Below are 72,089 nucleotides of genomic sequence, written 5' to 3' on the forward strand. Positions count from 1 at the left end.
TCATATACAGTGGCAAGAAAAAGTATGTGAATGAATTGGTTTTCTGCATGAATTGGTCATAAAATGTCATCTCATCTCCATCAAAGTCATAAATATAGACAAACACAATGTACTTACGCTAAAAACACACACTATTGAAATCGTTCACTTCTTTATTGGACACATACCATTATACATTCTCAGTAAATGTAAGTGAACACTTGGGTTTAAAAGCTAGTTGATCCTCCTTTAGCCGCAATAACCTCAACCAAGCGTTTCTGGTAGCTGCGGATTAGACCTACATAACTTTCAGGAGGAATTTTGGCCACTCTGAAATACTTCAGGGCAGAAATATCCATTAGATGTCTGGTGTGATCAGCTCTCTTAAGGTCCTTCTACAGCATATCCATAGGGCTAAGGTCTGGGCTCAGACTGGGGCACAAAATGGGTATTTTTTATTTTTATTAAGTCCTCCTCAATGTTTACAATGATTGTCCTGCTGCATCACCCAACTTCTAATGAGCCTCAGCTGGGGTACAGCCACTCTGATTTTATCCTGTGGGATATCTTGATAAACTTGGGAATTAATTTTTCTCTTGATGATGACAAGTGGAACAGGCCCTGAAGCAGCAGAGCAGTCCCAAATCATGATGCTTCTTCCACCGTATTTGATGATGTTTTCATGTTGGTATGCAGCGCCTTTTTTTCGTCATACATAGTGCTGCACTTTCTTCCTAAACAACTCAACCTTAGATTCCTCAGTCCACAAACCAAAGTAACATTGTAGAGTGTCAAGGTGGTCTTGACAAACTTCTCGCATGCAGCAATGTTTTATTTTTAAGGCAGTAGCTTTCTTTGTGGTTTCTTGCAATGCCTATTCAATGTTTAGTGTATTGTTGACTCATAAACATAGATGTCAACCAGTTCCAGTGATTTATTTAAGTCTTTAGTTGCCACTCAATGTTTTTTTTTTGTTTTACCTCATTAAGAATAGTGCGGTGTACTTTTTGAATCCTCCTGGCTGGACAGCCACTTCTAAGGACATTAGCCACTGTAATAAATCGTCTCTGGTGATGAATATCTAATCTCCTTGAGAAAACTTTGAAACCCTTTCCAGCTTTATGCAATGTGACAATTCTTAATCGCAGGTCTTCCGAGAGCTCTTTTTTGCAAGCCGTGGGTCACATCAACAGATGCTTTTTTGTGAATAGCAAGCTCAAAAAGTTTGGGTGCTTTTTAGAAGTCAAAGTAGCTGTAACCCACACCTCCAATCTCGTTTCATTAATTGGACACCATGCTTGCCAATTTCTAAAGATATTTAGCTATTTTATTGTAGTCATTAGCCATGGGTTTCATGTACTTTTACCAACCTGTACTATGCATATTTGAATGATATTTTTAATATGTACAAGAACAATACAATGCTAATATGTACAAAAACAATACAATAATTTGTATGTTATTAGTTAAAACAGATTGTGTTTTTTGTTACTGTAACTTAGATGAATCAATCAGGATTTTAAGATCTATTTATACATAAATGGTTATTTTTCTTGCTACTGTAGAGAAACTTTATGTAATTTTCTCCTTATTGTAGGCATGCTTTTATCATGTGTATATGTTCTCTCAATGGATAGCATATTTTTGTCAATTGTAGATACTCTAACCCATTTTTAAAAATATTTTCTTCTCTTAATCATTGCTCAAAAACACACATAGAAAGTGGTATTAGTAGGTTTTCTACTTATGATGTATGATGATTGCTTAAATTTACTGAGACGTAAACAACTCACTCATTCACTAAACAGAAATTTGAAGTCTCCCAGAATGTAATAGTTTTATTTAAAACCACCTCGACTAGGCAAAAATAATGGGGCTTTAGGTACAGTATATGATCATACATTGCATAAGCCTGCCACAACGTCAATGTACCCGATTCATGGCAGGTCCTACTCTAGCAGCCTAATGCTTGATCTTATGAGATTAATCCACTTACTTTGGAAATGCTTTCTCCTGGGACTCTCTGCAGGTCGATGTTAAATATGGCCCTTGAATGAGGCCCCTGTGACAGGGAGAGGTGCAAAACCATTGAGTTGACTCCCACTTATATATATGAAATCAAGAGGGCTGCACTCACCTGAACATGCATACATTATAGGGTGCTGCTGCAGTCAATTCATACAACATTCAAAACCCAGCACTCACTCACTGAACAGTGATTTCAAGTCTTACAGAATGTCATCTTTTTGTTTAAAAACATCTCACCGAGGCAAAAAATAATGGGTGTTTAGTTAATGTATATGATCATATATTGCATGAGCTTGTACAAAGTCTCATTTGTATATTACATACATCACATGTCATTTAGTAATGCTGCACATGTTCATTAATAGCTGGGGCAATTTAATGAAATCTGTGCATTTAAACTGCAAAACTCCAATTTTACTGGAATAAACAGGTGACAGATATATGGCAGGAACAGCAGACACGTCCATTCTAGACTCCACCAATCAGGTGCCTTGAAGAGAAGAAGAATCTCCACCAATCAGGTGCCTTGTAGACTCACTCATTTAAGAAGTCCCTCAAAACCCATCTCTTAAGGAAAGCACTATATAAATGCCAAAAATAATAATACAAATTATAATTGTAATTTTGGATTAAGACTTATTTTTCTTATTTTTTAAACAATTTTTCAGCAGGGTCTTATTAGTAATGTAGTTACTGCTCTCACTAGATCTGATACTACTGCTTACAACCCCTTGCCAAGTTTTGTCTTTCTTTTGCTTATAGTGCTCATTTAATACACTCTGTATGGAAGTAGAAATTCCTCTGCTTCCTCAGAAAGGCTACTTATACTAATATAGACCTCCGACAATAGACATGTAAACATGATGGGGGGAGGGGGAGGAGCTAAAGAGTAAGGCAGAGTAATTGGAGGGGCTTGAAATTGTTAGAATAAGAGACCCCTGATATGCGATTAAAAACGAATAAAACTAATTGTAACACATTTCCTTACATATGGAAAGCACATATTTCAAATTATATTTTCTGTCTCATTCTGCATCGGGGCATATCACATCTTTCCTCCCGGAGACTCTTGAAGGGGAGAAATATTTAGTTATATTGTGATTGCATTTGACTGCCGAACAAAATTAGAATGGCTGTGCACCATGGGAAATATAGTCAACAGCATCTGTGTGCCAAAAGAAATCCATCACCGGCCCACATTTGGCACCCATCTCTACTTACTTTTAGTCACATATAAAGTAGGTGGGGTGTGTAACTGAATTGAAGAATAATGTGCATTAAAAAAAAAAAGACCGTAATATAATCTTGCAGAAAAATATAGTAGTTCAATGGGGGATAACAAAACAATTGCTTAAGCTTCAAATGACAGAGTATCGACAGCATGATGGTTCTGTTTTTCAGGCCTGGCTGACCCATCTCATTATACTGATTCTGGGATGAGGTGTACGGAATATCACTCCAAATTCTAGTTTATTTGATCTTCTATACTACATAATATGCATTTTTTTCCTTTTGCTAGTTTGGCTGTCTCTGGAGTCCAGATGGAGGTTACATCTTTCCTTGCCTAATTATCAAATACTTTCCGGACAAGATACCCAATTATCTGAGTAGGATACTTAGCCCTATTGCACATACCATATATCATCTCTGTTCTGCTTCTCTCTCTATGCCAGGCGCTCCGACGTTGTGCACGTAACTTGTGGAACAATTCTCGAAAATCTTTTAAAATCACCTTAACCCTTCTTTTGCCAGTGTCATTTACAGGAAACGGGATCCAGGGCTTTTTTTTTTTAGAGCAATTGTACATGTAGGCATAGAGAATAATTCTACTTCAGTTTATGATAATGGCAATATACTATACATTAAAAGACACAACAATGAAAGTGAAGGGAGGCATTCAGATTGTATTGAGGTGAAGCTGGAGCGCTGTATTTCTCAAAAGAAGATATTCCATGTAAATTAATAACATGTTTTGTTTGAAAGCTTCTAGTTTAGGAATCAACAGACATGCAAAATGCCCAGAGCCCTCACCAATTAAGCCCTAACCTTTCACTGTGCATGCATAAGTTATTAGCGTCTTACCCCTTGAACCATTTTGACGGTGCATTAAATATAATGGCACAGAAACACCTACAATGAAAAAACATAAATACTTATAAATAGGTGAAAGGGGTCCACAGGACCCCCATTTAACAGATATATCCCCGTGGCTGTTGTATGAGGTAAAATTAGTAATAATCATGTAATGATGCATCATGGAGAGTTTGAAACCCCTCTGCTTCAACCTAAAGTTATATAATGTCCAATTATCCTTGTCATAAGTACTTTCTCTGCATAATACCGTTATTTCCAGAAAATAAGACCGGGTTTTATATTAGTTTTTCCCCCGAAAGATGCAGTAGGACTTATTTTCGGGGGATGTTTCATTTTGGAGAAAAACGTAGGAAGCTAGAAAGAAGGTCTACATTCGGGGGATTGCCCCGAACATACACCAGTTCACTAGGGCATGGAATCCCACGAACCTATGTTTGGAGAAACTTTCTGAATATAGATTAGCTTATTCGCAAATGGAATCCTGTGAATTTATGTCCGGGGAAAATTTCCTGAACTTAGATTAGCGATCTAGTGACTAGGGCTTATTTTCGGGGTAGGGCTTATATTACGAGCATCCTCCGAAAATAATGTCTTATTTTTGGAAAATAGGGTATGATAGAGGCTATGCAAATGTCTGGTACCACAGGTTAAGCAGGAAATAAATAACAAAAATTACTAGGCTTGGAGGTTTGTTTCATTCTGAAATGCAATTTGCAATTTGGGCTGGTCAGGTGACCATTAGAATTCCTGAGCTCAAATGTAGCCAAATCGCAAACCAAGCTAAACACAAAATGGCGGAGCATGTTTGTTTTGATTCGTGAGTCTGGATTCCAAACATTGGTCCAAAAAAGTAGATGATTGATAAAAAAATAAAAATGATGATTGATGACTGAGCAGAACTAAACATTCATTTTATTCCCAAATTGAGAAGTGAACAATAGAGGGGAAAAAAGAGGAGTAAAAAATAAAATCTGTATTCATAAATTTAAATTACATACTTTAAAAAGATAAAACTATAGATTTTTACTGCGTCTACGGTTTTTCCCTCTATTGGTTACTTTTCCTCAATTGATCAATGAACCAAATGGCGTGAAAATGCTCCCATTTGCAAAATACACCCATAATATTTACAATATGTATATTTCTTTGTAGTACAATGATTGGTCCATTGCTACGCCCCTTTGATTGACATGTGGCCTAAATTTGGCAGCCCCAGAAAAAATATTTATTTTCCGAAAAAATGGTGTGACCAAACTGAATTTTCTTGCTGTGCACAAGTCAAAATTTTACTCCCAAAATAATTTTATTTTTAATGGATGTTTTTGTACTAGCCACCTTTACCTGAGACCAGGGCCGGCCTTAGGGGTGTGCGAGCTGTGCGGCCGCACAGGGCGCCATGGTGCAGGGGGCACCCTGTGGCCGCATAGCTCACACGGCATGTCTGTTAGCCGCAATGCTAACAAGACATTTGCCTTGGGCGGCATTTTCCAGGGGGCGGCAACAAAAGCCGCCCCCAAATGCCCAAGGCAAATGTCTTGTTAGCCTTGTGGCTAACAGACATGCCTGGCTGCTGGGCGGTCGGGCGGCGCTGGCGGGCGGCTGGCGAGGGAGCACTTCCTCTGAGCTGTATGCTCAGCTCCCTCGCTCGCCGCAGAGTGAGGCTGGGAGCCGGAATATGACGTCATATTCCGGCTCCCAGCCTCACTCTGCAGCGCGCGAGGGAGCTGAGCATACAGCTCAGAGGAAGTGCTCCCTCGCCAGCCGCCCGCCCGCCCAGCCCAGCAGCCACTGGACCACCAGGGAGGAAGAGACCCCCCCCAGCATTCCCAAAGGTAAGGAGGCTGGTGGGGGGGGGTCTAAATAAATGTTAAAAAATGTGTTAATGTGTGTGTGTGTGTATGTTAGTGTGTGTGTATGTTAGTGTGTGTATGTTAGTGTGTGTCTGTGTCTGTTAGTGTGTGTGTGTGTGTGTATGTTAGTGTGTGTCTGTGTGTATGTTAGTGTGTGTCTGTTAGTGTGTGTGTGTGTATGTTAGTGTGTGTCTGTGTCTGTTAGTGTGTGTCTGTGTATGTTAGTGTGCGTCTGTGTCTGTTAATGTGTGTCTGTGTCTGTTAGTGTGTGTCTGTGAGTGTGTTTGTTAGTGAGTGTGTGTGTCTGACTGTGTGTGTGTGTGGCTGTCTGCCTGTGTGTGTCTGTTTGCCTGTGTGTGTGTGTGTGTGAGACTGTCTGCGCGTGTGTGTGTGACTGTCTGCGCGTGTGTGTGACTGTCTGCGTGTGTGTGTGTGTGTGTGACAGGGTGTGTGGGAAGGGGTAAGGAGTGGGGGAGGGGGGGACGGGAAGGGGGGGCGCTGTGAAGATTTTTTGCACAGGGCGCCCAAATGCCTAAGGCCGGCCCTGCCTGAGACTGCGTGACAGATACATCCAATTAGCTTCAAAATTAAAGCACAAACACATAACAATAACATGAAAAAAAAATAAAAATTTAAATGCAGTGGCATTATTATGTTTTCGGCAAGGAGTCAGGTGACACGACACACAAGAATTGAATCTAGTAATAAGTAATAACTTAACTGAATAGGAAATGCGGGATAGATGCATATTACTGGAACTTAGAGTGGTGTATTGCAGTACACATACAGAGACATAATTGTAAAAATGTAAACTTGCAAGGGGGGATAAGAATATGAAACAAGATCAAGTTAGTACAGAAATCACGAAACATAGAAAACAAGCTGTTTCAGGGGTTCCAGAAAACTGAATAAAAATGGTCAAATGAGGACAGAATTCCAAAAACAGACAGACCGTAATAACTCATTCCTGGGAATACTAAAAACCCACAACAGGGCAAAGACATGTGGGTCTAAAGGTATAAATAGGCACAGGATAGGTAAAATAGGACAGCGGCATTCTGGCACTCCCAGAACATGTGTGTGCTGCCGCCCACTTAACACTTCACAATGTGAACTAGATTGATACCCAGGCCATACTTGAAAACGGGAGAAATCATAATGTATCCTTCCTGGTAAAGTATTTTATAAATAAAATAAATAGAGGATGCATGCTGCCTGTGTGTTTTTTTTTTGTGTGAGAGTGTGTCTGTATGTAGTATCTTTATGTGTGTATGTCTAGCAGTTTTGTGCAAAATATCCACCTGTCATTGTCACACACTGCACGCTGGTGACAGATCTAATGAGCTTCCTCACTTACAGTGGGCACACTTGCAATACAAAGCCCTCCCGCCTTCCCATTCACTTTGAATTAGAGCATTCGGCCCTCAATCCATATAGTTTTTCAGGATAAAACATGCAGAGCATGGCAAGAGTTGTAGTTTACCAATAGACAGGGTCTAAATTTGAAATTTTTTTGCTATTAAGAGAAAGGTATATGGGGGTTTATTTTACCTTATTATTAAATGTAACCTCCATACACCTATCATATTTTACAGTGTCAAGGCACTTTAACGTACATGAACCTTACCTCTCTGTGTTTTGCATGCAAATTGTAGATTATGCTAGCTTTAGTGTACCTATAATCTTCATTTTATTAATGACAGGAGGCGAGTATTTGCTTAAGTCTCTATTTACTAGAACTCCACAGCAGCACAGAGAAACAACCAATCAGAAAAAAGTTAGGTACTATAAAACTCCCCTCCCCATGCATCATTTCCTCTTTCAAGCTGTGACAAAAAACAGAATAAAAGGCAGAAAACATAATGGGGAAGAAGCGAAGTCCTAGATACAACGAATACAAGGATGTCCACCCTCCGAGAAGAGCTGTCAAACCAGATAACGTTGATGGACTGTAAACTGAAACGAAAGAAAAAACAGAATCGAACAGGTTGATTATCCAAAGAAATGTACTCTGAATAAACATGTAGGTACCCAATGTAGCAACCAAATTCATCTTAACATGTAGATATCCAAACCCTACTATGAAAAACAGAGATAAGAAACAAGCGACAGGTAGCAGAGACAACAAGCAGAGGTGCATACGTACCTGATTAATCTAAACTATAAAATTAAACAAGGGAGGGATAAGAATGGGTGGGAAATACTCGCCTCCTGTCATTAATAAAATTAAGATTATAGGTACACTAAAGCTAGCATAATCTACAATGTTATAACATGACAGGAGACTTCGTATTTGCTGTTTCAACGCTCAGATCACCAATCCAACGCTGTTTGTGTCGCTGGTACCTATTCCAGGAGATAGCAGAGTAATCCTAATTGTACTTACCAACTGCGATAAACAACAGTAGACGGATCAATGAAGATGTCAGCTGACGAAGCATCTCAAACACGGAAAAAACACCATCCGCTGATAGATCCATCGAACTTGGTGTTGCGACCCGCTTCCTAGCGGTCGGGACATGAGCTTGCAAGCTGACCTATCAACTATTTTCTTGTAGTTGTAAAATATCGAAGGGCCGCGAGAAGAAACTGCCATCATCTCTCAACTCTTGATCTGTAGGGTGGTTCCTCCGATCGTGTCAGGGTCTTCCGGCGACGCGGCCTTGCAGGTAGATCCCCAATAACAAGGAATGCGTCTAAGTCCACCACCAAATCGCAATATAACCGAGTAGGATCTTTCGTTCTCTCCTGGCTTATCTGGTGAGATGTCTCATCCGAGAATAAATCTGTAATGCAGGCCAGAGTGTGGTCAAACTAGCCGTATCCTAAGTGATTCCGATATTCCAAATGGACTGTGTAATCCTCGGACTCTGTAGAGAAAAGATTCCAAAACGACGTCCATTCATGGTTCCGACTGAACTCGTGTGGAGGAACAGTGGTCGACTATTTTCTGGAATAGTGAATCCCAGAAATATTCAAAGGGATGGAAAGTGCAAACCGGAGTGCAGATTTCCATCCAGATATGTCCTCGTCTAAGAGTGAAAGGTGTCTGTGTAGGAGTTGGGGTACCCCAGGTACCCTCACAAAATCTCGTAGGTCTCCTCGACGGTAGTTGAAAAGTAGGTTAGCGCGAATCAAAAAACAAAACGGCTCCCGCGAGGGGTAAATAGCTAATAGACGGAGGACCCACCATCTCCGAACCCTGTTCACCAGGTATGCATTCCGAGGAGATGGGGCAGTCCTGCCCCCTTATCCCAAGATCGTAATGACCGGGGAACTCAAGACAACCGGGATGTCCGGTCTTACCATGTGAACCATGCGTACGGTTACCTTCAGACCAGATAACAGGCCTTCCTTAATCTAGGTACCCGAGCAAGGCAGTGTTTGTTTGCTCCATAAAGGTTTCAGTAACTCCTGTCATCTTGAAATGGGAGAAACTGTCCGCGCGGTTGGTCCGCAATAGACTGGATATCCAAAACAGAAAGCAGTTCTCCAATTGATATGGTGCAGAATATACCAAAACCTGCACTCTCGTAAAACCTGAGGACCATCCGTTAGCCGTACCATCTCCAGGAGTGTGTGTACCTAAGTGGTCCGGACCCAGTAGAGCCATTACAGGAGATAGAATAGAGGGATCCAGTCTAAAATGTATATCTTGCATGACTAGGCAGTTCTCTATAACGAAATCAGTAGCACGGACGTCAGATCTAATTGAATGCAGGAGGGACGCCCCTCTATGTAGTCATCGATGTCTTACACAGGTACAAGCCTGTGTGATGAGCAAATGGCCGGCACTGTAGAGTGTCGAGTGCATGAGAGAGCCGCGCTCTCTACTAATGTGATCGATTAACGTGATAGCGACCGGCTGATAGCCTGAGCGGGCCGCGCCCGTTAATAACCAAACAGTAGAGTCTACATCCGTGACCGGTTCTCTCTAGGAGAATGTGTCCTCCAAACATGTCCTCTGTATCCAGCTCAGTATCCGGCCGAGGTTGAGGGAGGGCTGCGCCCTCTAATAACAAATCAGTGTACGGTCCTGTATCTGAGAGGGGTTCGCTCTCTGTTCCTGAAAATAAAGTATTCTCGGATCGAGATGATGGAGGGCCGCACCCTCCTGTGGTCCAAACTAGAGTCCCTAGAGACTCAGGGTGACCAATTGCAGGGTACACCAAATACTAATATCAGCATAAGGCTGATGGCAATCTACAGAAAAAACAACAATGAAAAAAAACTACCAACTGACTGCCCGGATCCCGTGCACGCGCGCGGGGTCCAGGATGACCGTTGGTAGCCAGAGGAAAGCTGGAGACGTTCTCCACAATCCACGAGCGCCCGGGAGGTCGGAGGAGGTCAAGTCAGGCCTCTCGACGATCCGAGCGAAAGGAAAAGGAAGTCACAAAAACGAAAAATAACGTAGATAAGAGAAAAATACGTAAATTCTATTTCAGATAGAAGGCAAATAGCAGGCCGGAAGGTAAGACAGGTAAGCTCCACTGAACAGAGCCAGGAAATAACTACCGATACCTCTAAGGATACCGGGAAGCAGATACGGAGGTAGATGTTATAGACAAGGAAAACACTGCGTTCTCCTGTAGGTGTCTGAGCACCGATCCTTGCCTGTGCAAAGTTCTCCTTGGAGATGTATGACCGGGGTCCTCATAAGAAACCCTGCCCTTCAGGCATGAGGTTTAGGGCCTTCACCCTACCCACCATATTCAGATGGACGTACACTGGTGACCTCTTGGATAGTATGGCAATGGTGCTTGTCTGGACACCTGCTTATTTCCATGTCACTGGTGGGCACTGGCATTTCCTCAGTGATATTCCCCCAGGCCTGAAAGGGGGATCGGCACCAATAGAGCAGGCCCGTCAGAAGGGCACAGGCCCAGCAGGCCAAACGAATGGACACAGGATAGTTGACCAAGCAAATAGGCACGGACATAGCAGGCCATTCAGATAGGCACCGACATAGTAGGCCAAACAATGGGGCACCGACAAAGCAGGCCGTTTAAATGGGCACAGACATAGCAGGCCGTTTAAATGGGCACAGACATAGCAGGCTGTTTAAATGGGCACAGACATAGCAGGCCGTTCATATGGGCACAGACATAGCAGGCCGTTCATATGGGCACAGACATAGCAGGCCATTCTTATGGGCACAGACATAGAAGGCAGTTCTTATGGGCACAGACATAGCAGGCCAATCCTGGGTTGTATATTATATCATATGAGTATCTGTTATTTATATAGCGCCACCCAATTCCGCAGCACTTTACCATGGGTCTTGGATGAGTAATGGGGACCTCTGAGCTTGGGTAGAGTTCCCCAAAAATTTGTAGATCCTCAGAGCACCCTGACATAGGGCCCCCAGACATCAACCCTTTTAGACAGCGTAATGCCGTGTGAATAACTTGAACCGGGACTGGCAGTCCCTGAATGCCCAGCAGGCAAATAGCGGTATCCCAGCTGTATTGGTATAAGTGGAAGTTGTTTCAGTGATTACCATGTCCACGAAAGTAAGATACATTGCGCGATACTCTCCTTAAACTGTGAATTGGAATGCACATGCTCACACAGATCTGTTTCATGTTTCCATCATTAATATAGATACCATCATCATAACTGAAAATATTGTATAGTATCAGTGCAGACTGGTCCCCCATACCAGTTTGAGCCAGATCCAGGTCTGTTAGCTTTATATATATATATACCATGGACAGCGAATACATACCAGGGCAGTCTCCTCTGAGACCCCCTAGCTGGATCTGAAAAAATATATACTGTGAAGCACATGAATCCCAGTTCATAATACCTGTAACTCACAGCAATCCGTGATCTACACTGTCAGCGTGATATACACTGTCAGTAAAACTCCCAGCAAACTGTGATATACACTGTCAGTAAAACACACAGCAATCTGTGATATACATCAGCAAACTCACAGCAAACTGTGATATACACTGTCAGGAAAACACACAGTAATCTGTGATATACACTGTCAGTAAAAACTCACAGCAATCTGTGATATACACTGTCAGCAAACTCACGGCAATCCGTGATATACACTGTCAGTAAAAACTCACAGCCATCTGTGATATACACTGTCAGTAAAAACTCACAGCCATCTGTGATATACACTGTCAGCAAACTCACGGCAATCCGTGATATACACTGTCAGTAAAAACTCACAGCAATCTGTGATATACACTGTCAGCAAAACTCACAGAAATCTGAGATATATACTGTCAGCAAACTCCCGGCAATCCGTGATATACACTGTCAGTAAAACACCCAGCAATCTGAGATATACACTGTCAGTAAAACACCCAGCAATCTGAGATATACACTGTCAGTAAAACACACAGCAATCTGCGATATACATCAGCAAACTCACAGCAATCTGTGATATACACTGTCAGTAAAAACTCACAGCCATCTGTGATATACACTGTCAGTAAAAACTCACAGCAATCTGTGATATACACTGTCAGCAAACTCACGGCAATCCGTGATATACACTGTCAGTAAACACTCACAGCCATCTGTGATATACACTGTCAGCAAAACTCACAGAAATCTGAGATATATACTGTCAGCAAACTCACGGCAATCCGTGATATACACTGTCAGTAAAACACCCAGCAATCTGAGATATACACTGTCAGTAAAACACCCAGCAATCTGAGATATACACTGTCAGTAAAACTCGCAGTAATCTGCGATATACACTGTCAGTAAAACACACAGCAATCTGCGATATACACTGGCGGCAAAATGCACAGCAATCTGTGTGTCATAATAGGTCCTGGTGTACCATGCGAAAAATGGGTCAGACGTAGGCCTCTGATACAGTAGATATGGTGTATGCAGGGTACAGGCTCCCACTTGAAGTAAGCGTATGAAGCATGGTGCTAAGGTCTGTGTCACAGACAGAGCAGTATATGGTATACTGTCTATAGGCTGTACTCCAGTCCAATAAAAGATATCTATATATACTCACATCTCAACATCTATACACTCACACACACACACACACACACACACACATATCTACATATATATACAAATACATACACCCACACATACATACACCTGGATATAGAAAACTCATGGTAAAATTGTCACTATAATGCCCCTTGTAGAAGGTGCCAGCTCATAGCTGTATTCAGTCACCTAATGAAAAGACTGACATGCAGCAGTTAAAAAACTGAACTGGTGGAGGCAGACCTCCAACGAGTAATGCACCGACGGGGGAGAAGCCGCGAGCGGTCGCACTCTCTCCCGGTCGGACTCTCCCCCGCCCGGTCGGACACACGCGGTCCACGGGCGGAGGCAGCCGCGGCCACGTGGGGAAGAAGATCCGGCCACTGGGTACTCGTGTGCGCACGCGAGTACCCCCGCGACCGGAAAGCCACATGGGACCGCCGGAGATGAACTCCGCGGTCCCGGAGCTCGGGGGTCGAAGGAGGCAGGAGTAGTCAGCCTCCTGAAGCCCCCGAGCGGCACGCACACCGCCAGGCAAAGGCGGAATGCACATAACCGAGAAAAACAGGCATACACAAGAAGTGGGAAACGGACAGGGGGTGGGCACAAGTCTAAGGAAAAGACAGCAAGGACCCCAAAGCCCCCACAAATATACACAAATAAAGGAAAATACAGTGAAAGCCTGAAGTTACAGGCACTAAGAAAAATCCCACAAAGATATATAACACAGTATATTGGAATAAAATCCCACAAGGGCATAAACAGTATAGAACACATACGAATAAAATCTAACAAGGGTAAAATAAATAACTGAATATAGATTAAATCCCACAAGGGCAATCTATAATATAGAAAATAAAATACTGAAAATAAGAATAAAACCCAAAGCCACCCACTAATATTAGCAGGAGGCAGTTGTACTCTGACCTGTACTGTCTGCGGAGAAGCAAAGAAAGAGGAAATGATGCATGGGGAGGGGAGTTTTATAGTAACTAACTTTTTTCTGATTGGCTGTTTTTCTGTGCTGCTGTGGAGTTCTAGTAAAGAGAGACTTAAGCAAATATGAAGCCTCCTGTCATGTTATAAAATTAGTTTAAATCTTGTCTTCACCAAACCCAAGTAAATAAACACATTCAACATCTATGTAGGAAACAGAGATGCAAATTTTACACAAGTACCATACGTGTCTGTAGTATTCTGGAGGTTAAAGGATCACTATAGTGTCAGGAAAACTAAGCGGTTTTCCTGACACTATAGTGCCCTGAGCGTGCCCCCACCCTCAGGGTCCCCCTCCCGCTGGGCTGAAGGGGTTAAAACCCCTTTCAGCAGCTTACCTTTTTCCAGCGCCGGGCTCCCTCGGCGCTGGTGACCTCTCCTCCTCCGCCGACGTCAGCTCCCTCTGCCGACGTCAGCGGAGCCGAATGCGCATGTGCGGCAAGTGCCGCACGCGCATTCAAGCTGTCAATAGGAAAGCATTTTTCAATGCTTTCCTATGGACGCTCTGCGTGATGGAGGCATAACATGCCTCCAGGTTTACAGATGCACCTCTAGTGGCTGTCCAGAAGACAGCCACTAGAGGCTGGCTTAACCCTGCAATGTAAACATAGCAGTTTCTCTGAAACTGCTATGTTTGCATCTGCAGGATTAAAACCTGAGGGACCTGACACCCAGACCACTTCATTGAGCTGAAGTGGTCTGGGTGACTATAGTGTCCCTTTAATAAATACACATAGACTTGGAGGTGTTCCTTGGCATCGGTACCTGGTCCTTACATGGAGCAGGACATTCACATGTATCATAGATTCATATGGTTAAAATGGTCTCCCTTCTCTCGGCCAGCTGCAACTATGAGAGCTAGGTTTTACACTCTGGAACATGTGAGTGTTCCATTGTACAAACAAATTTTATTATATGTTTTAAGGATTTACATTATCTTGGATATTTTGTTTAAAAGGTATGCACACTGGAATTTTAAAGATATATGAGTTTAAAAGCTAAGGTTTTTTTTGTATTTGTTAGAAGTGATATCACTGTTACATCACTTATGATCTAATTGCACTTTATTTAGATAGATTGCAAATTGTTATATATGAAATTGTTATTTGTGTAATTTGGGGAGAATTACTCATCACAGCGTGGTAGCTGCTGCATTATTAATTGGTTTTAGAAAAGCTTAATTTGAAATCACTTGTACTGTTTAAAAAAGCGCTCTTGCACATCACTTTTTGTATTTTTGCACTATATATATAAAATGCGCAAAAGGACAGAATTCATTGAGAGATTTAATAAACTATTATTGAAAAAAAAAACATACTCTGAATTAATAACCACATTGACACAGTATTATCAACCTATCCAATTAGAAACAGCAGAAAGATTACATTTTTATATTTGAAAACAAGAGTAAGTCGAGGATATGATAACATATGCGATAGCACTCAGGAAATTAGCAAGTACATGCAGATTCAGAAAGTATTTACAGACTGCACTGAGAGGCATGTCTATGATGGTAATGAATAACGATAACATACAAAAGAAACTATTAACTAAGGATAACTTGACAATGTCTAAAGCTTTAGAAATAGGCACAGTAATGGAGCTAGCTACAAACGACACAGAAGTCTTAAGATCTAAGCAGAACATAGACGTGATAAAGGAAAAACTCTTTCAACAGAAAAACAATGCTAAACCCAGGACAAATGAAAACTGAAGAAATGCAACAGTGATATCAAGTACTGTTTTTAGATGTTACAGATATGGAGCTAGATCACACGATGCTAGAAGCTGTAATTTTAGGTCTGCACAATGTCATAATTGTGGTAAGATTGGTCATTTGTGCAGTGTATGCAGACAGAGTAAAGATAAAATAACATACATGGAGTTACCGTTTCAGTTATGTCATTAAAGCAATGGAAGAAGTTAGGCATATCCAAACCATTACAATCTACAAAGGTAAGGTTAAAAACCTACCAGTTACAAAGTATAAAACCTCTTGGTTGTGACCAAGCGGATGCATGTTAGATGGGCTCCGGAGCTATACAGATAAAATTGGTGCTTTCCTGTACCCAGACACAGACGAAAGACACACCACGACCCACAATCACCATGGGAAGAAAAACTAAGAAACAAAATTTGGACAGACCCAAACCACAAACAGGAACTTACTGAGCTCCGATAGGAGGTAGGGGCACTTAAACTGCAACAAGCCAAAAGTGAGCAACGCTTCGCAGCATTGGAGGACGCAACGCCGCAATAATGTAAAAATCTGGGGAGTCACAGAAGATGTACCCACAGAAGAAATCCCACACCTCCTATGGTGGCTCATAGGAGCCTTATTGACATCCAAACAAGCTAGAAGCATCAGCTTGGAGGCGGCCTTCCGGATCCCCAAACTCCAGAGAGCGCCGGATATGGCCCCCTGAGACCTCGTGGTTTGGTTCAGGAACTCGACCGACAGGATGGCAGTTCTCGCAGCCCTCAAAGGGACTGCAACCTGAAGCTTTGAAAATATGGCCTTATCTTAATATGCAGACCTATCGGGTGACACCCGGCAATGGTGGAGGACTCTGCAGCCATTCGCGACACTGCTCAGAAACCATCACATCAAATACCGCTGGCGCTCACCGTGTGCACTGCACCCGCTCCAGCTCCAGCTTTTCAAACGTGGCCGTGACCACTGCACCTCAGCACTTTTATCATCATTTTGCACTTTGAACTTGCACTCTGCCCAGGCGGGGAAGACCGCAGGCATCACTGTTTATATTTTCAAAACCACCTATTTTTTCACTTTGGTGGCCATCTTGATTGACAGCACCACTGTGGGCGGAGCCAATCCTGTTACCAGGAGGAGGGGCTTGGTATCCCCTTATTTGCTGCCGCGCGCTGCGCATGAACATTAGCTCCAGCTCCAGCTTTTCAAACGTGGCCGTGACCACTGCACCTCAGCACTTTTATCATCATTTTGCACTTTGAACTTGCACTCTGCCCAGGCGGGGAAGACCGCAGGTATCACTGTTTATATTTTCAAAACCACCTATTTTTTCACTTTGGTGGCCATCTTGATTGACAGCACCACTGTGGGCGTAGCCAATCCTGTTACCAGGAGGAGGGGCTTGGTATCCCCTTATTTGCTGCCGCGCGCTGCGCATGAACATTAGCTCCAGCTCCAGCTTTTCAAACGTGGCCGTGACCACTGCACCTCAGCACTTTTATCATCATTTTGCACTTTGAACTTGCACTCTGCCCAGGCGGGGAAGACCGCAGGCATCACTGTTTATATTTTCAAAACCACCTATTTTTTCACTTTGGTGGCCATCTTGATTGACAGCACCACTGTGGGCGTAGCCAATCCTGTTACCAGGAGGAGGGGCTTGGTATCCCCTTATTTGCTGCCGCGCGCTGCGCATGAACATTAGCTCCAGCTCCAGCTTTTCAAACGTGGCCGTGACCACTGCACCTCAGCACTTTTATCATCATTTTGCACTTTGAACTTGCACTCTGCCCAGGCGGGGAAGACCGCAGGTATCACTGTTTATATTTTCAAAACCACCTATTTTTTCACTTTGGTGGCCATCTTGATTGACAGCACCACTGTGGGCGTAGCCAATCCTGTTACCAGGAGGAGGGGCTTGGTATCCCCTTATTTGCTGCCGCGCGCTGCGCATGAACATTAGCTCCAGCTCCAGCTTTTCAAACGTGGCCGTGACCACTGCACCTCAGCACTTTTATCATCATTTTGCACTTTGAACTTGCACTCTGCCCAGGCGGGGAAGACCGCAGGCATCACTGTTTATATTTTCAAAACCACCTATTTTTTCACTTTGGTGGCCATCTTGATTGACAGCACCACTGTGGGCGTAGCCAATCCTGTTACCAGGAGGAGGGGCTTGGTATCCCCTTATTTGCTGCCGCGCGCTGCGCATGAACATTAGCTCCAGCTCCAGCTTTTCAAACGTGGCCGTGACCACTGCACCTCAGCACTTTTATCATCATTTTGCACTTTGAACTTGCACTCTGCCCAGGCGGGGAAGACCGCAGGCATCACTGTTTATATTTTCAAAACCACCTATTTTTTCACTTTGGTGGCCATCTTGATTGACAGCACCACTGTGGGCAGAGCCAATCCTGTTACCAGGAGGAGGGGCTTGGTATCCCCTTATTTGCTGCCGCGCGCTGCGCATGAACATTAGCTCCAGCTCCAGCTTTTCAAACGTGGCTGTGACCACTGCACCTCAGCACTTTTATCATCATTTTGCACTTTGAACTTGCACTCTGCCCAGGCGGGGAAGACCGCAGGCATCACTGTTTATATTTTCAAAACCACCTATTTTTTCACTTTGGTGGCCATCTTGATTGACAGCACCACTGTGGGCAGAGCCAATCCTGTTACCAGGAGGAGGGGCTTGGTATCCCCTTATTTGCTGCCGCGCGCTGCGCATGAACATTAGCTCCAGCTCCAGCTTTTCAAACGTGGCTGTGACCACTGCACCTCAGCACTTTTATCATCATTTTGCACTTTGAACTTGCACTCTGCCCAGGCGGGGAAGACCGCAGGCATCACTGTTTATATTTTCAAAACCACCTATTTTTTCACTTTGGTGGCCATCTTGATTGACAGCACCACTGTGGGCAGAGCCAATCCTGTTACCAGGAGGAGGGGCTTGGTATCCCCTTATTTGCTGCCGCGCGCTGCGCATGAACATTAGCTCCAGCTCCAGCTTTTCAAACGTGGCTGTGACCACTGCACCTCAGCACTTTTATCATCATTTTGCACTTTGAACTTGCACTCTGCCCAGGCGGGGAAGACCGCAGGCATCACTGTTTATATTTTCAAAACCACCTATTTTTTCACTTTGGTGGCCATCTTGATTGACAGCACCACTGTGGGCAGAGCCAATCCTGTTACCAGGAGGAGGGGCTTGGTATCCCCTTATTTGCTGCCGCGCGCTGCGCATGAACATTAGCTCCAGCTCCAGCTTTTCAAACGTGGCTGTGACCACTGCACCTCAGCACTTTTATCATCATTTTGCACTTTGAACTTGCACTCTGCCCAGGCGGGGAAGACCGCAGGCATCACTGTTTATATTTTCAAAACCACCTATTTTTTCACTTTGGTGGCCATCTTGATTGACAGCACCACTGTGGGCGGAGCCAATCCTGTTACCAGGAGGAGGGGCTTGGTATCCCCTTATTTGCTGGCGCGCGCTGCGCGGAGCGCAGCGGGCGCAGGCGGCACTCCGGCGGCGCACCGGAGGCGCGCCAGAGGGAAGCCCGTCTGTGCCCGTCCGTGCCCCGGACGGGCTTGACGGGCGGACCAACGACAATTTAATTACCTCTTACTTGTTTTTATTAATTATCCCCCCATTTTTATTTTCTTATTGCTTATCTATTTATTTTATTTTTTAATGCTGTTATTTTTATTTTATTTTATTTTGGTAACTTTAGCCTGTCTTCAACTGTAAGTGTTACTCTACGCATTGTTGGCTATTGACCATTTTTTGCTAAAAGTTAAGATCGCATATTTTTGACAATTGGTAAACCTGGTCGTTATCTGTTATTGTTATATATAATCTGCAGATTGTGCCTCAGTTGATGAAACCTTGTAGCATCATGAGTAACTTGAATTACTCTGCCTCTGATTTGAAGGCTTTAAATACTAATGGCCCAATAGATATTCGTACTGCCCTCAAATTAAAGAAAAATAAAATATTATCTCACTATGGAAGCTCCCAGATTAAAACTATTCTTAATTTGGCTAGCAACCTTAGCAAGACTAATAATACTCTAAAGAGTAATCATGGCCCGTCTTTTAAGAGTGCTCTATTGAATGCTCGCTCAGCAATTAAGAACGCTGAGGCCATCAATATTGTAATTAAGGATAACAACCTTGATTTTTTGTTTTTAACAGAAACATGGTTTTCTCCCTCAACCCCACCTCGTCTTGATGAACTGGCCCCCCCTGGATATCACATACTTATGTGTAATCGGGCCACAAGAAGAGGCGGGGGGATTGCGATTATTTTTAAAGAACACCTTAAAATCAGTGAAATTGAGATGGAGGTGACATCCCCCACCACATTTGAATATCTCTCTCTCCTATGGCAGCGCACTGAGAGGGAAACGGCAGGCCTAGCTCTTATTTATCATCCGCCTAATACTAGTACCCCCGTCTTTATGGAGGAGATATCTGAACTGCTAACTACTATAAGTCTTAAGTTTACCTCCTCCATCATTTTGGGAGACTTTAACTTATGGGCTGATTCTCCTATGGACTCTCATGCCCAGAGTTTAATACTCTACGCTAAAACCATAGGGTATAACCAAGCAGTATCCGGCCCTACACATAGAACCGGACATACACTAGATTGGATTTTCCACAATGGGTTGATTTCCTCGACTGCCACTCCTCAACCCACGGCCTGGAGTGATCATAATTTGATCAAGTTTGAGGCAGTAGGTGTTGAAATGAAGAAAATCCCCCACATCCCAAAAAGAAATAATATATGCTCATGGGTTCGAGACATTTCCAAAGTCACCGGACCTCTTCTTAGCACAACCTTTTCCAGCAAAATGGACCCTATTAAATTTCATGATTCCCACACAGTAGAAGAGAAAATCTTACTGTTTAATTCAGTGATCGTAGAATCAATAGAACTTCTAGCCCCCTTGAAAAAAACTTGTCTAGTAAGACAAGCAGATAAAAACCCTCCCTGGTTTAATCAGGCGACCAGGGAGATGAAATGGCGATGTCGAGCAGCTGAAAAACGGTGGAGAAAAGATTACAATATCGACCTTAAATTGGAATATTTAAAATCTTTAAAATTATATAAATCTAGTATTAAAAATACGAAAAAACAATATTTCACAGATAAGATTACAAAAGCGAAAAACTCAGCGGCAGAGCTTTTTCGCACAACAAACCTCCTAGCAAATCCTAACTGTTCGCTTCCTCAAGAAGAAACATCTCAAAAGTTTTGTGAATCCCTTTCTCACTTTTTTAAACAAAAAATTGATCTAATCAGGAGCAACATAGTGGTGGAACCTGATGCAGAAACTTTTACACCCTATGATGGCTCGATGTTCTCGAATTTTAAACCCGTTAGTTCATCTGAGATTCTGTTCATCCTCAAGTCTCTCAGGGCATCGTCCTCATCGCTGGATCCCTGCACTGCTCAGCTGGTGAAGGATGCCGCTGATGCTTTGGCCCCCTATATTGCAGACATTGTTAGTATGTCATTTGCCACCGGAGTTGTTCCTGGCATTCTGAAGCAGGCTGTGGTTATCCCTCTGCTGAAGACACCAACTGTGCCACGCTCCGAGTTGAGCAACAATCGACCTATTTCCACCTTGCCTTTTTTGGCCAAGATCATCGAGAGAGCGGCGGTATGGCAAATTCAGCCTCACCTGGAATCTAATCACATTCTGGATGACTTCCAATCGGGATTTCGACCTGGTAGAGGGACAGAAACTGCCCTGGTTAAAGTCCACGACGATCTCCTGTGGGCTTTGGACAGAGGGGAGGAAATTGCCCTGGTACTCCTGGATTTATCGGCGGCCTTCGATACCATCGATCATGATAGATTGACGGAGAGGCTACTTACTGTGGCTGGTGTGGATGACAGGGCGATAGCTTGGGTGACCTCGTTTCTCCACGACAGGGTTCAAAGGGTAAAATTGGGGACATTTTACTCCTCTAACATCTCCCTGACGTGTGGAGTCCCCCAGGGTTCGGCTTTATCTCCAATCCTGTTTAACATCTATATGAGGCCACTGACCCATATCATCCGCCGCCACATGCTTCCCTATCATATCTATGCCGACGATACCCAGTTGTACTTTCGCCTGGCCAAGAAAAAGGAGGATCAAATCAATCTTTCTTCATGCCTACAGGATATCCAGTCGTGGATGGGAGCCAATTATTTAAAACTTAATGGCTCCAAAACTGAATGCATCATCTTCAGTAACCAGGAGGTGAATAGTATCTTTCCCTCATGGCCGGACTCGTTTTCTCCATCTCCGAGTCCTGCCACTAAGGTCAGAGATCTGGGAGTCATTCTTGATTCCAGGTTGACACTGAAGCCTCAGATTAATCAGGTGGTAAGCTCTTGCCACTACCACCTGAAGCTTCTGAGGTCTATTTTCAGATTCATTGCCCCCTCCGATCAAATCTCGGTGGTCAACGCCATCATCAGTAGCCGATTGGACTACTGCAATGCTCTGTACATTGGACTGCCTCAGAACATCATACACAAGCTACAGTTGATACAGAACGCAGCTGCAAGGCTACTTACGGGTGTGGCCCGTAATGACCATATCACTCCATCATTAAGAGCCTTGCACTGGTTGCCCGTTCGTGAACGGGTTCTGTTTAAAAATGGTTGTTTGGTATATAAGGCAGTCCATGGTATGGGACCAGACTATCTGAAGGATAAATTCACACGCTATACTCCCAGTCGATCCTTGAGATCGGCTGATTTAGCCTTATTGAAGATTCCAAATTTTAAAAAGAAAAAGTGCGGAGGGAGAACGAGTGATGTTCAGGGAGCGCAATTTTGGAACTCCCTGCCTCTGACATTAAGACTTGAGAATGATCTACTGAAGTTTCGCCGGAGCTTAAAAACAGTTTTATTTGCTCAGGCGTATGGGATGACATGAAACTTTTAACCTGGTTCAAATGCATGTGATTATAATGCTGTTGTTTGCTGGATATTGTTTTGTCTGTTTTATTGCTGGTATGCGCATCGAGACCCTATGGGTAATAAGACTGCGTTTCTTAAGAATTTTTAATAAATAAATAATAAGATAACGCACAACAACCAGCAGGGCCGCCATCAGGGGCGCCCAGATTGCACAGGTAATTCTCTGCATGCCTGGGCCCCCAGCCCTTCAATCTGCATATATATATATATATAGCGAGTACAGCTATGTATATATGCCTCTGCGGGCCCTGCTGGCTTCCAAGCAGGGCCCAGGATATACTTACCTTCCCCTCCAGCACTCTCGCGAGCCACAGCTGTAAAGCGTTGCCGCGAGTTGTCATGACAACGCTCCGCGGCACGTAATGCATGCTGGGCTCGTGTCAGAAATAGAGCACTGGCTGGCAGGAGGGAGAACATGGAGGGAGTCTGCTGGGCTCCTCCTTGCTGGCCTAACAAGCGGAGCCACCGGACCACCAGGGAATCCAGTGTCGCCCCTCCCTTGCTACAGGTAAGAGGCAGGGAGGGGGGATTACATTTTTTTTTTAATTATAAAAATTCAACATAAAAAAACTACCTCCCAGCAGCATTTGTCACACATCCACCACACATACATCAAACAGACAAAATGCATCCACTACACAACCATACACATCATCCACCTGTTGCGGTCACCGGCCCGCCGAGCCTCACGGCCGTGCCCGACCGGCACGACCGCACCGACTACACGAGCTTACCTGCTCGTCGGCGAGCCGGGAACCGCGCACTTAGTTCTTCCGGGCATCACGCCCGAATCCAATATGGCGCCGACCACGTGGTCGCGTCTATGGATAGCCCCGCCCCCGAGAATTATACTAACGTGTGCGTGACGTCACAACGTCAACGCACACGCATGTTTTGGGGTCAGAGGTCGCCCTCTGACCAATCATAGCTTAGAGAGGGGTATTTAAACCCCTAATTTACCCCAGTACTTTGCCCTGTCGTGGTTTCAGTTTCCTGGTTTCCCGAGAGTGCTATTTCCGTGTTTCTGATTTCCTGGTATCCTGATCCTTGGCGTTTCTCTGGTTATTCTGATCTCTGGTTTCCCTGACTTGGCTTGTTTTATCGGTATTGAGTATTTTCTGGCTTCCTTGACCTCGGCTTTCCCTTTGACCATTCTCTGTCTCTAGCGTATTAGTCCGGCCATTCTAAGGTCCGGTTTACGCTCTATCCTGTTATTTTCCTTTTCTTACTTATGTATATGTTTACATCATTTCTGGTGGCAGCCCTGACAACCAGGACCACTCCATTTCAGGGGCTGCTGGCTGCCGCCACTTCGAAGCTGCCCACGGCACACTCACGGTGAAACCCAGTGAAGATTGTACCCTTCATCCCACAGGGAGCTGGGAATGCTGTATACGCGGTTGCCACCACATGAAAGACAGATACCCGTACTGCAATTTTTCACCCAAAGAGGACAATAAACCAACAGCGGTTTGAAGTTAACTCTACATTACTTCCTTGGCCTTACCATTTTAAACCAGCCACGGAACTCACACCAGCTTTAATTTGTTCCCGGATTCACTAGACGCACCCGGAGGAAGACAGCGCCTCACAATCCGAGACTCTCGGCCAAACAGCCAACACACAGCTTACCGAGCTTAAACCTGCGGTTCAAAGTTACATTTGTCCCCACTTCCAAGCAGACAAAACCCTTTTCTCTATTGTTTTATTGTTCTTTTGTTTGTTTTAGGTTCTTACCATGCTCTGTAACTCCATCCATGGCTAAAACAGGCCCTACTGACATATATATGAGTATCCCCATTCCCCCACACCCCCACCTCCAAGACGTGATCAGACAAACACCTAGACAACAAGTGAAGTAGGAGGTGGACTAAACAGCAACATTACACATAGTGCCCAGATTAAGCCAGGCTACCTATGCAGCCAGGACAATAGCATAGGGATTGACTCTGACGCAACCCGCACCCGTGACCCCAATACAGAGGCCCATACTACTGCCCATTGGTAATTATCAGTCTCTATAGTTGCCTACGGGCTTAACTTCACTCAGGCACACACGACGGACTCTCTTTGACCAAACACCAACTCTAACCACTCAACACTGACCAAGCAACATAAAATAAAACCCCCTCCTCTCAAGCAAAGCCCACTCGTGACAGAGTACACAGTAGCAAGAATGAAACAATTGTGTGAAAATGTATTTATACCCTGTTTATTTTCTGCCTATATCGACCCTCTCATGCTTGTGAGAAGGGTACAAATAAAGAAGTTTTAAAAAAAAACTATTTGTTGTGCTATGGTGGCTGTAAAATTTGAAGGGTGTAAGTAGGCACTTCTGTTGTATGTTCTGGAAAATGAGGACCTCCTTAGTTTGGCCAGTAATGGATTAGACATTTAGGAATACATGAGTTACAAATCAAGTGCACATCTGTTTTTGATGATGAAGTGAGTAAAGAGTAAAGTAAAACGAGCCTTAGTCAAATTACAGTTAAAGGAAAATGTAGTTGCCATTTTTTTTAAGGCAAGCACTGTATCAGTCGCCCTAAAAGCAGAAGTTAGAGTCTGATTATTGGGCAATAGTATCAGTCAAGAAGAAAAATGAAGAGATTAGATTATATGGAGATTTTAGGATGAAATTAAACAATCAGTTGCTAATAGACCAGTATTCACTTTGCAGGACGGAAAAGTTTTTGCCTCCCTTGCAGGTGGACAGCAGTTTACAAACGCTGACTTAAAATAGGCATATTTACAGATGAAGGTCAATTCCGATTTGAAGAGATTATTAACGGTAATATACATGAAGGGTTATACCAATGCAACCGTATGTTTTTCATTATTGCATCAGCAGTTTGGCATCGCACAATGGATGAGATTTGGCAGGGATAGCACACACAGTGTTTGCTAGATGATATGTTGATTATAGGAAAAATCAAATAAAGAACATAGGAACAATGTGGAACTTGTGTTACAACGAGATCATGGGCTAAAGGCAAATTTGAATTTTTTAAATCTCAGTTGGAATTTTGTGTACATATTGTGGATAAAGATGGCTTGTATACCACAAAACAAAGGTTACTGTTTTGGTGGAAGCACCAACTCTGAAGAATGTGGCGCACCTTTAATTATTTCTTGGTTTGATTGAATTATTACCATAATTTCAAGCCAAATCTAGCTGGAATATTGCTTCTACTTCATCAGTTATTAGAGAACAATACTGGATGGTATTGGGCTAACCAATGCCAGAAAGCTTTTGATTAGTCAAAGAAGTTAAAATAAAATCTAAAGTATTGGTGCATTATGATTTAAACAAACCAGTGACTAAACGCAGGGATAGGCAACCTTTGGCACTCCAGATGTTGTGGACTACATCCTCCATAATGCTCTTACATCCATAATGCTGGCAAAGCATCATGGGAGGTATAGTCCAAAACATCTGGAGTGCCGAAGGTTGCCTATGCTTCGACTATAGCATGTGATGCTTCACAATATGGGTTGGTTGCTCTCCTGTCACATGTAATGTTCGAAGAACCAAATAACCTATTGCTTTTACATCAAGATCATTGATACCTGCTGAATAACACTATGCTCAAATAGATAGAGAGGACTTAGCTTTTGTTTTGGCCATAAATAAATGTAAAATATAAGTCTATGGATGATATTTCACACTTGTGACTGATCACAAATCACTTTTAGTGATACTAAATCCAAACAAAGATTACTACAGCAGCTAGACTTCAGAGATATGCCTTATTCATAGAGGCCTAAAAGTATCAGATATGTTATTGGCCACATGATCGACATCAAAATGCTGATGCATTTTTTAAGATACCATTCATTGGGGACAAACCAAATATATTGGTAGAGTGTAATTTTACGACCATTGCACCATTAACTACAGGTAAAATTGCATCAGCTACAAAAGAAGACAAGACATTACTTAAATTTATAAATATTAAAAAAATGGATGGCCAAGGATTATAGCACCAGACATAAGGTCATATAAAAATCACAAATGGGAATTGTCAGTATCAAAAATATGTATAATGTGGGGTACAAGAGTCGTTCCACCAATAAATCTGAAGAAACACATGGGAATTATTGATGAAACAGCGTGCTCGTGAACATGTTTGGTGGCCTACAATGGGCTCAGATATTGAAGATTATGTGAAAAGATGCAACTTGTGCACAGTTGGCTCACACAATTAAAATAAGTCAAATTCAACCATGGAATTGGCCTGTGGAACCTTAACAAAGATTACTAATTAATTTTGCAGGACCAGAGGATGGACAGACTTATCTGTTAGTAACTGATGCACATTCGAACTGGACAGTATTACAGGCACTTACTGCAGTAACATCTAAAAATATGATAAATGCATTGGAAAAGATTTTCACGTTTGGATTACCAGCAGAACAAGTAACGAATAATAGATCTTAATTTACATCTACAGAGTTTGAAAGTTTCTTAAGGGAATTACAATTTGAACATCATACCACAGCCCCATACCATCCTGACACAAAAGGTCAGGTGAAGATGTCTGTTCAAACAGTGAAGAAGGCTTTGATAAATATTCCTTACAAAGATTCCAAAGCAGAAGAAAAATTATAACAACTTTTGTTTCAATATCACACTACAATTCACTACAATTTACTGTTTTGATGCCCTTACATACAAAACTGGATCTAATGAAATCAGAGTCTTTAGCACAGACTGTTCAAAGAGAAGCCTAACAAAGCTCCATGCAGTTGGACAATGAAACTGTCACGCCGCCCGCCAGGTCCACTCCTGCCAGAGAGCAGTATGGATCCCGGCGGGCGCATATCGTTGCGGTGGCATTCCCACATCGTAAGGGGAATGCCGCCGAATACTCAACCTGTTTCTAGGCACCCGCTGGATCCGCTCCTGACCGGGAGCAGACTGGGACACGGCGGCGCATATCGTTGTGGTGGCATTCCCACGTGGCCTTACCTTACCTCCTCCTGCGATGCCTCCTGTCCTCTGACAGGCACTTCTCCCCTCATACAGTGGCCGGGTCAGGTAGTGGGAGTAGTGGAGCATCATGTCAACAATGTCGGTGTTCGACCTGTGCCGGGCCGGGAGATTAGCCGCCTCTCTACAGCACCTGTAGGCCACAGTAACGGTAATGCAGAACTTAGGCTGGGCAGCCATCAGAGACCACTGGGAAGCACTCCGAGAATGGTCTGTCGATTCAGGGTTTCAAATTTGTGTTGCCAGCCCCAAAACGAGAGCCTAAAGAGCAGTTTGCCAAGCTTATTCTCCATACATGAGGAGCTCTCAGGTCTCACATCCTGCCGCCATCAAAGTCAGGCACCCTCCCATCCCAAGAACAGCTTATTGAGTTATTTTTGTTTTATAATGTGAGTAGGAATGCATGGATTCTGTGGTAGTTCAACGTTTGACCTCAACCACTTAGCAATGCTGTTATCAATAACCAACTCTTGTTGTACCCCATCTTAGCGTCTAAACATTTGCACCCCATCTTGGTGTCTAAACCCCATCAACCCCTTCGAGCCTCCCCACCAGACAGTTTGAAGAAGGTAGCACCCAAGTACAATAGAAGTACATGGGGAGCATGGGCGATTAGAGCTCCCTAAATTGTGTGCCTTATTCCCATTTTCTCACATTCTTCTTGCATATGCTGAAACCTCACATCCATTGAACTGTTCTTTCAATAAAGGGGTTCCTTGATGCCAAATGTGTAATTTGTCATAGAATATAGGTTGAATATAGGTTGATGGGATTTGCTCTTCTGCATGTTTTTAATCCTGAGCTGGTTCATCCCTGGTTCATCCCTTGGGGCCAACCGAACTGGGGGGCAGGGGGGGGGGGTGTTGGTGGAGCAGCCCGGGTACCTCCTAGAGTCTATCCCCTGTATCGAGACTTTTTACTGCTAGTTTTTCCTACCTTGATCCTATTTGATGACAAAATGCTTCTCACATTTCTAATATGTACTGTATATTCTATATATATATATGAAATACAAAATACACAATCCAGCGCATTACTAAACAATGATTTCAAATCTTAGAGATTGTAATAGTTCTGCACACACATATACAGTTAAATATGTAAAATAATGCACAATAGTGATATATTACATATAGAACATTGTGTTAACAGATTGACATGAAATGCATTTACATTTTAAATATTCAGATCAGCTTTCAACTTTTATCGAGTTTTATCAGACACAAAGGGTTAAAAGGTTCACGTGAGATATGTGATTTTTTTCTCTCTCTGGTTGTTCTATATAGTGTGTCAAGTGAAATTTGTCACACTTATTAATTTTCATAAGTCTCTTCTGCCAAGCTTGAAAGGAATGACTTGAAATGTGAGTGAGAAGCAGATGTGAGTTACTTCATAACATCCTGCCTGAATTTTAAATGTAGCGCTGTTAGACTTCTCCCGTAACCATTTATAAGCATTTTGTAATCCAGCTTGTATAGACATACTGCATATTGTATGCTGTAATCATATCACAATATATGCTGGTATGGTCATATCGCAATAAATGCTGGTATTGCCATATCACAATATAAGCTGGTATCATCATATATGAATAGAGATGTCCCGAATAGTTCGCTGGCGAATAGTTCCTGGCGAACATAGCTTGTTCGCGTTCGCCACGGCGGGCGAACAAATGCGATGTTCGGTCCGCCCCCTATTCGTCATCATTGAGTAAACTTTGACCCTGTACCACACAGTCAGCAGACACATTCCGGCCAATCAGCAGCAGACCCTCCCTCCCAGACCCTCCCACCTCCTGGACAGCATCCATTTTAGATTCATTCTGAAGCTGCATTCTTAGTGAGAGGAGGGACAGTGTGCTGCTGCTGATTTAATAGGGAAATCGATAGCTAGGCTAGTGTATTCAGTGTCCACTACAGTCCTGAAGGACTCATCTGATCTCTGCTGTAAGGACAGCACCCCAAAAAGCCCTTTTTAGGGCTAGAACATCAGTCTGCTTTTTTATTTTCCTGTGTAATCTAATTGCAGTTGCCTGCCTGCCAGCGTGTGTGTCAGGCTCACAGCGTATACTGTGCCCACTTGCCCAGTGCCACCACTCATATCTGGTGTCACAATAGCTTGCATTAAAAAAAAAAAAAACCTTTTTGACTGTAATATAATAGCAGTCAGTTTCCTTCACACGTGTGCATTTCAGGGCCTGCCAGGGCACAGTGTCACACCAGTGCAACTCATATCTGGTGTAACAGTAGTGTACATTTAAAAAACAACCTAGAAATTTGACTGTGAAATAATAGGAGTCAGTTTCCTTTACACGTGTGGGTTTCAGGGCCTGCCAGGGCACAGTGTCACACCAGTGCAACTCATATCTGGTGTAACAGTAGTGTACATTAAAAAAACAACTAGAAATTTGACTGCGAAATAATAGCAGTCAGTTTCCTTCACACGTGTGCGTTTCAGGGCCTGCCAGGGCAGTGTCCCACCAGTGAAACTCATATCTGGTGTAACAGTAGTGTACATTTAAAAAAAACCAAAAAACTAGAAATTTGACTGTGAAATAATAGCAGTCAGTTTCCTTCACATGTGTGCGTTTCAGGGCCTGCCAGGGCACAGTGTCACACCAGTGCAACTCATATCTGGTGTAACAGTAGTGTACATTTAAAAAAAACAACACTTTTTTGACTGTGAAATAATAGCAGTCAGTTTCCTTCACACATGTGTGTTTCAGGGCCTGCCAGGGCACAGTGTCACACCAGTGCAACTCATATCTGGTGTAACAGTAGTGTACATTTAAAAAAAACAACACTTTTTTGACTGTGAAATAATAGCAGTCAGTTTCCTTCACACATGTGTGTTTCGGGGCCTGCCAGGGCACAGTGTCACACCAGTGCAACTCATATCTGGTGTAGTGTACATTTAAAAAACAACCTAGCTACTGTTTTCAAGATCATTTAAATATTATAAAAAATGTGCCTGTATATCAAATGCCATACCATGTAATAACAATGTTTACCTATTCTACCGGATGTCGCTGTTGTGAACTCGAAAAGTTCTGAGGACATAGTTGACTGGCTGACACATCAGTAGGAAGAAATTAGTGATGTGTAACCATTATTGCCAGAGGATGTAGATAACAGGGTTATGTCTCAGTCAGGCAGCATTACACACATGGATGTATGGTGTGATGATGATGATGTTGTAGTCGCTGCTGCTTCCTTTGCTGAGTTGTCAGATACAAGTAAAGCGGTTGATGATGACGATTTGTCCTTGGATGTCATGTGGGTGCCCGCTACAAGAGAAGAAGAACAGGGGGAAAGTTCAGATGGGGAGACAGAGAGGAGGAGGAGACGAGTTGGAAGCAGGGGGAGGTCGTCGCAAGGAGCTAGTGGCACAGTCAGACAGCATGCATCGGCACCCGGGGTCAGCAAAGAGAGCACGCCAATCAACGCATGCTGTTGCCACCACCAGAATGCCGTCATTGCAGAGCTCAGCAGTGTGGCATTTTTTGTGTGTGTCTGCCTCTGACAACAGCGATGCCATTTGCAACCTGTGCCAAAATAAAAGAGTCGTGGGAAGTCCAACACCCACCTAGGTACAACTGCTTTGCGAAGGCACATGATCGCACATCACAAATGCCTATGGGATCAACACATGAGTACAAGCAGCACACAAACTCCGCCATCCTCCTCCTGGTCCAGCATCTTCAGCCACGTCAACCACTGCTGTCCTCCTTGCCCCTTCTCAACCATCCGCCACTCCGTCTCTCGCCTTGAGCAGTTCCTGCTCATCTGCCCACAGTCAGGTGTCTGTCAAGGACATGTTTGAGCGTAAGAAGCCAATGTCACAAAGTCACCCACTTGCCCGGCATCTGACAGCTGGCTTGTCTGAACTCTTAGCCCGCCAGCTTTTACCATACAAGCTGGTGGAGTCTGAGGCGTTCAAAAAATGTGTAGCTATTGGGACACCGCAGTGGAAGGTACCCGGCCGAAATTTCTTAGCACAAAAGGCAATCCCCAACCTGTACTCGATTGTGCAAAAGGAAGTAATGGTATGTCTGGCACACAGTGTTGGGGCAAGGGTCCATCTGACCACTGATACCTGGTCTGCAAAGCATGGTCAGGGAAGGTATATCACCTACACTGCGCATTGGGTAAACCTGCTGACGGCTGCCAAGCATGGAATGCGTGGCTCTGCAGAGGAGTTGGTGACACCACCATGACTTGCAGGCAGGCCTGCTGCCACCTCCTCTACTCCTCCTACTCCATCCTCTTCCATAACCTCCTCAGCTGAGTCCTCTTCTGCTGCTGCGTCTTGCTCCACATCAACGGCACCCCCCAGCTCCCCAGATACTATTCCACATCCCAGATAGGGCAGTGTCACGCCGTCTTGGGGTTGACTTGCCTGAAAGCAGAGAGTCACACCGGACCAGCACTCCTGTCCGCCCTGAACACACAGGTGGATCAGTGGCTGACTCCACACCAACTGGAGATCCGCAAAGTGGTTTGTGACAACGGAAGAAATTTGTTGGCGGCATTGAAATTGGGCAAGTTGACACATGTGCCATGCATGGCACATGTGTGTAATCTGATCGTACAACGCTTTTTGCATAAGTACCCAGGCTTACAGGACGTCCTGAAGCAGGCCAGGAAGGTGTGTGGCCATTTCAGGCATTCCTACATGGCCATGGCGCGCTTTTCAGATATCCAGCGGCGAAACAACATGCCAGTGAGGCGCTTGATTGAGTGAGCCCGACACGTTGGAATTCAACACTCCTAATGTTCGACGGCCTGCTCCAAAAAGAAAAAGCCATTAACGACTATTTGTATGACCGGGGTGCTAGGACAGCCTCTGCGGAGCTGGGGATTTTTTTGCCACGTTACTGGACGCTCATGCGCAATGCCTGTAGGCTCATGCGTCCTTTTGAGGAGGCGACAAACCTAGTCAGTCGCACTGAAGGCACCATCAGCGACATCATACCATTTGTTTTCTTCCTGGAGCATGCCCTGCGAAGAGTGCTGGATCAGGCCGTAGATGAGCGTGAAGAGGAAGAGTTGTGGTCACCATCACCACCAGAAACAGCCTTATCAGCATCGCTTGCTGGACCTGCGGCAACGCTGGAAGAGGATTTTGAGGAAGAGGAGTCAGAGGAGGAATGTGGCTTTGAGGAGGAGGAGGAAGACCAAACACAACAGGCATCCCAGGGTGCTCATTGTCACCTATCTGGTACCCATGGTGTTGTACGTGGCTGGGGGGAAGAACATACCTTCAGTGAGATCACTGAGGATGAGGAACGGGACATGAGTAGCTCGGCATCCAACCTTGTGCAAATGGGGTCTTTCATGCTGTCGTGCCTGTTGAGGGACCCTCGTATAAAAAGGCTGAAGGAGAACGATCTGTATTGGGTGTCCACGCTACTAGACTCCCGGTATAAGCAGAAAGTGCCTGAAATGTTATCGAATTACTGCAAGTCGGAAAGGATGCAGCAGTTCCAAAATCAATTAAAAAGTATGCTTTACACAGCGTATAAGAGTGATGTCACAGCACAACGGGAATCTAACAGGGGAAAAGGGGAAAGTAATCCTCCTCCTCCCACGACCACGCCGGCAAGGACAGGACGCTTTACAGACGTGTTGTTGATGGAGGACATGCAGAGCTTTTTAAGTCCTACGCATCGCCACAGCCCTTCGGGGTCCACCCTCAGAGAACGACTCGACCGACAGGTAGCAGACTACCTCGCCTTAACTGCAGATATCGACACTCTGAGGAGCGATGAACCCCTTGACTACTGGGTGTGCAGGCTTGACCTGTGGCCTGAGCTATCCCAATTTGCGATAGAACTTCTGGCCTGCCCCGCTTCAAGTGTCCTGTCAGAAAGGACCTTCAGTGCAGCAGGAGGTATTGTCACTGAGAAGAGAAGTCGCCTAGGTCAAAAAAGTCTAGATTACCTCACCTTTATTAAGATGAATGAGGGATGGATCCAGGGCCGGACTGGGAAGAAAATTCGGCCCGGGCATTTTTTAATTACAGTGGCCCACTAAAAAGGGGGCGGGCCAGATAGGGTGTGTTTTGTCATCACCAATGACAAGCACGCCCCATCACAAAGTAAACATGTTGGTTCAATGCTCTTCCAGGGTAGACCATGCGCAGAGCTCTGCTGAAGAGCTCTGGCATGAGAAAAAGACCCTGTATTTGTTCTGCACAGCGCAAGCAAATTCAATAACATGCTTGCACTGTGTTTGCTTGAAATTTGTCTCTGGTGTCTCAATAGTTGGGATACCAGGAGACAAAAATGCAAGCAAAAGCATATTGTGCAGTGTGTGTGAGGGTGCTGTGTGTGTGTGTAAGGGGTGTAGTGTGTGTGCAAGAGGGGTGCAGTGTGTGTGTGTGTGTAAGGGGTGTAGTGTGTGTGTAAGGGGTGTAGTTTGTGTGCAAGAGGGGTGCAGTGTGTGTGTGTGTGTGTAAGTGGTGTAGTATGTGTGTAAGGGGTGTAGTTTGTGTCCAAGAGGGGTGCAGTGTGTGTGTGTGTAAGGGGTGTAGTGTGTGTGCAAGAGGGTGCAGTGTGTGTGTGGGGTGTAGTGTGTGTGTGTGTGTGAGTGATGGGTGCTGTGTTTGCGTGAGGGTGCTATGTGGGTAAGGGTGCTGTGTGTGTGTGTTTGTGCTGTGTGTGAGTGGGTGCTGTTTGCGTGAGGGTGCTATGTGCGTGTGAGGAAGCTGTGTGTGTCAGGGGTTCAGTGTGTGTATGTGTGTGTGTGTGTGTGTGTAAGGGTGCTGTGAGTGTCAGGGGTGCAGTGTGTGTGAGTGAGGGTGCTGTGTGTGTCAGGGGTGCAGTGTGTGTGTGTGTGTGAGATGGTGCTGTGAGTGTCAGGGGTGCAGTGTGTGTGAGTGAGGGTGCTGTGAGTGTCAGGGGTGCAGTGTGTGTGTGTTGTGAGTGTCAGGGGTGCAGTGTGTGTGTGCTGTGCATGTCAGGGGTGCAGTGTGTGTGTGTGTGTGTGAGGGTGCTGTAAGTGTTAGGGGTGCAGTGTGTGTGTGCTGTGAGTGTCAGGGATGCTGTGTGTGAGGGTGCTGTAATTGTTAGGGGCACAGTGTGTGTGTGCTGTGAGTGTCGGGGGTGCAGTGTGTGTGTGTGTGTGTGTGTGTGTGAGTGAGTGAGGGTGCTGTGAGTGTCAGGGGTGCAGTGTGTGTGTGTGAGTGAGGGTGCTGTGAGTGTCAGGGGTGCAGTGTGTGTGTGTGTGTGAGTGAGGGTGCTGTGAGTGTTAGGGGTGCAGTGTGTGTGTGTGTGTGTTTGTGTGCTGTGAGTGTTAGGGGTGCAGTTTGTGTTTGTGTGTGTGTGTGCTGTGAGTGTTAGGGGTGCAGTGTGTGTGTGTGCTGTGAGTGTTAGGGGTGCAGTGTGTGTGTGTGTGCGCTGTGAGTGTCAGGGGTGCAGTGTGTGTGTGTGTGCTGTGAGTGTTAGGGGTGCAGTGTGTGTGCTGTGAGTGTTAGGGGTGCAGTGTGTGTGAGTGCTGTGAGTGTTAGGGGTGCAGTGTGTGTGAGTGTGTGTGCTGTGAGTGTTAGGGTTGTCTGTAAAGCTGAAAGATATTTGTACTTGTTTGCAGGGACTAGTTACACCCATGGCAAATGATACTTTGAGAGCCAAGAACTCTGTTGCAGACTGCAAAATGCCAATTCTGTACATTGTATGCTGGCAACAGTTACAACAATCTTCTCTGTTGCATGCATCACACCTGCAAGAGGAAGCTTTCTCACACCTCCCTCTTCCCTCCATTACCTTTCTATTTATTTTTTATTTTATAAATATAATTATATATTTCCTGACTCACTTCACCGGCTCAGAGTGCACATGCTCTCTGAGCCGCCAAAATGGTCCAACCACAGGCTTCCCTATGAGCGCGCAAGGCTATATCCCCCCTCCCTGCTTACCTTATGCCTGGGAGGGGGGAGCCTGCTGCTGGCTTCCATCCCTGGTGGTCTTAGTGGTGAGTGAACTCTAGCCTGTGAGGCTAGAGTTCACTGTCGCGAGACCCGGAGCGTTGCCATGGCAACGGTCCAAATCTCACAAGAGGAAGCCGGCGGAGCTGTAAGTAGGAGCTCCGCCGGGTCCTCTCCTGGCTCCCTCACTCTCTCCCCAGCCGGCGGCCGCAGGATACTGTATGTGGGCCGGTGAGGGAGACCTTTGATCTCCCCACCGGCCCGCCATGGACTACAGCAGGGCCGGCACTCGGATAGTTCCGGCCCTGCAAAGACCGGCAGGGGAGATCCTGTGATCTCCCTGCCGGCCTCGGCCCCTGGCCACCGCGGCCCACCGGGCATTTGACCGGTGTGCCCGATGGCCAGTCCGGGCCTGGATGGATCCCGAAGGGACTGACAGTGGCCGATACATTCGACTAAAATAGGCCTGATGAGGGGGACTACTTAACACACCACTCCTATCTGGTGGCACATTAGATTACCAGCGCAGCGCCCCAAATTTGAAGTAGGAGGACCAACCAAGCATCTTTTTCCATCTCCTGGTTCCTAAAATCGATGCCATATATACGTCCCCTGATAGGGGACGTAACAGGGATTAACTGATAAGAATAGTACTACTTAACACACCACTCCTATCTGGTGGCACATTAGATTGCACACGCAGTGCCCCAAATTTGAAGTAGGAGGACCGACCAAGCATATTTTTCCATCTCCCGGTTCCTAAAATCGATGCCATATACACGTCCCCTGATAGGGGACGTAACAGGTTTCAAACTGATAGGAATAGTACTACTTAACACACCTTATAATAACGCAGAGAGAGGCAACGCAGAGAGAAGAGTCTGAAGAAGAGGAGTCAGAGGAGGAAGGTGGCTTTGAGGAGGTGGAAGACCAAACACAGCAGGCGTCCCAGGGGGCTTGTTGTCACCTTACGGGGACCCTTGGTGTTGTACGTGGCTGGGTGGAGGAAGAGACCTTCAATGACATCAGTGAGGACAAGGAACGGGACATGGCTAGCTTGGTATCCAACCTTGTGCAAATGGGGAGTTTGCGGTTGTGCAAATGGACTGTTTGCGGTTGTTTGCGGTGCGTTAAACGGGGAGTTTGGTCTGTCACTGTGAAGCGGGTGTAACCCTTACACTACCTGATCGATACAACATCATACCTGATGTTTTAAAGCAGGTTATTCCAAACAATTTAGGAATGTTAGGTGATTTATGCCCTTTATGGATTAAAACCAGACTCTGCATCAACTATGTAATTTTCCATGGGAGTTTTGCCATGGATCCCCCTCCGGCATGCCACAGTCCAGGTGTTAGTCCCCTTGAAACAACTTTTCCATCACTATTGTGGCCAGAAAGAGTCCCTGTGGGTTTTCAAATTCGCCTGCCTATTAAAGTCTATGGCAGTTCGCCCGGTTCGCCCGTTCACGAACATTTGCGGAAATTCGCGTTCGCCGTCTGCGAACGGAAAATTTTATGTTCGCGACATCTCTATATATGAATATACGCGGCTATAGTCATATCGCAAGGTATGCTGGTATAGTTATACTACAATAAATGCTAGTATAGTTACACTATATACACAAAAGTATTGGGACACCTGACCATTACACCAACTGTGAATAGCATTCTAAATACACAGATATTAATATGTTTTTGGTCCCCACCTCTGCAACTTTAACAGCTTCCAGTCTTCTGGGAAGGCTTTCCACAAGATTTTTTTTAGTGTCTCTGTAAGAATTTTTGTCCATTCATCCAGTAGAGCATTTGTGAGGTCAGACACTGATGCAGGAGACAAAGGTCTGGTTTGAAATCTCCATTCCAGTTCATCCAAATGGTGTTCGATGTGGTTGAGGTCACGTCTCTGTGTGGACCAGTCAAGCTCTTCCACACTAAACTCATCCATCAATGTCTTTTAAGATCTTACTTAGTGCACTAGGGTACAGTCATGCTGGAATAAAAAATGGCCTTCTCCAAACTGTTCCCATAAAGATGAAAGCATAGCATTGTCCAAAATGTATTAGTTTGCGGAAGCATTAAGATTTCCCTTCACTCAAAGTAAGGGGCCTAGACCAACCCCTGAAAAACAGCCCCATAAAATTAGAGAAGAGTGATTCATCGCTCCACAAAAAAAAAAAAAAATGTTTCCACTGCTCCAGAGCTTCATGGCTGAGTAACTGCTGTTTCTAAACTTTTCCACGTTCCAATAATACAACTTATATTTAAACTAGAATATTATTTATTTATTTTTAAAATATTTTACCAGGAAAGATACATTGAGATTTTTCTCGTTTTAAAGAATGTCCTGGGTCCACAACACATTGCATTGATACATTAGGGTACAATAAAATAAAAAAATAATATTAATACACAATATATACAAAATTTAACATAGAACAGGTATGTAGAGAGGGATCTCTTAAAGGACGTTAGGCTTGGGGAATATTTGAACGTGTGCGGGAGGTCGTTCCATAATTGCGGTGCTCTGTAGGAAAAGGAGGATCGGGCTGCTTTCTTTTTGTAGTGAGGTACAGGGCTGGCCTTAGGGGTGTGCGAGCTGTGCGGCTGCACAGGGCGCCATGGAGCAGGGGGCGCCGTGCGGCCGCACAGCCGGCCGGGATTAAAAAAAATAATTTTTATTTTTTTAGATTTGCGGCGGGGGCGGAGCTTACCATGCGGCGGGGGCAGAGCTAAAAGCGCCGGAAAACTGCTGCATGGGAAGCAGGAAGGAGTCCCTGCTTCCCCACCAAACAGTCACCAGGAGCTGCACTGCCTCCACAATGAACTCCACAGGTAACTGTGTGATTGTCAGGTGAGTGTGACTCTCTGCCTGTGTGTATTACTGTCTGTGTGTGTGTGTATGACTGTCTGCCTCTGTGTGTCTGTGTGGATGACTGTCTGCCTGTGTGTGTGTGTGTGTATTACTGTCTGTGTGTGTGTGTATGACTGTCTGCCTCTGTATGTCTGTGTGTATGACTGTCTGCCTGTGTGTGTCTGTGTGTATGACTGTCTGCCTGTGTGTGTCTGTGTGTGTGTGTACATGACTGTGTGTGTGTGTGTATGACTGTCTGCCTGTGTGTGTGTGTATATGACTGTCTGCCACTGTGTCTGCGTGTATTACTGTCTGCCTGTGTGTGTCTGTGTGTATGACTGTCTGCCTGTGTGTGTCTGTGTGTATGACTGTCTGCCTGTGTGTGTCTTTGTGTGTGTGTATGACTGTGTGTGTGTGTGTGTATGACTGTCTGCCTGTGTGTGTGTATATGACTGTCTGCCACTGTGTCTGTGTGTATTACTGTCTGCCTCTGTGTGTGTGTCTGTGTGTATGACTGTCTGCCTCTGTGTGTATGACTATCTGCCTGTGTGTGTGTGTGTGTATGACTGTCTGCCTGTGTGTGTGTGAGTGTGTATATGACTGTCTGCCACTGTGTGTCTGTGTGTATTACTGTCTGCCTCTGTGTGTTTGTCTGTGTGTATTACTGTCTGCCTCTGTGTGTGTGACTGTGTATTACTGCCTCTGTGTATGACTGCCTCTGTGTGTATGACTGTCTGTCTCCTTGTGTATGACTGTCTGCCTCTGTGTGTCTGTGTGTATGACTGTCTGCGTGTGTGTGTGTGTGTGTGTGTGTGTGTATGACTGTCTGTGTGTATGACTGTGTGTGTGTCTGTGTGTATTACTGTCTGCCTCTGTGTGTGTCTGTGTGTATTACTGTCTGTATGTGTCTGTGTGTATGACTGACTGTCTGCCTTTGTGTGTCTGTGTGTGTGTGTATGACTGTCTGCCTGTGTGTGTGTGTGTGTATGACTGTCTGCTTGTGTGTGTGTGGATGTCTTCCTGTGTGTGTGTATGGCCGTCTGACTCTGTGTGTGTGTGTGTGTCATCTATATTTTTGTATTTGACTATTTTTTGCTCATAATAAATATTCCTTTATTAAGTTCTGCCTTTGTCTGGTAAAGAATCACGTTACCTTAAGACACTAATTAGTGTTTTGCAATTGCTTATATATTTTGCTAGGTTGTACTTGGTGAGTTTTTATTATTAAGTTACCTGGGGGACCAAGGCACCCCATTTATAAATTGTCTTGGTGGTGGCAGCGATAAAATAGTAATATTTATATTATTATGGTTAAGTGTGGGTGGTGTTAAGTGGGATTTTATCATTATTTCTGGTCTAGTGCATACAAATAGTGAACTTTAACCCTTTCACCACCACAACTACATCATGCACACTCTTCAAGTAGGGTGCGTTTGTGACAATAGTCATATCACAATGCTGGTACAGCCATATTGCATTGTATGCTGGTATGGCCATATAGTATGCAAGTACAGTAATTTCACAATAAATGTTGATATAGACTTGTTGAATGTACGCTGGTATTGCCACATCAAAGTGTATGCTGGTATACTCATATTGCAATATCTGATAGAATAATAATATCACAAAGTATTCTGGAATAGTTCTATAGCAATGTATGTTGTTATAGTGTCATCTTGCAATTTATGCTGATATGCATAAGGCTATAGCTATGTATGCTGTTATAGAAATCTAACAATGTTGGCTGGTACAGTCATCTTGCAATTTATGCTGATATGCATAAAGCTATCCTAACTATAAGATAAGGTAAATTGGGCAGACTAGATGGGCCGAATGGTTCTTATCTGCCGTCACATTCTATGTTTCTTTTTTTTTTTTGTAAATATCTTTTTATTCGTATTTTGGGGTTGCATGTAGTTTCATGAAACGTAAATAACAGTGTGGACACGCAGGTCCAGGTATCAGGATCTCAAGATTCAACAATGTTGGACTCGCAGGTCCAGTCTGTAAAGAAAACAAAAAATATGCAACGTATATATATGCTGGGGGTACAAATTACCCCTATCAACTATACTTATTTCTACATAAGTGGACTCGCAGGTCCCTTTAGTTTGCCTGGGAACAGGGCTGAGCGTGTCTCCGGCTTCCCCTTGCATGTGCCGTGATTATGGTTTTGGCCGACTCTGGGGTTTCAGGGGTGTGTAGCCGGGGTCTCCCGGTTCATGGGTGGGAGCCCTTCTCTTCGTGGTATGAGGGAGAGGGGGTCGAGGGGGTTCTGTTCGTCGGGCTCGGCTGATGACTAAAGGTATCTCGGGATGTCGTCCCTGACTTACTTCTTCAGTCAGTCCCCCTTCCCCATTATCTCTCTGCTATGTGGGCTTAGTGTATCTCTTCGGTGTGTCCGCCTCCCCCTATACCGATTTGGTACATAGCACTTTTCCCCATTTGGTAGTCAACCACTGCCTGGAGAGCCTGATTTTTTATGCTTGTCCCTGTCTGGCCTTGCAATCTAGCATATTTCTTTTACTTAGTTAGTGCACGCATCTCCGCTCCCTGGTTCCCGGGAGGGGGAGGGGGGGGGGGGAGGAGGGGGGGCAGGGGGGTCAGGTATGTAGGAGGGGGGAGGGGGGGGGTCGTGTCTCCAGGTGTGTGTCGGAAGTGTCGTCCGTGTCTATGACTGTTAGCGTGTCAAGTCTTGGAAGTCTGGTTTACCGGTCGTTAGGATCCAATGGGTCCAGATGGTCTGGTACGTTTGTGATTTCCCCTCTGCCTGTAGGGTGAGCTCCTCAAGCGTTCTGAGTTCCTCCATACGTTGGAACCAGTGTGCCATCGGGGGAGCGTATTGTTTTTTCCAGAATACTGGAATCAGGCTTTTAGCCACATTGAGGATTCTGACCGTAAGGGATTTCTTGTATACGGATGCTTTGGTTTTGGTGTGGTGTAGTAGGAGTGCTGCAGGGTCCTTCGGTGGTGGGGTGTCTGTAAATCTCTGAATGATTTTGTGTATGTGTTCCCAATAGGGTTGGATAATTGGACATTCCCACCAGATGTGGATGTAGGTTCCTGTGTGGCTTGTGCACCTCCAGCATGTATCGTCTGTTGTGGGGTCGTAAGTGTGTGTTTGGAGCGGGGTGCGGTACCATAGGCTCAATGTTTTGTAGGCTGTCTCCTGTGTCCCGCTCGACGGAGAGCAGTGGAGTGTGAGTGTGCAAATCTTGTCCCATTGGGCTGTTGTGAATGTGGTGTTAAGTGCTGCTTCCCATTTTCCCATGAAACTTGGGGGTGGCCTCCTCCTCAGTTGCATAAGCATACCATAGAGAACGGAGATGCCCTTCGCTAGGGGATCTGGGTCCATGCAGATGTCTTCGAATTCCGTCAATGATCTGGTGGCGTTATGTGTATGGAATAGTGTGTGCGTGAACATGTGTAGTTGGCGGTACCTAAACTGTAACATGAATGAGTTATGTGCATTCCCTGTCATTGCTTCGAGGGTTTTAAGTTGTCCACTGGTGGTCGCGTGGTGGAGTCTCGGAGTCTCCTGTGTCAAGAGTCTAGTTAGCGTCTTTGGTTCCATCCCCGGAGGGAAGTTCTCATTGTGGGTCAGTGGAAGTAGTGGGGATGGAGTGGTGGTGAGTGTTAGTGGGATGGCTATTCTGTGCCAGACTTGCATTGTGGCCTTAATTAGGGGGTGTGGAGCCGCCAGTCGTCTGCCCTGTGGATGGTCTAGCCAGGGGAGGATCGAGATGGGTTTGCCTATCAGTGCCGATTCTATGTCTTTCCAGGGTTTGGGTACACCTGTTTTGGTCCATTCCACTACTCGTTGAATATGCGAGGCATAAAAGTATCTTTTAAAGTCAGGGAAGGCTAGCCCCCCCTTCTCTTTCGGTAGCGTAAGTGTGTCATGTTTTATCCTTGCCTTAAGTTTGTGCCAGGCGAATTTGAGGGCCATGGACCTGAGGGAATTAAAAAAGGCTTCCGGGATGGCGCACGGGACCGCCTGGAACAGGTACAGCACCCGTGGCAGGATGTTCATCTTGAGAACCCCTATTCTCCCGAACCATGAGAGCCGCACCTGCTCCCAGTCCCGAAAGTCCTTTCGGAAGATGTCGAGTAGCGGTTGGAAATTAGCTGCGTAGAGCTGGGTGAGATCTCTTGTGATGTTCGTCCCTAAGTATCGCAGGGTTGTGCCTGACCACTGGAACGGGAGTTCCCGCTTCAGGGTTGTGGCCGTGTGTGATGGTATTGAGATATTGAGTATGGTAGATTTGGAGTAATTGATCTTGAAATTCGACAGTACCCCGTACGTGTCGAATTCCTGTAGTATTGCTGGCATTGTGGTTTCTGGTTCGGTGACAAAGAATAGCAAGTCATCAGCGTATGCTGCTACTGAGTGTCGTTTCCTCCCTACCACTAGACCTGGTATTAGAGGGTTGTTGCGGATTGAGGTCAAGAATGGTTCCAGGGCTAGTATAAATAGGAGGGGTGAGAGGGGGCAGCCCTGTCTAGTCCCGTTCATTATCGAGAAGGGGTCGGTGAAGGCTCCGTTGACGCATACTCGCGCCGTTGGTGTGGAGTAGATGGCTCTAATCCAGGACATCATGGATGGGCCCATCCCCAGCCGCTCTAGCACTTGGAACATAAAGTCCCATGATATTCTGTCAAAGGCCTTCTCTGCATCTGTTGAGAGCAGGAGAAGGCCCGTGTTACTGATTGTAGCAGCATGGATCAGGGCCAGTGTCCTGGTCGTGTTGTCTCTCGCTTCCCGATGTGGGGTGAAACCTACTTGATCCTCGTGGATCAGGTCCGGGAGGTAGGCCTGCAGTCTCTGCGATAGTACCTTGGTGAAGAGTTTGATATCGCAATTGAGCAGAGATATAGGCCGGTAACTGGCACATAATTCAGGGTCTTTCCCCTCTTTAGGGATTAAACTAATGTTCGCCGCCAGGGACTGCGGCGGAATGTGGATCTCGTCGCGAATCGCGTTGAGGGCTACCAGAAGGCGTGGGAGAAGGAGTTCGGGGAAAGATTTGTAGTACCTAATCGGGAGCCCATCCGGGCCTGGGCTCTTGCCCTGTTTGGTTTGTTTAAGGGCCCCTGTTAGTTCTTGAAGTGTGATGGGTTCGTCTAGTTCCGTGCTCGCCTCTTGTGTCAAACTGGTGCCTATACGTGATTGTAGGTAGTGTGTTATGCGGGCTTTCTTTTCTGTTAGTTCCCTCTCTGTCAGGTGTGATTCTAGTGAGTATAGGTCCGCGTAATAGGTCCGTATGGTGTCGGCCATGTCTCGTGGCATGTTCTGGAGGTGACCCCGTTTGTCCCTAATTTTGGGGATGTATGCTGTCGATCTCTTCTTGGCAATCATGCGGGCAAGGAGGGCTCCACATTTGTTGGCGTTAGTATGGAAGAACGCCTTGGAGTGAGTGTATGCTCTATGGTAATTGGTGTTGAGGAGGGAAGAAAGTTCCCTGCGTAGGGCTGTCAGTTGTGCCCCGTCTGATGGAAGGTGGGATTGTTTGTGGGTGTCCTCTAATTTGCGAATGTCATTCAGTAGGGTGGTGAGTCTGGCGGTTTTTGCTCGTTTGAGGGCAGCACCTTTAGCTATAAAATGTCCCCTCATCACGCATTTGTGGGCTTCCCACAGGCAGAAGGGAGTGGTGTCAGGGGTGTCGTTCTCTGCGAAGTATTGTGTCAGTCGTGTTTTCGCTTCTGTCTGGGCTACTGGGTCGTTTAGGAGGTAGTCGTTTAGTCTCCAGTTATTGCATGTGGGTCTGAATAGCGGGGATGTCAGTGTCAGTTGGATTGGGGCATGGTCCGACCAGGTGGCCGTACCTATTGTGGATCGTCGGATTTCTGTCAGGTAGTAGTGTGGTATTAAAAAGTAATCTATTCTTGAGTAGGTGCCATTGGGGGTCGAGTAGAAACTGTAATCACGGTCGCCTGGATGAGTCGCTCTCCAGCAGTCTACTAGTCGGTGGACGTGAAGGGTTTTGTCAATGTCCTTCAGTATGTGTCGGGGTATCGAGGAGGTGCCTGTGGATGTGTCGAGGTGTGGATTCAGGGCTACGTTTAGGTCACCCCCTATAACCAGACAACCCGTGGCGAAGTTTGTTATAGTTCTGGTCACGGAGCCTAGGAAACGGTGTTGGCGTCTGTTGGGGGCGTAGAGGCATGCGAACGTGTAGGGTCGGTCTGCTACCATTCCCTTGACACAGACGTAGCGCCCCTGTGTGTCACTTAGGACGTCGGTGGGGTCGAAATGTAGGGATTTGTGTATTAGAATTGCCGTGCCTTTAGTTTTCCCTTCCGGGTTGTTGCTGAGGAAACATTGTGTGTATCTATGGTCTGTGAGTTTAGGGGCTTGTCCCTCCTTAAAATGTGTTTCCTGGATTAGGACAACCTGTGCCCTTTGGCTGTGAAAGTGTCGGAGTGCTGTGGAGCGCTTTTCCGGCACATTCAGGCCTTTTGCATTTATGGAGAGGAGGTTAATCTCCGCTCTCTTGTGGGTGGTATATGAGTGCGAGGTCATGTCGTCTCCGGATTGTCTGTACGTGGGGAGGGGTAGGTAGGTGTGGTTGGGGGTGAGGGGGGGGGTGGGTGACGGGAAGGGTACGCTATCAGCGTTAGCCTGTAGCTGCCTCTCTCCCTCTCGGGTCCCCGGGACGGGAGCTGCGCGCTCACAAAAGCAACAAAATAAAACCGTGAACAATCAACAGTTTAACTAACTATACAACCTACTAAGGTAAAGGTGTGGGCTAGGTGGGAGCCGACTCGGCCGAACCAGTCGGTCCAGTCGGGTCCCCCCGCCGTGAACTGTACACCCCTGTCCGATGGGAACGTGGCCTATCTCTTTCCTTCCCCTCTGGTCGGTCTCCGTCTGGGGGTCGGAAGTCTAGGTGGTATTTGAGCGTGTCCTTCCAGAGGACTATGTATGGGAGACCTCTGTCTGTCCTGTGTCCTCCTTCCTTGCCCCTCTAAAGATTGTCTTGCCAGCCTCAGCGGTCATTATCGTGTGGGAGACCCCTCCCTCGGGATTCCCGTTACTACTAGGGTGACCGGCCTGTTCTGCGTAGCCATGGCGGTCTCGGATAATCTGTGAATTTCTAATGTCCCTCATCGCATGTCCCCACTCTGGCCCGGGGGTCTGGAAATTGTGTAGTTTTGGTCTAGGAGTTCGGGTGGGGAGCCCGTAGGTATACCGTGGCATGTGTCCGGGTAGTGGAGGCCCTGGGGGAGGGGGGGGAAGGGGGGAAAGAGGGCCAAAGCAGGAGTAGGGGGATGGGGCCCAGTAGCTCAGGTAATGGAGGTGGCCTCTCTGGGTTATGAATTCAGGGGGGGGGGGGGGGGGGAACCAACAATCCCTTCCCTGTCCACCCTCCAAATCCCCCTCCCCAAACAGCCAAAGTGTCCCATTGGTCAGTCCAGGCCCCGGTAGTCCCACTTCAAGAAGAGTCCCTGGTGCATATCAAGTCCCCAGCCCGCTCCCTCTCCCCCCCCCCCACCCCAGCAATGCAGCAAAAAACACAAAGAACAGTGTCCCTATGTATTGTCTGTGTGTTTGTGTGGCCAAGGGCCTAGGTGGATGTAGTTATAGTTACGTGTTCCGCCGGCCCCTCTTCGTCTTCGTGGTCTCTTGGCGCGGCTAGTGGATTGCTCCGGCCGGTCTCGCAGTTTCCGTCCGGGTCCTCTGTCGGCGCTGTGATTGTGGCTGCCCCCGTGGTGGTGGCGGAGGGCCGTTATAGTAGTCGAGTGGGTCCGGCCAGTTCATCTGGAGCGGGGGCAGGTGGAGTTCGTCTGTGAGATCTTCCAGATCTTGTGCAGTACGGATCTGCCGAGGGCCGCCGGTAGTGCTGGCAACAAGGCCTGTCGGGAATGTCCATCTGTACCTGATGTTCTGGTTGGCCAGAGCTCTGGTCAGCGGTTTCAGAGCTCTGCGGTATCCCAAGGTGGCAGGGCAGAGGTCTGGAAACAATTGAAGCTGTTGTCCGTTGTGTGTGACCTCCTTTCGGTTGCGGGCCTCGTGTAGGATCTCTTCTTTCAGGGCATAGACTTCCAGGCAGCAGATCACATCTCTTGGCGGGGCCTCTGGTGGGCCTCTGGGTCTAAGCGCCCTATGTGCCCTAACAAATGTTATGGAGGTCCCTTCAGGGCGGTTCAGGAGGCCATTAAATATAGTCGTGAGCAGGCCCGTTAGCTGCGCGGGGGTCTCTTCCCCTTCCTGTAGACCCCTTATCCGTATATTATTTCTGCGACCCCTATTGTCTAGGTCCTCTATATGTCGTGCCATGGCCTGCATTTGGGTCAATTGTATAGCTTGGGTCTGTGTCTGGGAGGTTTGTGCTTCTGCCAGTTTATCGTGGTCTGCCTCTATTCGGGCCATGCGGTCCGCCATACCTTGTATGTCTTCTCTCATTAGTTGAAGGTCTGCCCTGATGGATACCTGAAGGGCCGTGTTGGCGGTCGCCAGGTCTGCCCGGGTGGGTAGTTCTTTCAGGAGGCTTAGCCAGTCCGGTGGTGGGGCTGCCATGTGGTCTCCTCTCTCTGGGGAGTGCGAGGTGGGAGTAGAGGCTTCAGACTGAAAGTAGGCCTCCGAGTCCGCCTGGGAGGTCGGGTCTGGTGTCGCGGTCAGGAACTGCCGCATGGAGGCATGCATCTGAGCTTGGCGGGTCCCCGAGGGTCTGGGGGTACTCCCTGGTTTAGAGTGTTTTCCCATAACGGGGTGAGGCGGCAGATATTAGGCTGTTTTCGGGCTTGGTCGGAGGAGCTCGAGGTTTATGCGACCATTCCGTTCCGCTGCCAGGCCACGCCCCCACATTCTATGTTTCTATGTTTCTATAGTCATATCACAGTGTATGCTGGTACAGCCATATTGCTTACTTCATTAGCAATGAATGATGTTATAGGCATATCTTATGGTATAGTTATAATACAATAAATGCTGGTATAGTCATATTTGCATTGTTTGCTGGTGTTGTCATATCAAAATGTGTGCTGGAACAGTGAGATCGCAATATATGATGGTATATCGATAACACAAACAATGCTGGTATAGTCACATTATAGTCACATTGCCAGAAATTGTCACGTCTAAACATTTGTTAGGAAGGAACACAACTGCAGATTTCGTATAGTTTGAATATTTATTATAAAAAGTAAAAGGGATTGACTTTAATTCCAATTTACAGGTACTGTAGCTTTAAGTAATAAACGATAACTGAAGTCCACAATTATAGGCACTGTAGCTTTAAGTAGTAAACGATAACTGAAGTCCACAATTATATGCACTGTAGCTTTAAGTAGTAAACGATAACTGAAGTCCACAATTATATGCACTGTAGCTTTAAGTAGTAAACGATAACTGAAGTCCACAATTATATGCACTGTAGCTTTAAGTAGTAAACGATGACTGAAGCAGAAAGAGTCCTTTAGTAGTATTAATTAATTAGGTGATAAGAAGTTACAATAGCTGTTCCATAGACTTAAACTGAAGTAAGACAGATGCAGCTAACTGAGACAAAGTATGAGTTGAAGTTAGCTGTAACGAGGTTGTTTTAACGAAGGACTTTGGAGACAGGAAATAACAGCTTTGAGATGCAACACTTATCACAGAGGTTTTACTTAGCTTCCGGCACATAGAACACTGGTTCCCGAGATCTCCTCAGAGGCGGTTTATCCTGAATGGTGAGAGTTCAGCTTTAGTCGTGGATGAGGAAAGGTGAAGGGAACTTGAAGTCTTCCAGTCCGGTCCGGTAACAGAGGGCTTTCACAACGATGTTGCAGCCGGTTCGTGAGTACGGAACGTAGTTCAATAATCCAGCCTCGATCAGCTGGTGCGGTCAGATTAAATAGGGAGACCGTGTCATGAAGAGGTGTGGCTAAGCTCCGTGGAACCAGGAAGTAAGAGGATATCATAATTAAGGCATGACAGAAATGCAGGAAAAGTCATATCACAATATCATCTGCTATAGTGATGTTGCAATATATGACCGTACAGCTGTATCACAATGTATGCTGGTATGTTCATATCGCACAGTTCAGGAGCCAATCTTGCTCTGGCAAGGCAGTAAACAATTTTGAACAGAGATACAAAGGTAAATGTAGATCTTCCGTTGAAACATGTTCAAGTATGCCATGCATTCAGACATTATTTTTTTTTTGTAAATATATTTTTTATTGTCATTTTTATATTCATTGTGAGACTCTCAGGTCTCTATAGCTGTAACATATTCAACATTCAAGTCGAGACTCGCAGGTCTCTTTAAGAGTGGTAGAAACGAAGCACAACATGTGCTATAACATGCAGAGAATATAGGTTGGAATTGGAGCACGCAGGCCCCCAACAGTGGTGGACACGCAGGTCCTAGAACATGTGAACCTTGGCTAGGCTTTTAAGATAACTTTCGTGTGTCCCTCTAGGTTTGACTACGTATGAGGTCGCCACTGGTAATTGTCATGGTGCTTAGATTCAGTATGTATGTGGCTTCGGTTCATTGGATGAGGGGGTTGGGTAACCATGTGTGCTTAACAATCTCTAAGTCACCGTAGGTGAGCATTATACGACTATGTGACTGCCAAAGCCTCTGTAAAGTAATCATACGTGTCTCCGTGCCGTCGGGGCATTTGCCTGCGACCTTAGTGGGGGATGTGGGAGATGTTAAAGGGGGGGGAAATGGGGGGGTAGGGGGGGATCCTGAAGGGGAAAGGGGTATGGGCACTATGGTAGGTTGGGTAGGTGGGGTGGTGGGGTCAGTCCGTCCCGTCGTGTGGGTCTCCTGCTTCCAGGTGAGTGGTGAAGTCTGTCTGCATGGTGGATATAATCCAGTGTGTCCAGGTCTCCATGTATTTTACAGTGGTATTAGTAGCTCCCGAGTGGAGTTGTTCTATAGCCCTGAGGTCCTCCATTTGGTTGAACCATGCTCTTAGGGGAGGGGGTCTGTCCTGTCTCCAATATTGTGGGATGATTTGCTTTGCTACATTGAGGATCCTAATGGTCAGGGATTTTTTATATCTAGATCTGGGTATTGTCGTGTGGTGTAACAGCATTGCCGCTGGATCCAGCGGTGGTGGTGCGTCTGATAGCCTCGACAAGATAGCGTGGATATCCTTCCAGAATGGTTTAATCTTACGACAGTCCCACCATAAATGTAGTGTGGTGCCTGTAGCCTCTCCACATCTCCAACACAGGTCGGAGTGTGAGGGGTCTATGGCATGTAGTCTGTGTGGGGTGCGGTACCAGTGGCTCAGCAGTTTAAATGCCGTCTCTTGCGTCTTTGAAAAGGTGGAACAGTGGTGTGTTAGATAGCAAATTTTGTCCCATTCCGTCTCAGTAAATGTCCTCCCCAGGATCGTTTCCCATGTTCCCTTAAAGGCAGGAGTCTCGGTCGGGGTCTCTCTCTGTAGCAGTGAGTACAGGATAGATATGCTATGGGGAAGGGGGTCTGGATGGATACAATGATCCTCGAAGGTGGTCGGTTCCCTAGCGTGGTTCTGTCCTCCGGGCAGTGAGTCAATGTAGTTCGAAAGTTGTTTGTATTTGAAGGTTTGCATGTACGTTCCGTCAGTTGTGTGAGTGTCTTCCGTCCGTTATGTGTGTATATGTGGTGTAGTCTGGGGATTGGTTTGTGGATGAGGTCCCTGAAGGCCTTCGGATCTAGACCTGGTGGGAAGTCCCGGTCATGGATGAGTGGCAGTAAGGGTGAGGGGTGTCGGGTGAGGCCATGTACCCGGGACGCTCTATGCCATACCCGTAGGGTATGTTGTGCCAACGAGGAGCATCCCCGGCCCAGGCCGCCTCCGGAGCACCATGGTAGGGTCGACACTGGCCCTGCTATCTCTTTCTCTTCCACTGTTTTCCATTGTTTGTGGACGTTAGTCTTGGTCCAGTCTAAGACTCTCCGTAGGTGTCCTGCTGTGTAATATAGATAGAAGTCGGGGATGGCCAACCCCCCCCTCTCCTTAGGTAGAGTGAGGGCCTGGTATTTGAGACGTGGTCGTTTCCCGTTCCATATATAGGCACTTGTCAACGTGCGTAAGGCAGTGAAAAATCTTTTAGGGATTGTTATAGGGAGTGTCTGGAATAAGTAAAGTAATCGTGGGAGGAGGTTCATTTTAATTACCTGAACCCTTCCCAGCCACGAAATATGTGGGTGGGACCACTCGACTAGTTCTCTCTTGAATGTGGTCAACATAGGGGTGAAGTTTTCTTTGTATATGTCTTCTTTCTGTCTGGTTAGCCATGTACCTAGGTAGCGTATTTTGTGTTCTGCCCATTGGAATGGGAAGCTAGGGCGGATGGGGGAGGTTCTGTTGTTGGGTAGGTCTACATTCAGTATGTGGGATTTGGAGTAGTTTATTTTGAGGTTGGAAATGTGTCCGAATGTCTTGAAGGCTTGCAGTATATTGGGGAGAGAGATCTCCGGTTTCGTGACATAAAAGAGGAGGTCGTCCGCGTAGGCGGCTACTTTGTGATGTGTGTCTCCTGTGTGTATGCCCGTTATGTCGTGGTGTTCCCTGATGGCTATCATAAAGGGTTCAAGGGCAAGGACGAAGAGCAGTGGGGAAAGTGGGCAACCCTGACGGGTGCCGTTGTGTATCGGAAACTCGTCCGTCAGTGCCCCGTTCACTATGACATGTGCCGTGGGCCCGTCGTACATGGCTGTGATCCAGCCCTGCATGTGGGGTCCCAGTCCTATTTGACCTAGGATCTGGAATAGGTACTCCCATCCCACTCTGTCGAAGGCCTTCTCCGCGTCCGTGGACAGTAGGAGAAGGCCTCCGGTATTGTAGGTCTTGTTATGCATAAGGGCAAGGGTTCGGATGGTATTGTCCCTCGCTTCACGGTTTGTGACAAACCCGACTTGGTCGAGGTGTACCAGTGAGGGGATGTGCGGTTGCAGGCGTCTGGCAAGCATCTTCGCCATCAACTTAATGTCGCAATTGATGAGGGAGATGGGCCTGTAGTTCCCGCAGTGCTCCGCGTCCTTGCCCTCCTTTGGGATGATAGTTATGTGTGCTGTCAACGCCTGTTTGGGGAAATGGTGACCTTCTCTAATTGCGTTAAAGGAGGCCAGCATAGGTTGGTACAATTTGTCTGCGAAGTGCTTGTAGTAGCAGAGAGGCAGGCCGTCAGGGCCCGGGCTCTTGCCAGGTTTAGTTCCTTTAATCGCCCCCGACAGCTCCTCAATTGAGAAGGGTTCATCAAGCTGGTCTGCTACCTGTTGATCTAGTGTGGGTAGTTTGTGGGTCAGTAGGTATTGTCGGATGGAGTCTTTTAGTTGGGCGGCCGCTGTCTCCGACGTCGGTCGGGGAAGCGAGTAGAGTTCTGAGTAGTAGGTTCTGATCGTTTGCATGATTTCGGACGGTAGGCGGCGCGTCACTCCCTGTTTGTCTCTTATTTTATTGATGTATGTCATTTGGAGTCGTTTCGCCAGCATTCTGGCTAAGAGCTTGCCACTCTTATTTCCGTGTAGAGAAAAAAAGGCCCTATGCCTGAGGGCTTCTCTATGATGTTTGGACTGGATCAGGGAGGTCAGGTCTCGTCGCAGTTGTAGGAGTCGTGTGTGGTGGGCTGGGGATTGTTTTTGTTTGTGAAGCGTGTCGTGTTTGTGTATGTCCGCTATGAGTTCTGTGATTCGGGCTTCCCGTTGTTTCTTGAGTTCTGCACCCTTTTGTATGAAGTGTCCCCGCATGACGCTTTTGTGTGCTTCCCATCTGATTGTCGGTGAGGTGTCCTCTGGTGCATTGTCCTGAAAGTATTCGGACAAAACTTTACTAAAGTGTGCGGTCATGTCTTGGCGTGATAGCAGGTATTCGTTTAATCTCCATTTGGTTATTGCGGGTCTAAGAAGCGGGGATCGGAGGGTGATAAGGACTGGGGCGTGGTCCGACCAGGTCGCTACTCCTATCTTCGTGTCTCGTATTAAGGAGAGGTGATAGTGTGTGGTGAGAAAGTAGTCTATGCGAGTGTATGTCCGGTGGGGGTGGGAGTAGAATGTGTAGTCCCGTTCGTCTGGGTGGTGTGCTCTCCAGCAGTCAATAAGTCTGTGTCTATTCAGTAGGGAGGTTATTGCTCTAAGGTGTTGTCTGGGGAGGTGGGAGGTGCCCGTGGAGCTGTCCCAGGTTGGGTCCATGGCAATGTTCAAGTCGCCCCCTATTATGAGGACCCCCTCTGCGAAAGCGTGAAGTTTCCGCAAAGGTAGCGGTGATGTTTGTTGTTCGGTGCGTATAAAGTGGCAAAGGTGTAAAGGTGGTCGGACACTGTGCCTTTTACAAAGAGGTATCTCCCTTCTCGGTCGGTCATGCTTGCCTTCTCAACAAACGGTATTTTCTTATTAAACAGTATCGCCACCCCCCTGGATTTCCCTTCGTGGAAGTCACTGTAGTACCCTGTTGGAAGTGATGGTTGGTCAGCTTGGGCCTGTCCCCTTCCCTAAAGTGGGTCTCCTGTATCATGACTATGGATGCTTTCTGCGAGTGGAAGTCCCTCAGTGCCCCTGACCTTTTCTCTGGTTTGTTAAGCCCTTTGGCATTTATGGAGAGGACAGTGAGGTCGCAAGGTAGTAGTGATCCGTCGGTCATCGTGGAGTGTGCACACTTATCTGTGTTGGGTCCAGTCGGTGCGCGTCGTAGGTCAGTCGAGTCGTCCGGTAGGGGAAGGAAAGGAGGGAGGGGGGAGGGGGGGGGGGACAGGTACGGGGCAGGAAGGGGATGGGAATATGGGTGGGGAAACTATGTACAATGAACTATTCAGTCACTCGGTGGTGGCTGTTTAAGGGTCGAGCGTCGGGGGGCAAGGAGTGGTGGGGTCCACCAGTGGTCCACCAAGTCCCGTCCACCTATCTGTGGGCGCTCTATTCCTATTGGGGAAAGCGGAGGAGGTCGAGGGTTTCCGTACGAGTCCCGCCCAGGACTCCCGGGGTTGTGTGGCCTCCCGTGCCCTCACACCCTGGGCTCTCGTGCGCCGGGCCTCGTCTGGAACCTCCGACTCCCCTGCGGCTTTAAGTGTGGGTGGTGGGTGGGTGTTTGTTTCATCCTCATCCTAAACTCGTACTGGCCAGAGGCCCTTAGTGAGTAGGGTTTGTTTCGTCGGGCGTTGGTGTTTTGGTGTGGCGTGTAGCCTGGTGGGCAAGTCAGTGAGCAACAACAAATAATAACATTTCAAATGAACATATTAAACAAGTATTTTGAGCAATTTATCTACCAGAGAAAAGTCCCGCTTCCCCACTCCTCGGAATTGGTCTCGACCTTCCCATGCTATTTTACGGTTATCAGTTCCTTTACGTTCCCTGATTCTGTGTGGGGGTTAGGATACTATGCAACTCTCATGGTGTTAGTGGGAGGGTTTACCCCATCCGTAACATTAGTGGTTGTCGGGGGTGGGTTCAGATTCTAAGTTTGCGTTCCTTTGTATCTTGCACACATCCCTAGGTTGAGGTAGGCCCTATATTCGTCCTCCACCCTCTGGTTTTAGTGCTGAGTTATCTTCCCTGTCGCTATCTAGGAGGGGGGTCGTGCCCCAGGTTTTCACCACAAATAGGCCGCTGGGAGTGGAAGCTTGTAATCCTGAGGGATAAGTCCATCGGTAACGTATTTTGTTAGATTGTAGGACACGAGTCAGGGGTTTAAGTGTTCTTCTGTAAGCCAATGTTGCTGGTGACAGGTCGGGCTACAGTTGTAGGGGAGTGCCGTTCAACAGGACCCGGTCTGTGTCTCGGGCCTGTCTCAGGATGTCCTCCTTTAATTGGTAACTTGCTAGGCAGCAGATTGTGTCTCTGGGAGGGGACTCCGGGGGGCCCCTGGGTCTCAGGGCCCTATGTGCCCGCACAAATTCGATGTGCGTGGTTTCAGGCCGTCCGAGGAGCCTGTTAAATAGTCCCGTGAGCGTTGCGCGGATCGGAGTGTTCTGATCCAAGTCTTCCGGAATCCCCCTAACCCGGATATTTTGTCTGCGTCCCCTATTGTCCAGGTCTTCGAGGTGCAGGGCCATCTGGCGTAGTTGTGCCTCATGTACCCTTAGGGTATTCGTAGTGGCGTTTTGTGTGGCAGACAGATGATCGCTGTCCGCTTCCAGCTGGGATACTTTTTGGTGCAGGCCCTGTAGTTCTTCTCGGAGGGAATGGAGCTCTGCTGTGATGGAGATTCGGAGCTCAGAGTTCGCCTCCTTGAGGTCTGCCTTGGTGGGTAGTGCCCGGATTAGAGTCACCCAGTCCGGTGTGTTCTCCGGGTGGGGGTTGATGTTGGGGGATTCCGTGCAGGGCTCTGTGTTCGGGGAGTGAGGGCGCGAGGCCCACGAGGTTCCGGAATCCGTCGAGGCCTGTGAAGCCAGGTCCGCCGGGGTTTTCAGGTATTTGTGCAATGTGGACGCCGGGGTGCCCTTGGATGTGTCTGCGGGCTTACCAGCATGTGATGAGCGTTGTGTTTTGCCCATTTTGTAATTGTAGGGAGTGGATGGACGAGGATTCGAGATAAGCCTGCGGGGAGCTCTCAGGTTAAGCTGCCATTCCTGCATTCAGACATTATTATGTTGTGATCTATCCTTGGTGTCTGACATTTCCCTGGTAGTCGCTTGTGGTCACTCGCAAGGGTTGTGATTTTATACACAACTTAATATATGACTCACATAGCTGACTGAACGTCAATTGCTAACAATCTGTGGGTATGCCCAGGGCCAGTATATCACGTTGAAAAAAAATAAGGGGGTAAGCTTTTGAGGTTTCTGCAAGGTTTTGCCCAGTATATGTCACGAACTTACCTGCTCCTGAAGCTACTGCCCCCTTCGTCCATCTACAGGAGCCTTACCCTTTGCGCGACCCTGGAGCTCTCCTCCTCAGGACGTGCGGTCCGAAAGATCCACGTGGCTGCGCGGCCTGAACAGAAAATGCTTACCATTCGGCCAAGTGAACAGCTCCCTCTGCTGGATACTGTCCTTTGCTTGCTTTTGACCTTCAGGATTTCTGGTATCCTGACCCGGCTTGTTATTCAGTTTATCCACATTTCTATTTCCCTGACCCTGGCTATTCTTCACTCTGTCTTTATCTTTATTAATGTTAAGTCTGGCCACTCTAAGTCCCAGTAATACAACTATCTAGTACCTCTGTTTGTGGGTCTCGCCAAGTTGGGGTATGACCCCGTGACATTATGAGAGTTCTCCTATTTGATGTTTTTGTTAATATATGTATGTTATATATACAAGCAAACCTTGCAATATTAATATTCTGGCATTTATTGTGACATATTGTGATATGTAGGGATGTGCATGGGCAAAAAATTTGGTTCGGCATTTCCGAAATTCGGGACTTCAGCAATTCGGCACTTTGGTTCGGTTTGGCAATTCCAAAATTTCAGGACTTCGGCACCCTACCCCAACCCTACTCCTAACCCTACCCCTACCCCTAACCCTACCCCTACCCCCAACCCTACCCCTTACCGCTACCTCTACCCTTACCCTTACCCCTACCCTTAAGCCTATGCCTACCCCTACCCTTAACCCTACCCCTACTCTTCTCCCTACCCGTACCCCTACATTATAAGGTGTCAGGTTACCTTGTGTATCAGTCAGGGGCATGTGACAGGCTGGCGTCACATTGCAGGGTATTGGGGACACTCCTACCAACTCTCAGTTTTTCCCCAGTGATTCTCACGCCAGATATTCGAACGAGAACATTTTGGGGGCGTGGTTACCTACCTTGTTTAGATTTAATTATACCAGGATACATTATGATATGACTTTATCAGCTTACATTGCAATTGGAATTATATCAGCATATATTAATATATTACAATGCCAGCATACAATGCACTATGCATATAGATGCACTCATTCCGAGCAGTTAGCTCTACTTCTGCTCACCTATGAATGTGTGGTGTATCCCTTGATCCAATGAGAGGTGGTACAGAGGTTATGGAAGATAAACAGAGTAGATACCAATATAGTGTGGTATATTCAGTATTATATGTAGGGAGGGTCAATGTATGGAAATACACTCATATGTTATGGAGTCTATAGATGGCTCCCGACAAATAGCGTAAAGTGGTATAATCCCTACTCTTGGATATATTAGGTGGCTGAAGTCCTCACCATAATAGTATGTGAATAAAACAATGCATTCATTTTATTAGAAGTGTTTTAAAGCCACGTAAAAAAAAATGAAAAAAATTGGTCTACCAAAAAAGAAGAATACCTCAACAATTGTAAATAAGGGATTCTAAACAGAAGGGCCTACCCAAATAGGAGTTAACGCCAAACCAAACCATACTAAATTGATTGTGATATTCCCATACATTTTTAATGATCTAGCCATGGACATTTCTCTATCACAAACACAAGATCCTTATCACGTTTTTTTGGATGCAGATATAGTATTTTCTGAGAAGCCATTAGGGCAAAATGGTTAGACTAAGGACATTAACATAGGGTTCAAGGAATTGACTCATCTGTTTAAGCACCAAATTAGAGTTGGCTGGGAAGTCTCATCCCCTTAAGAACTATATGAAGACAGGTATGATTCCCAGGAGTTTGAGGGTTCAATTATCTCCCACTAATCACATTAATGAAGATTGGGAGGAGACCACCAATCAGCGTTCAAAAAGATTTATGGAGATCATCTGTAAATATGAATCTGAGAAGCTAACCTCCAATAATGAGAAAGTTAATTGAGAGGTTGAAAAAGTTAAGAATCAACCCAATTTCAGCCAGCTATAGGGGAACCTTGAAAAAGTTTGTAATATCATTAAAACACAAAAAATCACAAGTTTGTCCAGGACAGTAGAGACTACAAATCAGGCAGGATTTATAAGAAACTTAAAAGAACTGAGGGTAGATTCGGATCAGTATGCCGCCTCAGATTACGAATCTTTAGATATGGAAGGTAAATCATCTCAGCCCATGCAGAATGAAACCAGTGCCCAAAATATTAGAGGAATTTTAAAGAAAGGAATTTGTTTTTTAGGACCCAGCCAGATAAACGAGGATCAAATATTCCGGAACAAACAAACAAGGTTCAGGGGGTGGATGCAGAAACATTGACAGTAGTTGACAAATAAATGAGTATTATCAAGCTTTCCAACACACACTTGTCGGTTGATCAGGAGTGTGTGCTTAGAAAACAACTGTCATTTGTGCCAGTCCCCCTATTTAAGAATTTTACGTGAATTAAGGACATCTATCTTTTAAGCATTACATAAATTCCACAAATTGCAAGCTAAAAAAAAAAAAGACTAAGGACATGGGTTTTTCGGCTAGGGACTATGAATGCATCTAGACACTTGTTGAGTTCCTTGAATCTAATGATCTATATACTCAGACAGTCTACACAAATTTGAGACTCAAGAGCAATTTTACCCCTAATTTTAAGGAATATAAACACATTGACTTGTTAAACTTACCTGTAAAGCCAAGAGATTGATGCTAGCTCTGTACACTGTAGTCTCCTTTATAAGGCTTTTGGTAAGAAAGTAATTTCTAAGGATTAATATTCTTTCACCCCAGGATCTCCACATTTTACTGCCTCCCTCATAAACAATATGCCACCTTCCAATTGTATCAGGAACTAATAACCTTAGACAGAGAGGCAGTATATATGTGGATAGGGTTTTAATATTTTTTGTCAGCAAGATTCCTTTTAATGGGTACTAAAGAAATGCTGCGTCTTCTCATTACCATCCATGTACTATTGGGCTCTTTTCTATGTAGCCTTGATATTGAGCCACAGGGTTGTAGCACACAAGACATTTCCTTCAGAGTAGGGGGTAATCACATTATGAACACACCAGGTTTTTGGTTGAATTATTGAATTTTATACTCCCCCACAATTCTTTCCTATGCAATAACATATTTTATCTCCAGGTGCAAGGCAATGTGATGGAGGTGTCTTGTGCCCCATCCTCCGCCATTCTGCACCTTGGTTGATGGGAAAAATTTGTGATGTTCACAGACTAAGTCCATATTTTTGTGGAAAAGATTTTTGATGATGTATTGATACTACTGACTGGCACCAAGGAGCTCGTTCAGTGCTTTGTGGTTTGTTTTAATGACAGTAACCTTAATCTAACGTTTACCCTGGAAATTTGGAACACATCCCTGACTTTTTTTGACTGTACATTGTCCATTGATGAATCTGGGAATATACAGACTTCCCTATTCACTTACGAAGAGTAGGAGCAGGACAATCTTATACGTTGTGTAGTAAATTTTGATTCTGGATGAGACAAGTAAAAACCATTATGGGGAGGTTTTGGCCCCTTCTCATATCTGATGCACATTTGAAAGAAACATTTATTCCATCTACATCATTAACAGCTAGTAGGAGTAAACATTTAAAGTATAGGATGGTCCCTGACAATTTCTCAAACACAAAACCACATGGGAATTGGCTTACCAATTCTTTAGTGGGCACGTACCAATGTGGCAAATATGTTGCTTGTAAATTTATGACTAGAGATTCTAAGACATTGACTGAAACTCAAGGACAGAAACATTTCAAGGTGAAACTATTCTTTAACTGTAATACATCAAGCGTTGTTTATTTATTCATGTGTTCATTTGGCATTAAATATGTGGGTAATACTTTCTACTGTTCCTATAGAGACACTCCAGTTGATAGACATCTGAAGGCTTTCCATTCAGGCTCTTCAAAAGGCTTGGAGTTTGCCAGAGTGAAACATGTCAAATTAGGTCCAAGCAGGGGGTAATCAGGACTTTACTCTATAAGGGACCTTTTTGTATTTTCTTTTCCGCTTTTTTCTTGTAAGTATTAGCATTCTTAGTTTAGCTTATTATGTATACCCTTATATTTTAACATTCTTTGCAGTGCCCCCTAATTTTTTAACTGCAAAATAAGGTTTTTGCTTAACATTTCCCAAGCGATCCAAATTCCTATTATAAATTAGTTTTAGTAAACATGAGAATTGACACTCCTGTCAGAATTTGTCAATTTTCACCGGATTTTGCCCATCTGGATAAAATCCATTGTTTAGGAAATAACCTTCAGAGTGTCTTCTGACTCCTGCCAAGCACAGTTGTTCATTCTACCACACTCAGAAATGTTTAAGGGTCAAAAGAACATGCCTAGAGAGTTTGACACACCCTAGCTAACAAGCATAACAGTTCTAGAACACAGTCTATATAATAAGCGAAGAACATATTGATGTACATTGCACAATGTGAACATTAACTTTTCACAAAGCTAACAATTCTTCATGAATATATTTTAATGTAGTTCAGATGTCAATTTGTTATTATTGAGAATTGTTTGTTATACGTCAATCTCAGAATGAGACACAGAGTTGATCAAACGCATTGCACTTCAATGCTGTAGAGCAGGTTCCTTGCCCTTTGTGTTGACTGCGTTTGACTTTGTTAAAAGGGCAAATTGCAAAAAGCTAAATGAAATGCTGAAACTGCGTGGAGCCCTCTAATTTAGAACATCTCTAGGAAAAGTCTGACCATTGGAAGTGTCTTTCAACCCCTTCACCAGCACTCACTGCCCCACAGGTCCGTCAATTAAAGGAACCTCTTTGAATGCCCCTAATAAGATGGACAACATGAACCTTACATTCCAGGCCACATGTAAGAATTCAAAGACTTGTCAAACACAAAGTCACTGTTCATTTCTAAACATTGCCAACAGGGCACTGACCCACTGTTTAACTTTAAAGATCCATTTCTTTTTTTTTTTGCAATAAATGTAAAAAAAAAAAAAAACTACACATTATCCCTTCATCTTATGTTTAACATTTGTTTCAGAAACCCGTCAGATAAACTCCGCAGCAGCACTATTTAAGAATACCATTACATCTTACAGCACGGTGTAGCTTCAAGAACTCGACTTTGTGGAGGTGTGTCTCTATTTGTAGAGCACTGCATGTCCTTATCATTGATAATAGGTCCTATTGTGTAATGTCATAAAAATACTAAAGCACAACAGGGCATTTGAGTCACACAATTACATTTCTTAGATGTGATGGGAAGCAAGAAATCAATGTTCAATTTGAGGCCAATAATGTGCTCCCCAGAGTTCATTGTTCCTTTTATAATATTGTTTTTTTTTTTTTTTAAATCTATCTTTCACTTTCTTTCCTGAAAGCATTTTAAAGCTGAAATTCAATCACCATATTACTTGATTGGGAAAATTGTTTATGATGCCATTGCACTCTAATGGATTTTTTTGGTTCTTTTTTTGTCATTATTTCAAATAAATTAGGATGTACTTTGGATATTAGGTTTCCTAATAGACAAGGAGAAACCAAAGGAAGAACGAACTGATTGTATCAAATCTACTACGATTCCTCGTGCTTTCTCTACTGTTTAATTATGTGAAATGTGTAAATAATACAATTATTGTTTTAAGCATTGCACATAATGTCTTTCCCTTAAGACCTTAATGCAAACGTAGAGGGGAGGGTTCGAAATCCTTTGTGGGGTTTTGCTCAGCTAAAAGTATTGAGATTATGTTACGTAAAAAATTATAAAAACACAAGAAATGCAACAAATGCAATCAAATATTTTGACAACTTTGACAAAGTGACAAAATGATATAAACACCCCAATGAAACAATAAAGTTTGGCAAATTCGATTATATATATATATATATATGATATCTCTTTAGGGGGTTTAAAACTCAAAATACATTTCAAAGCCGTTATAGGAGCTTATTAACTAAACAGAGTTATTGTGGGTTGATCATCCACTTGATAAATTTATGGTAAATGTGAGAAATACTAGGCTTAGCCTGGTCTTGTTGTAAACAAGCTTTACAGACTTTGATTGTGCGAGTTGGCCTGTGATTTTGTCTGATGCTATACTTCACCCATGATACTATACTTCTCCCATGGGTATTTAAATCCCCTTACAGTGTTAAACTCCAGAATTTCTGCTTGTGGATACTCAATGTATTACCACGTTTTTAGTGAGAATGTCTTGGACAGAATAGTATAGTTGCTATCAGTGTATATGAGATGCAACCAAGATATTATAATATAGTAACTATAGCCGTTTAATATTTCATGGCCTTGGACGTCTTGCTCTGACATCACAGTTCCTCTGAACTTTTAATTTCTTAATATCTTAACATCTGGAAAGCAGCAGAGTTTCAGTATCTTTTTGTAACATTCCCCTTTTTTAAAAAGAGTTATGCAAATTGTATAAACAGTGCTCCCTCAGTAGGCCGGCCTGCTTGTGTGCACGCAGCCTGATGCGAATACACCTCAGGCGGACCTGCTGATAATTAGGGTTGACCTGCCGCAGTTCTGGTCCTTCCCTTTGGATGGCGCTAGTCCATACCCTTTCATCCTCCCCACAGGTGACCTGATTCACGGGACACTGTTGTTAGGACCCATGCAACCAAAAGCGTACTGAACATATTCAACATGCCAAATTTACCATTTTCATTTTTCTATCGGTTAAATTTAGCAAATAAAGGTTAACAATACATTTATATTTGCAGTCTTCATGTCTGTTCACTGCAGAGCTTGGTTAACTTCTTGTCACCTAAAGAAAATACATAAATAAAAGTCTATTTCAGCAAGTCCCCTACATTCATGCCACAAAATGACTGGGTTAAACAAACTATCCAAGCACCAGAATCACTACAATGTGCTATAGTGATTATGGTTCCTTCCCTCCATCCGGTATAAGTAGCCAAACTGTTTAATAACGGTTTGAATTCTTATCTGGGGGGGGGGGGGGGCGGAGCCTGGCAGCCATGCCGAGCAGTCGCACACAACATGGGCTCCAAGGCAAAAACCTAAAAGAAACCGAAATAAGCGAGACAAAGCCCTCAAATCTGCTTGCACAACAGCCCCAGCCTAAGGGGCTCACCAAAGCGACAATACCAGCCAAAAGTCCCAACTGCTAGCGACAGTCTCTTACCGGAGATTGACCCAAGGCCTACGGAAGGCAAAAGCAGGCGACGCGAGGGAGGCGGCCGATCCCTCTGCAGCAGCAGCCTTCTTGGACTAAGGTCTCCCCGGACCCATGCCGGCGGGGGATATCCCGGCAAACACAAGCGACGACCCAGCACCAGGGAATCACCCTGAGAAAAACATGGTGGACACCACGTGCAGCCTCGCGACCAGCACCAGACTGCCCCCACTAGTGGAGAGGATCGACCGCCTACTGCAGGACTTCTGGGCCAAACTTGCCCTCCGAGAGAACACTTCTGAGGCGAGACCACCCGCAAAATGCCCACAAGACATGGCACCAACACTAGGGGTCAAGAAGAGGAGGCAAGCGCCTCGGAGAGTGCCACGACGCAAAAAGCTTGGCACTGCCAAGGCGTGCCATCCTAGGTCACAGCCTGGGCAGGGACAGTCCACCACGCATCACCCACGCTATCGGGGAGCTGCTCCCAGTCGGGGACACAAGCATTTCATGGAGAGAAGTCCTCTATTGAGCAGTTGCAAATCCTCTGACCGGCAGAGTCGCCAAACCCGAAAATTCACTGCCCAACGGAGACTTACCACACCTGGAGACCGCGGATGGCCTCATGCTTCCCTAAGGGGTCTGAGATATGACTATCGCAGCCGCTCCCAGCAAGCGGACCCGCGACACCACGGCATCACGTACCAGACACTGCTACAGCTCATGGACCTGACTACACAGCTGCAAGTACCCTGTAATAGCACACTTAGGGCCATGCTACGGGCCTCTAGACGGGATATAGGCTAAACAACATGGACTGCTGGGAGGCTTCATCTTCTGCAACACACTGCAGGAACAGACCACATGGCCCATAGCCAGCATTACTTTCTCTTTTGTTATTTTTCACGTTATTCTACTGTTATAATATGCTGATCTGCGGTCTCCTAATTACTCTCACAATGTTTTAACAATATAGGCCAAACGATTAGAACCTTTATTACTGCTTGCAGCAATATAAGCTAGAACATGGTCTGTTTAATACCATACTACAGCCAGTTCTGATAACGCCCTATGCCATATGTTTCACTCTCCCCTCTTGCGTATAGTGCACAGCACGACTGGTATTTAGCCTTGCTCCACTTGAGTTACCGAGGGCACTAGCATATTAATCATTATTGTATACAACATACCATATGTGTTAAGCTTCACCATACTGTTTATTCATACAAGCTGTTTTAACCCTTCGCATGTCCCCTAGCCTAAATATAAAAACTGTGCAATGTCTTTCAATGTCATATCTATGTTACTATATATTTCCATGCCTGCTTGCACTAGCTATTGTGGCAGTGCAAACACGATTGTTCACGCTATGCACAAATAAAATAAAGAATGAAAAAAAATGAATTCTTATCTGGGATCCACCGGACACTGGTCACTACCTCTGTCATGGTCAGAAGCTCTCCACCGGAGCCAAGTCTGGCAGTGCAGGGCTTGGCTCATTGGCTGAGAGTGATACACTGATGCTCCCGGCCAATGAGCTGCTTCAGGCATGCAGGGTCTGCTTGGCACTGGTCTTTGTCTTTCCTCTTCTGGTATGAAGAGCCCGAGGCTCCTGCTTGGTACTTTTATTAGCTCTCCTAAGATAAGCATTGTGGTTTATCTTAGAAGATCTAATGGAAGCACCTAGAAGGAGAATCAGGCTCTTCATACCATAAGAGGAGAGACAATGGCAGACTCTAGATAAGAAGTCAAACCATTAGCAAACAGTTTGACTAGTTATGTGGGAGGTTCCAGGGAACTTCTGAATCCAGATCTTCTGCAACACCCTCTAGTCATTATGGTACTTGGAGAGTTGCTTTGAACTTTTTTGATTAAATTGTGTCATTTGAGAAACAAATTAGTTTTATAAGCATGGTATATGGTAAACTCTAGCACTGTTATTTTGCCATTATTTATGAACTTTTGTGGGCCACTCGTTGGGACCTATGCAACGTGTTTCCATTGTGTTTGATTTCATAAATCAGACCACTTTTGGTACGGTCTTGTTTGTCGGAGTATTTTCCCTTTTCCTATCAATTGTAAGTTGAGTATATAAGAACCAACCAAATATTTGGGGGGGCATATAAAACATTGTTATTTTTTTACTTTAATGCTTGTAATATTGTTTTTTCTTCTATTTCTTGCTTGCACGTGTTCTATTTGCAAGATTCTTGTTGAAAATGGAAGTAGAAACATTGGGACTGTGTTTTTATATATTTTGTAAGGAATTTAACTAACCATGGCAATGAGTGAGTTAAAAAGTGCCAACACGCACGGAAACATTGTACTTCACTTCTGTACCGTAACAGGTAGTAACTTCACACAATTCAATTGTTATGTCTGAGCCTTATGAACTATTTCATCTTTCGATGTGATACATGCAAGAGAATAATATGTACACTTCTCGCCGGATTCCTGTGTCATGTAGAGATGTTTCCAATTAAGCGGGCGCATGAGTCTTTAAAGAAAGTCTTTTTTTTTTTTTCCTGGAAGAAAGAGAAGGTAATGGCTCTTTTATCTCTTTCCTAACAATGGTCCCTCTCCTCTGTTGCAGGTATTTTCTATCAAGAGGATTACTTGCTTTCAAACAAATCCAGACACAAATCTTGCTTACCACAAGCAATCTCCGAAAAAAACACGATAAGGAATGACAATTTCTCATCACTAAGTGCTGTTGCATGTCTTTAAGTAAGAGCTCACAGTTTTAGGTCAAATTAAAGGGACAGTATCTGAAAGAAAACAATCATCTAATATTATCGCTTTGTGTTTTTAAGCTTCACGTACACACAGTGAATAGATGGTGTGTTTTTGTTTCAACGGTACTTCAATATCATTCTTGACTATATCAGGAATTTTGGATGGTTTAAATTTTTTTTTTTTTTTTTTTAAAACGTAGATTCAATAGTTATATTCCAGATGATATACAGGATTATTTACAAAAGTGAGATTTGCAGAGAACTCAAAGTGAATTTTATGGCAAGACAGGAGGCTTCATATTTGCAAAGAAAGCCTCCTTCCTGTCTTTAATAACATTTAGATTATTCGGTCACTAAAAGTTAGAATAATCCCGAATTTAATGTTAAGAGTAAAAAAGCCGAACTAGAAACATGGCTGATTTAGAGAGTTTTTTTCAGATGGCCTACTTTGTCAATCTTTGTTTTTATTGAGGCATATGATAAAAAAAATACATAAAGTAGAGCAAGGAGTTGGTGCACAAAAACCATATGGTATGCATAACATAGAGAAAGCAATATCGATGCTGGAACTCCCGTATATAACAGCCTCTTTTTATATATGTTGCAACGATGTATTACTGTGCAGGTTAAACAGATATATACAGTTTGGTTAATGTTAATAAGAGTAGTCGAGCCTTAATTAGCATATATGGTAGACAGTATTCTACCCACGAGATTAATAGAACACTTAAATAATAAGTGAGGCTAAGGCATGCTGGGGAAGCCTAGAGTCGTCAGTATTGCTGGAGTTTGCTGCGTCAGAGTTAGGTTACGTAGGGAGTTAGGCTTCCCTTTGCATGGGGCATAGAATGAAAAAACTAAAGTATAATTAAACAGGCTTAGAGAAGCAGCTAGTACCAAACCGATCTACCCCTGCAAACTGTGGTTACTAGATTGGTGACAGTCTCAGACTGATAAGACATGTCTATATATATATATATATATATATATATGTCGTATTGGCAATGTGATATTAGTGAATAATCTAAAGTAAAGAAAGTGGACAACAGGCCTAAATAAAACATAAAGATAGTCTTTCGGGTGATGCTTAGCAATGTCACTTAGACTCAGCCACTCGGTTTGACGTCTTGTAAGAGGGGACTGACTGTCATCCAGCCCCGGCGCATGGCTGTCCCTGCAGGCTTTTTAGTCACTCTTGTCACCACCCACAGCACATACTCCTAGCTGGAGAGGACACCCCTACAAACCCGCTTAAAACGGCATACTCATATAGGACCCAATCAACCCACATGCACACGCACGGCAAACCTCACATTTCATACCGTCCAGGCACCTACTCACAGATTACGAAATGTACAAATCCCACCCCCCCCCCACCCCCTTTCCCAACTCACACGGACACACAGACCACACAATCATCCACAGAGGGAAGGGACATGCACCCAGGCCACGGGTATACCTACCACCAATACCGATTACAGGATGGGAAAACCCGGTGGCAACCCCTCTCACACGTCACCACGTCAGGCTTCCACAAATACAGTCGCAATCTTCCTATAATGTATACTCTAATGCCTCAAAGTTCTGTTTAAATGATATCTCATCAAAATGTATGCTTCATGAACAAATATTGTTATCCCATGTGAGTCGAGAAAAATAAAGAATTAAAAATATATATATATACATGTCCAGGAAAACATGGCGGGTCTAGCATCTTTATTCTAATTAAAGTTCTAAAGCTTAGTGTCTCAATTGCATCATCATAAGCTGTTATTGGAATACAGATCCCACAAATCTCTGCACACAGCATAGCAGAGAATCGTGGGAGCTGAAGTCCAAACACATCATTTACACCACCGTCCAAACAATTAGAACTAATCCCATCAACGCCATTGCATTAAATCAGATCTATTTAATGACTATTTTTATTTCTTTAAATACTAATAGTAACTACACAAGAAAGTCCAAACAAAGCAACGGTAATGTGCAAGAATTATCCTGTCTACTGTCCTCAGTGTAAACTATAGTCTTCATTACAGATTTAACGTGTGTCTAATGCTTGTTTAGAAAAATAAGCTGGAGGTAATCTCCGTTTCTCCATGGCCCACTGGCCATCACAGCTGGAATTTAGGGGAGATTGCTTCTGGAACTGAACAGGTTAATTGACATCCCGCTGTGCAGTAGAAACTGAGAAAAGGGGAAGACGCGTTTGATTGAAATTATTATTGCACTAAATGCGGTTTCTTTTATAGTACTGCTCATTCCAAACATGCAGAAAGGGCATTAGTTCACAGTCACTTTGTCTGAAATTACCAAATCTGTTCAGGGAGCCTTCATTAGGATATTAAACAAGACTTAATAAGTGAAAGTGATTTGCATCGTTGGTAATCGTGTGCATTAATCAAGGAAGCTTTTGGCTTCTATTGCAATATGTTCTGTGTTCCATTGTAAAGCCTCTTTAATTCTGTAGGGCTTCTTAAAAGGGACATGTTACATTTTAGAAAGCCATTTTTGAAATGATTTACTTAGCAAAGATCACTATAAATAATGTTTTGCTCACTTTGCAGCTTTATGCATCAATATAATTAATACTGTGGGGTTTGAGTTTAAGAATAGGACCAGATGCGTTCCCATTATGAGACTTAGGATGCACTTAATCTAATGCCTGTGTTTCATTCCGAGTAAGTTTTCAAACCAAATGTCTGCATACGGCATGATATTAAAGGCACATTTTTACGTTAAAATGTATTTTTCAGATCCGTCTGAAGCAATGCTGTATTTGTAGATTTCGTTATATTAGGTTATTAGGGACAACGTATTTAGGAAAAGCCCCCACTCGATATAAAGACATGATCTGCCTTTTTCAGTGGTCAGGTCATGTTTTCTGTATATAGCCTTTTGGAATGTGACATCACATTACACAGTGAAAGTAACATGTTTAGCTTAATTTACCAAAAACGGAATAATCTATAATTGCATAATCTAGTTGATTTTCTCCAGGTCAGCTGAAGTATATTGTACATATTGTATATCGTATGTATTCATCTGTATGTTGCATTTTACAGCAGAGGTCGTGGTGCAAATTTTTTCTTTTAAACATAGAAAAATAATGCAGTATAAAGTGATTCATGACATATTAAAAAGGACGAATCGTTTCGCTTGGTTGTTGAATAAAATGCTTTGGATTAGGACAAGTCAGTTTGTTTATGGACGAAACACATTTCTGGGTATGTCTAGAAAATAGCGCCACCTTGGCTCTCGAATTAATAGTTTTGGATAAGCTTTTAAATTATTTAATATTCTGAGAAATGCTCTAATATTTTAATATTTTGGAAAAATCAGTTCATGGTGTATTCAAAATAAGTAACCAAGGCCTCGATTTAATATTTTGAGAAATATTTTGATATTTTAATATATTTATATACTTGCACTGTATCAGAGCGTTGCTGTGGGTTACCATGGCAGATTCTGATACATTCCCTCTCACCAGCCTCAGGGAGGGGGAATAAATGTTTATTTATTTATTTTAAAAATGATTGTTTTTTTCAATATACACCCTCAGCCAATAACCCCCTGTACAGCCCTTTACTTCCCACAACATCCCATATGCCCACTACAGCCCTTATATCCACACTATAGCAACTACCCCCCCATTATAGCCACTACACCCACTACATCCAGTATCCCTCTTCTACAGCTCATATCCCCCACTATAGCCCCTATGCCTGCACTACAGCCCCTATACCTCACTACAGCCCATTTACCCTTGCTATTGCCACAATATCCCCACTATAGCTCCTATCCCACCTACTAACGCTCCTATCTAATACTACAGACCCTGTCTCTCCCCAACACATTTAAGAGCCCCTATCACCCCAACGGCACAGTACAGTCCCTATTTTCCGTACAAATACACTACAACCCTTATCTGTCACGATACCTATAACTGGCCGTGCGATCGCAGTAATGATGTATTTTCTTAGTTCTGATGCACACACATTCATCCCTAAATTCCTGGTGCCTTATTATGACATCATATATTATGTGGACCCCCATTGATCTCCTTTTATAGTGTCAGCCCATGTGTCGCTTTTTGGTGATGTGTACAGGCTTGTTATATCATGATTCTCTGTGACCAATCACCACCCAGTATAGGGTATATATTTTTCCTGGTTGTCCTTGTTTCCTTGCCCTGTCGTGGTTCTTGTTACCTGAGATTGTGTTTACTGTGTATTGGAGTTCCTGTTCTCTAACCTTGGCTTGTTTGACTATTCTTGCTCTCTGTTATCCTGATCTTGGCCTGGCTATCGATTCTGTGTATTTCTGTAATCTTGGCCTCTGCTTGTCTCTCGTTTATTCTCTATCTGCTTGCAGACATTTCATATATCTGGCACTAACCCGGCCACTCTGTTACCTTTAGGTTTGCATGTTAGGGTAACTCTATTCCTTAACCCATAAAACTTAATATTTACCCTACCTTCACCTGCTCTTGATTCTTTCTCTGGCTCTGCTTCTTCTCCCCAACTCCTCTCTGTTAGTGTCCCCCAAGGTTCAGTCCTTGGTCCCCTACTGTCCTCTATCTATATTGACTCCCTTGGTAAACTCATTAGCTCCTTTGGCTTCCAATATCATTTCTATGCGGATGACACGCAAATCTACCTGTCCTCTCCTGATCTCTCCCCGTCCTTCTTGACTAGTGTCTCTGACTACCTCTCCGCTATTTCCAACTGGAAGGCTGCCCACTTCCTTAAACACAACTTGACCAAAACTGAAATTCTGGTCTTTCCTCCCTCAAGTGATGCTACTCCTGTGTCTGTCTCCCTCCAAGTCAACGGTGCTACCATCAGCTCCACCACGCAGGCTCGCTGCATAGGTGTTCTCTCTGACTTCGACCTCTCCTTCACCCCTCATGTTCAGTCTATCGCCAAAACCTGTCGTTTCCATCTCAAAAATATTGCGCGCATCCCCCACCACTTAACGCCAGATGCGACTAAGGTGCTGGTCTATTCAACTGTCCTTTCTTGCCTTGACTACTGTTATCCGCTTCTCAGTGGTCTTACGTGCTCCCAACTTGCGCTGTTACAGTCCATAATGAATGCAGGCTCATCTTCCTGTCCGTCCGCACCTCCCACGCCTCACCCTTCTGTCAGTCCCAACATTGTCTTCCTGTAAGATATAGGGCTCAATTTAAATTGTGATTCTTGCTTTCAAATCTCTACATAATGCTGCTCCCACCTATCTATCCTCCCTAATACACAAGTATGTCCTGTCTAGGCCCTTACGCTCTGCTGAAGACTTACGTCTATCTTCTGTCTGTACTCCCACCTATGTTGCTCGCCTTCAAGACTTCTCGAGGGCTGCACCTTTCCTGTGGAACTCACTTCCCTCCTCCGTTAGATGCCTTTTCAGTCTCCAATACTTCAAAAAATCATTAAAAACCCACTTCTTCAAACTGTTAATAGCTCCCGACTGATTCCTCTCTTGCAACTTTCATTAGTCTAATACTATCCTTACCTTTTGTGTCACTTTTCCCCTACTCCCTCTAGCATGTAAGCTCATTGAGCAGGGCGATCAACCCCTCTGTTCCTGTTCCTGTGTGACCAAATTGTCTGGTTACAACTACATGTCTGTTCGTCCACCCACTGTAAAGCGCTGTGGAATTTGTTGGCGTTATATAAATAATAACATAATAATAATAATAATATTCCTGACATTATCTCCATCACACACATACAATACAGCCCCTATTTTCCCACACACATACACTACAGAATCCTGGCAGGGTAGATTCAGTTTTTCCTCCTTTCCGAGGTATATAAAATGAGTACAATTAAATTGGGTAATAGTATCAACCACTGGATGTTGGGCTAAAGTAACATCCCCAGGATGTACTTGAAAACCAGAGTAATCTGAATAAATCTTTCCTGGTTAAATACTTTGTTATTATTATTGTTATAATATAGTATAGTTGTCTATAGAAACTATAGCCTCTGTGCCCCTTTAATACACTCTACAAAACACCCTATATAGTCCATTTAGTCAACAACACACACTAAAGCCTCTATTCTCCCCAACACATGCACTACACCCCCTTTTTAAAGCATTGTATAAGAAAATAAGAATTAAGATTTCATTGGACAGATAACCAGTTTGGCCCCCTTCATTCTCTCCCCTTATTGTTAATCCTGCTCTGGATGTAAGGCAAGTAATTAATCCAACATAGCTGTGAAATATTAGTGGAAAACCTTAAAAGAACCGGGGTCTGACTGACGGGACCTATGGTGCTATATGGACATTATACACAGGTCCTAAAGCAAGAACAATGGGGGGGAGGGATATCCTCAGACTGGTTCAGTGGGACCAATTGTACTAGGCAGGGGTGTCCTCTGTCCCCTACAGTCCTGAAGGACTCATCTGATCTGTGCTGTGACGAGGACAGCACCCCAAAAAGCCCTTTTTAGTTGCCCAGTGCCACCACTCACTCACTGTAGTATAATAGCAGTCAGTTTCCTTCACTAGTGTGCATTTCAGGGCCTGCCCAGTGCCACCACTCACTCACTGGTGTCACAATAGCTTACAATTTTGACTGTAATAGATTGAATAGCAGTTAGTTGTCTGCCAGCGTGTGTGTCAGGCTCGCAGCGCATACTGTGCCCACTTGCCCAGTGCCACCACTCATATCTGGTGTCACAATAGCTTGCATTTAACAAAAAAAAACACTTTTTGGACTGTAATATAATAGCAGTCAGTTTCCTTCACTAGTGTGCGTTTCAGGGCCTGCAAGGGCACAGTGTCACACCAGTGCAACTCATATCTGGTGCAACAGTAGTGTACATTTAAAAACAAATAACAATTTTTTACTGTAATAGATTGAATAGCAGTTAGTTGGCTGCCAGCGTGTGTGTCAGGCTCACAGCGTATACTGTGCCCACTTGCCCAGTGCCACCACTCACTCACTGGTGTCCCAATAGCTTGCATTTAACAAAAACAAAACTTTTTGACTGTCATATAATAGCAGTCAGTTTCCTTCACTAGTGTGCATTTCAGGGCCTGCCCAGTGCCACCACTCATATCTGGTGTCACAATAGCTTGCATTTAACAAA

The sequence above is a fragment of the Pelobates fuscus genome, chromosome 2 (genome assembly GCF_036172605.1).
Source record: "Pelobates fuscus isolate aPelFus1 chromosome 2, aPelFus1.pri, whole genome shotgun sequence".
In the NCBI taxonomy this organism is placed as follows: domain Eukaryota; kingdom Metazoa; phylum Chordata; class Amphibia; order Anura; family Pelobatidae; genus Pelobates; species Pelobates fuscus.